The following is a 61,026-nucleotide window of genomic DNA, read 5'->3' on the forward strand; positions in this document are numbered from 1 at the left end:
CAGGGAATACATTACTAAATTATACTTGTATCTATATGGACGGATCTTTTCTTCCTAGAGTTATTTTTCCATTTCATTCATCTGTGGCATCACTATTATAATCTGAACTTCTGATTACATCTCAAATAATAGCAACCCTTCATAAATGATTTTGTTCTGCGGCTGCCAGGAGTTTGCACTAATTAGAGAAACCTATTCAACAACTATGTTCCAAACATGACATTAACTTGGAAAAATAACATCTGTCTCTGATGTGTAATCATGTCTGATTTCAAAGGAACGCGTGACTTTGTGGCCTGTAATCACTTAAGAAGCTACAAGTATTATGCTGACAGCATCCTCAACCCTGATGGCTTTGCCGGATTTCCTTGTGCCTCTTACAGTGATTTCAGTGCAGTAAGTACATCGTTTCTCGCACCTGAAGGATTTTGTGACCATCGCTTCTCATGACTGGTGTGGTTCACCGCACACAGTATGCACTCAACGAATGTTACTATATGACTGATATCTTATTTATGCTTTCAATCATACATGTTTATTCTAATAGTGATAAGGCAAGGGAAAACTTTAGAGAAATGGACTTGTAAACTGAAATGCCTGTGTCCACCTTGTTCTTTATCACTTCTGTGTGTGTTGGGTAAATGTGAAAACCTGCTTTGGAAATAATTTGAAGCACAAAAATTGCCTCTGGAAACCTGAGCTATGGCCGCAGGACACTGATGACCGTGGAAAAGTCTTAAATGTTAACCTTACAAAGGAATAGGATTGTTGGCATGTGGACATTTCTGTGCAATCACATAATTGCCCTGGTTTTTTTTAATCATCTTTTTTGGTAACCTCTGGATATCTAAGCAGACCTTGAGATTTGGCCCAGTCCCCATCCGGTCCACTGATTCAAGAGTTCACCACTTGCCTCTTCTGTGGGGCAGCCTTGCCCTTTCATAGTAGGAATTTCTGTATCTCTCTACCTGTCTACCTCCCCTCTGTTCATTTTGTCCCTCTTTTCTTCGCATCATTTCTTGATCCAAAAAGAAAGGACATTTTCCTATATGATATAATCTTCTTCAGACCCTCACCTCATGCCTAAGTCTTAATAACCAACTAGAACAAGTTCCCTTCACACTGGGAAGATTCTGAGATTTGAATCTTTCAGACATTGATATGCTAAAAGTGGGAACTAAAGAAATTGAGAAAAATGACTTTTAAGTCTATTGTCCTCCCAGTGGATTATATTTTGTATATCAGAAGCTGATTATCACCTTGCTCTTTCTTTTTCAACTTTTCTAAAATAAATTCTGACCAGCTAAAACAAGAGGGGTGTCTTGGGGCAACTGGAGCAACTTAAGAGAGGCAAAAGAGAAAAGGTTAAATGTATATATATATACACATACACGTATATATATGTATATATATATTATCTTAAGTGACTATAATTTTTTTCTTAATATCGTGTTAACAGTGAAATAGCTGATTTATTGTTGTAAATAATGAGACTCATTTTTAACCTTTGGTGAGACACCGTGAAAATCTTCTGTTACTATCAGAACAGGATTGGGATTAGAGTATCTGAGAATTCAACAATACATATAATAAGATCGTACGCTTTTTTTAAAAAGAGCATCCTTGTTTACCATTTGCTTATATTCCCTAGAACAAGTGCTTCCCCTGTCCAAGTGAAGGCTGCCCCCAGATGGGTCATTATGCTGACAGATTTCCTGGGAAAACAAAATCAGAGGGCCAGATATTTTATCTAAACACTGGTGATGCCAGCAATTTTGCCCGTAAGTTCCTATTTTATTTGTCTCAAATTCTCAATACTATGTATTTTATCATGTCCAGTGGAAATGTGTGAAGTTGCTTTTCTGTACAAACGTTTTAAACACTCCTCTCCAAACGGGAAAAACACTTCAATGCCATGCTTGCTGTAAACATGGCTAAATTTGAGGGGCAGAACAGAATTTAGAGCCTGATCCTAGGTGGCACAATGGCAAAGAATCCACCTGCCAACGCAAGAGCCATAAGAGACGTGGGTTCAACCGCTGGGTTGGGAAGGTCTCCTGCAGGAGGAAATGGCAACCCACTCCAGTATTCTTGCCTGGGAAATGCCATAGATGGAGGAGCCTGGTGGGCTACAGTCCATGGGGTGGCAAAGAGTCAGACACAACTGAGCAGCTGAGCAGGCATGCATGCACAATATCAACTGATACAAAAATAATTTTCTCCACAATTGATACTGGTGCTGAATTCAGGAGGCTTCTTCTGCTCCAGCCTCTTCATACTCTGTTAGAAGTTTAACTGTGCAAAATTATGCGGTTTTTTTTACAAACAGAAAAGTAACCCATGAGAGAGATAGCAGAGGTTATGGAAATGGAAAGGAGGTGACAGACTCAAGAGATATCAGGACTGTAGACTCCATGGGTGATGGAAGTCAGAGGATGTAGGAATGGTGAGGCTTGGGGACAGACCCTGGATTTCTTTTCTGGGGTAGCAGAAGAAAAAAACTATTTGTGTGGGAGTTAATAGGGTTAACTGCATAATAAAAACTAAACCTAAATTTTATCGCCTTCCCAATTTGGCCCAGGCTAGCTCTAAATGGCAAAAAAATGGCAATTCACTATGAAGGAAAGTTATGACCAACCTAGATGGCTTATTCAAAAGCAGAGACATTACTTTGCCGACCAAGGTCCGTCTAGTCAAGGCTATGGTTTTTCCAGTGGTCATGTATGGATGTGAGAGTTGGATTGTGAAGAAAGCTGAGCACCGAAGAATTGATACTTTTGAACTGTGGTGTTGGAGAAGACTCTTGCGAGTCCCTTGGACTGCAAGGAGATCCAACCAGTCCATTCTAAAGGAGATCGGTCCTGGATGTTCTTTGAAAGGAATGATGCTAAAGCTGAAACTCCAGTACTTTGACCACCTCATGCGAAGAGTTGACTTATTGGAAAAGACTCTGATGCTGGGAGGGAGTGAGGACAGGAGGAGAAGGGGACGACAGAGGATGAGATGGCTGGATGGCATCACTGATTCGATGGATGTGAGTTTGAGTGAACTCTGGGAGTTGGTGATAGACAGGGAGGCCTGGCATGCTGCGATTCATGGGGTCGCAAAGAGTCGGACACAACTGAGTGACTGAAATGAACTAAACTGAACTGATAAAATGATTACCAAAGTGCTGGAGTTTCAGCTTTAGCATCATTCCTTCCAAAGAAATCCCAGGGTTGATCTCCTTCAGAATGGACTGGTTGGATCTCCTTGCAGTCCAAGGGACTCTCAAGAGTCTTCTCCAACACCACAGTTACTACTACTACTACTAAGTTGCTTCAGTCGTGTCCGACTCTGTGCGACCCCACAGACGGCTGCCAACCAGGGGCCCCTGTCCCTGGGGTTCTCCAGGCAAGAACACTGGAGTGGCTTGCCATTTCCTTCTCCAATGCAGGAAAGTGAAAAGTGAAAGTGAAGTCACTCAGTCATGTTCGTCTCTTCACTACCCCATGGACTGCAGCCTACCAGGTTCCTCCACCCATGGGATTTTCTAGGCAAGAGTACTGGAGTGGGGTGCCATTGCCTTCTCCAAAGCATCAGTTCTTCGGCACTCAGCCTTCTTCACAGTCCAACTCTCACATCCATACATGACTACTGGAAAAACCATAGCCTTGACTAGATGGACCTTAGTCAGCAAAGTAATGTCTCTGCTTTTGAATATGCTATCTAGGTTGGTCATAACTTTTCTTCCAAGAAGTAAGCGTCTTTTAATTTCATGGCTGCAGTCACCATCTGCAGTGATTCAATACAATTCCAGTGATGATGGAAAGTTGACTTATAGAATATTTGAGATAAATGTAGGTTATTTTGACCAAAAGATGATGGTACTCTAAACTTCTGTGGTCTATAAAAATGAAATAAACTGATGAAAATATCACATTATCTTTTAATATAAAGTTCTTATAAGATCCAGAATACATTGTTAGGTTTAAAAAGTTGAAAGCAGAATATATTACTTAGTCCCTTGGCTTGAAATCTTTTGACCTTGAGAAGAATCTGTGATCCTCCCCAACCCCCTATTGTTAGCCCTCTGAACATTTAGTTAAAGGAATATCCATCACTATGTGATTAGAACTACCAAAACCAGACAAAAATTATTCAAAATTCAGCAGTAATGGAATCCTGTTTTCAGAGTAATTTTTCTAAAAGTTGATATTTTGCAAACATTTCCCCTTTGTAGGTTGGAGGTATGAGGTGACCGTCACACTGTCTGGAAGGAGAGTTACAGGACACATACTAGTTTCTTTGTTTGGAGATAAAGGAAACTCTAAGCAGTATGAAATTTTCAAGTAAGTAAACTCTAAGCTCCTTAAATGTTGGAATCCTTCACACATATAATGTATGTCATGGACATAAGAGCTTATTCATTACCACATGGGAATGCAGGGAAAGAAAGTTTTTTGCTTTACCTTTCTTGGCTGTTTGGCTAGTCTAGTAATAAAATTAATATAGGACAGATAACAGGAGAAAAACTAATTTAATAATGTACATATGGGGCTCCTGTAATATGAGACCTACAATCAAACAATTGAGGCTTATATGCCACTCTGAGCTAAGGAGAAGGGAGCAGGGGTCTGGGACTTGAAAGGGGAAGATGGGAAGACCAAATATTTGGGGAACAAAGGTTTGCTGTGCCAGGCAGAGACAACGGTACATGGAGAGGAATTTGGATCTCCAGGCCCACGGAGCTCCGTGCCAGCTTGTCACACCCAGGCCATATTCCTTGTACTTATCTCAGGCGATATTTCTCTTCCTGAGCCACGCCTTCTACCTAAATTCTTTTAGGCAGGTAAGGGAAAAGTAGAAGTTATTCTTGAATCTGATGAATCTTGATTTTCTTCAGCTCAAAATAGTCCAGCTGCCAAAGCGGCACATTCTGGAGAGACTTGCTCTGAACCCCTTCAGAATTATAGAACTGCCATGTGTCATTAAAAGGAAGATATTATTTCACCCTTGTACCTTAATATGTTTTAGAATTCTGTTCCTAAATTTTTTCCCTACTATTTCCTGAGAAAACCACAGTTATTTATTTTGATGTATGGCATCTGCTTTATAATCACTAAGTAATTATTCTACCCATGAAACAACTGGAAAAGAATGACATCATGATGTCATCATTTATTAAATTGTGGGAGGATTGTGTTTGAAGTTTTATCAAAGTAAGGCTGACTTTAAAGTAACATGCGTTATTGATGGCAAATAAACTACCACTGACTGAGCATGCGAGTCTGTGTTTATTTAACCATTAGACTGACAAATGTACTATCAATCATCTTACTAGAGATACATTGTAAGCTGGTTTCAGAAACATATATGTATATGTATATTTACGTATGTTCATCTATGTGTTTACCTTCACTCCCAAGCGGTACTCTCAAACCAGACAGTACTGAATCCAATGAATTTGACTCAGATGTGGATGTTGGAGTTTTGCAAAAGGTTAAGTTTCTTTGGTACAACAATGTGATCAACCCAACTCTACCCAAAGTGGGAGCATCCAAGATCACTGTGGAAGCATATGATGGACAAGTGTAAGTAATATAAATCCAAAGAGATTGGAAGCATTGTCACATTTATAATTCTACTCCCACTGAAAAACAACTGTAAGTTAAATAATCTGCAGTGGTTCTCCTCTGTCTCAGCAATAGCTGCTTCCTAACCCCTTTTATTTCTTTGGGAGAAACTGTAGAACTTTAAGAAAACAACTTCAATAGATTTGTAGATGACCGTCTGGGCTTCTCTGGTAGTTCAGAAGAATCTGCCTGCAATGCAGGAGACCTGGGTTTGATCCCTGGTGGAGAAGGAAACAGCTACCAACTCCAGTATTCTGGCTGGGAGAATCCCATAGACTATACAGATCACAAAGAGTCAGACGCTGCTGAGCGGCTTTCACTTTCATTGTGTGATTTGATACAAATTAAGCGTTAGATTGAGAATCTTGTTTCATGATCCTAATGTGAAAAGATTGGCTTCATCTGGCAGTTGTGCTTTGTGCTATGGGTGTGCTTAATGTGTATCTTCCCCAAACTTCCTGGATTCACCAAATCGCCACTTCAATTACCAGGAAAACATGCAATTTATCAAAGAACACAAATAGGTTGTCCTGTATCATTGGCCCTTTTAGTGAAAACAAAGATCAACACTTGGTTCTAATCAAGGCTGAAGTGTGAGTGAATCAAAGGACATTTACCATGGTGAATCACCAGAAACAGTGAGTTGAGGATGACGATACTCATAAAAGTACTAATATCAGCCCAGTGTATTGAGTATAAAGCCCAATTGTGAGGTACAGAGCTATGCGGCTTCTTCCATCATATCCTTCAGTCCTCCTGTAAGTCCAAAGAGGAGCTTTTGCTTCTGGCAAAGTGGAGGCACAAGAGACCAGATTTACCTTCCCACTGAAACAGACAGAAATTCAGACAAAATATATCAAACCACAGTTTTTAAGATACTGAACATTAGGCAACAAAGGAAAGTGAATGTTGAGAGATGATAAACAAATAATGTAGTCTTAAAATTGTCCTGGCTTACAGCCTTAAGAGAGCAACCAGGATGTCCCACAAAGAGGGAAAATTCAGGCAGAGCCCACTACCTGGCCTGAAGAAACAGATCTGAGAAACCAGAAAATCCAAGACAAGTAGATTTCATAGGCCTGAGGACCAGCAAGGAGAAAGCTACCGAGAGGGAATCTCAGAGAGCTGGAAAATCTCCTTAAATACTCAGCAGACTGCTGATCAGCTCACATGTGTGAGCAAACTACCCAAGGCCGTGAGTGGACTAGGATGGGAAGGAGAGACTGCAAAGGACAGGAGAAACACTTCCAAATAATGGTTATGTTTACGCTCTTGATGGTGGTAATGGGAGCTAAGTGCTACTAACATCCCCATGTTACAGATAATTCAGTGAAGTCTCAAAGCCACAATTCAGGGGTAGGAGATCTGACTTCAGCAAATTCTTCACTACCTCAAAACAAATTCAGTTCAACTTTATTGATATTTATTGTGTGCTCTTCGTTTCTTGTGACCCTTTTGAGATTAGTTTTTAACCTTTAATTTGCTATTTGCACATCTGCTAGCCATTAAATTACAGGGAAGAGAATGAAGATGAAGAGAAAAGAGTCTTTTCTGAGCATTTTTTATGCCTCAGGCATTTACATACACGTATGTATTTTGTCGGACTTCCCTGGTGGTTCAGATGGTAAAGAATCTGCCTGCAATGCAGGAGACCTGGGTTCGATCCCTGGGATGGGAAAATCCTCTGGAGGAGGGCATGGCAACCCACCCCAGTAAGAAAATGTGCCTCCTAAGTATCATTCAGTCTTAATGAGTAAAATTATCATTTCAGTTGAATGTTGAATTAAAATAAGAACACCGGGCCAATGTAACACCAGGACCTCAGGATTTTTACTCTGGCTTCTTTCTTTTTCCTTTTTTTAAAAACTCTGGCTGATTTCTTGTCATGCTGCCAACCCTCTTATTCCTCACTGCATTCATTGACAACATGCCGTGTTTAGTAGGTGCTCCAGGGATGTGACTGGTGGATATTCCCTGTCCTTTGAGAGTCCAATAATACCTTTTCTGTCTGCTATTGCATAGTCACGGCATAAAATTGGAAAGGAAAATGCAGTCCTTTATTCCCAAGAGGTATTCCCTCAGCCAGTATCTAGTCTCAGGCACAAGGTGTCACACTCACTCAGACTGATGGCAGAGAAGAGGCTGTCATCACAGGTGACACACCAGCTGTGTGCCAGGAAGAGCTGACGTCTTGTTTTCTCTCCCCAGGTTTGACTTCTGTAGCCAAGACACTGTGAGGGAAGAGGTTCTTCTCACCCTCAACCCGTGTTAGGAACTGCAGCCATGTGAATACTGAATCTTACTGCTAATAAAATCTGGTGGTAAAGCAACACATTCCTTTTTTTGCCATCATGTCCATTATTTCCAGTAAAATTTTTGGATAATAGGGTTAAAGATCCAAAATTTGGAGTTGGTCTGAAGAACTACAAATAACTGTTAAATTTTGCTGCATGTTACTTGGCATTTGAACTTGGGAATATTGTTTACTTGGTACTGGCATCATGCTCTTTATTGATGTTGCCGATGTCATTCTGATCACTTGAGGAAGACTTCCAGGTCCAAAATGAGCCTTCTGTTGGTTGTGGGCATATGTGATCAGTACCCACCTTTGCCAATTTTTCCATCATCCTTAATCAAACGATATGTTATGTTTTGTGGACCATGTTTACACAGAGGGAGTTGTAGGAGATGGGACTATATGGGTCTTGATTGACCGTTTATTCCCCCCCAACGAGCACTTGTTGAGCACATGCTGTGTGTAAGGCACTCTGCTACGTACTAAATATACACAATGAGCAAAGCATGGACCCAGTGCCTGGTCCATAGCCATCAGATGATGGAAGACTTCTGTAATGATGAGCAGAGACCCCGAAGGGCTTTGAGAAGGGCAATAACTTGACCCACGTATGGGGTTTATGTCAGTCCCTTTGGTACTTGCATGGAGTGCAAATTCTGATCATTTTCTAACCTACATCCTGCTCCACCTGGCCCAGAACTTTCCTACTCTGGGATTCTGAAAGTTGGGGCTGTTTTGGAAATTCTCTCACCCCCTATAAAAGTTATAGACTTTGGGGCCTGATTTTCCCCAACTGGCACCAGGTCTACCGATCTGAGACTTTTACTTAGTAGTCAGTCCACAAGAACCGGTGGAAATCTACCAATGGCCATCAAGGGCTTTGGGAAGTCTAAGATACACTCAGAACCTGAATTCACTTCCCATAGACAGGACATCTCTAATAAAAGAAATAGAAAGAGGACAATAGTTGACAGATGATAAGGCAAAGTCTTGCACCCCACTTTCCTTTACAACAAACACAGGGAAAAATTAAACCAGATCAAGGGATGTTTCAAACTGTAATTCAAACAAATGTAGGTGAGGGTCCAGGCTGTGAAAAAGACTTAGAAAACAGATTTTTCAGGACAAAAACTTCTTTGAAATTAAAGGCCTCCTAGAACCCAGCTTGAACCAACCGTCTCTTCCCCTAGAACTTGCAAGATCATTGTCTTATGAGATGACAAGATATCTATACGTAGTGAACTTGAAATTAAAGGAGGAAAAAAAATAGAGCTGATTGGCTGGAGGAAAGCAGCTATTTGGCTCCATCTGGACATGTGGACATGACAAATGATGGCTAACAACCTTAATTTCTACCTTTGTGACTTCTTAGGAGTCATATATCTTGAAGACTGGAGAGTTGTCTGGTGGAACTGAACTTACATTTTCAAAAGAGATCCACAGATTCACATGCCTCAAATCTCTGAATCTGACCAGGATACAAGTTCATTCAACATATTTCAGTGGTTCTTCTCAGTTAAAAGCCCCAACCAGGAATCTTTCCATCTTGTTGTTCAGACACTAAGTCGTGTCTGACTCTAATCTTATCTGGGTCTCTCACATACTTAGGAGTCAGCTGGCTTTGAGCTGGTCCAAGATGTTGCTGCCTTCACATTTAAAAACCAAACCAAGTCACACAACCAGCCAGATTCAAGTGGTGGAGAAACACACTCCAGTAATTGATGGAAGGAGCTGCAAGATCACTTGGCAAAGGGCAGCTTCAGGAAGAGGAGGGAGTAAAGAACGATGACCATTTTCACAACCCATCCATCATCATCTCTAACCTATTTTCTCACTCCAGGGAAGCCTGGGGCTGGGAAAGGAACAGGGCAAGTGTCAGAAAAGTTTTCCCAGCAATGGGTCAACCCAGGCTCCAGACTGTGGTCTTCTTTACCTCATGTGATTATTGGAAGTGAGGGTGCCTTTTAGGTTCATTTGCTTTTGTCTTTTGTAGAATACTAAATGCTCCAGTATAGCACACTTCTTCTTAGACAGCTAATGCCCGTAAGTACTGATGGCTTCTTCTTAACACAATGCAACAGTACTGATCAACTTTCCTGATCAGCAAGTCCAATCGCCAGAGTTGCCAGTCACTCTTGATGGCTCAGTGGGTAAAGGATCCGTCTGCAATGCAGGAGACATAGGAGATGCAGGTTCAATCTCTGGGTCAGGAAGAACCCCTGGAGGAGGAAATGGCAACTCACTCCAATATTCTTGCCTAAAAAATATCCCATAGACAGAGGAGGCTGGTGGGCTAGGACTACAAAGAGTCAGACATGACTGAGCATGCATGCAAAGACAAGGACTTGACAACTCAAAAGGAAGAGATCATCCCTTTATTATTTCAAATTCTGATAAACACAAGCAATACTCTTAAAGAAATCCCCTACCCACGGGCACTGCCCCACCACCTGTTCACTTTGGTACAAAGTGAGTAGATCAGTTGATATAGGATTGTTATATGATTCTGCAGAACCACATACCTCTTGCAGTGGCTGCCCAGCTCACAAATTCACCTCCATCTTTGGGCATAAAACCAGACCTGCCCAACAGGACCCATATCCTATTACTAATTAATTCAGGAACAGCTCCTGACCTCACCAGACCAATCACCTGATAGACTAAAAATTCTGGGCTGAGATGTTCAAAGCCAGGGAGCCCTTGCAGCAGAATCAGGCTTAAGGCAGAGGGGCTCTGAGGACAATTTGCAGAGGTCTCCAGGGTGGTCCCATTTCTTGGTTTTGGTCCCTGAGTGTCACCGTTCAACAGCTTCATGGATTCCATGAGACGCCCCAATATTCTTCCAACAAATATCTTCTTTTTTAAAAAAATAGCTACTCAGAATTGATTTCTGTTGCCTACAACTCAAAGTCTCACAACTAACATACCTCTAAAACGTTACCTATTTAAATAGTGAATGGTCTCTCCTTCACTCTTGTTTCAGGATTGGGGTGGAGAGAATAGCCAACATACACAACAAAGATTTCTAGTAGAGTTATCAGAACATAGAAGCAGAGTGGTAACCACTACCAAATGTAAAACGTACTGTCTTTTGTCCCTTAAATTCCATTTTTTAAAGGAATTTACCCCACAGATACACCATCCATCCAGAAAACAAATGTATCATATTCATAAGGCACTATTTCTAACAGTATAAGATTGGAAACAACCAAATGTGCATCAATAGAGAACTAATAGTGAAAACTCAAATGTCAGAAGGCTATGCAGCTGGTAAAAATATTGGACTTTTTATGCACTGATAAGGAATTGTTTTCAAATATATAGTTAATTTTAAAAATCAGTTTGCAAAATAATGTACAGAATGTGTTAATCATTTATATTTTTAAATAAAATACTATATATATATATATATATATATATATATACTTATAATGCATAGACTACCTTTGGCAGGACACACAAGGATCTGATGAGGCATCGTTTTTTAAACTCTGTATTGTATCAAATGTAGAAAGGCATATATTACCTATCTACAAACATGAAAGAGAAAAAAATTTTGGGAAAGAAAAATTAAGCCCTAAATGCCCATAGTTCTACATGTGAGTGTCTGGAGTCCACACATGCTCTCACTGCTCAACTGAGTGGCTGCTAGAGATTAAACCTTCCTTTCCTGCCCAGAGGATATCACATCAGCTCTGATCACCTTAAGGTGGTTTCAACCGCTGAAGCCCTGACTCAGGGATGCGCATGGAACCCACAGATGAACTTGACAGTGAGGTGAGCTGAAAGAGAAGCAGGCAAGGGAAACTAACCTCTGGGCAAACTCTGCCAGATCATGCGATGATTGTTTCTCCTGAATCTAGTCAGCTGTTTGTATTCTTCTTGCTTTTCTGAAGAAAATATCTTTTTTCCCCACTTTAAAACTGTGCCCTCTCTCCATTCCTAGCCATGAAATCCACTCAGAATAAGGATAAAATGTCTATGAACTCTATTCATATGTGCATTCCTTCTTTCATTATTTCATAAATACCTGTGTTGGTCATGGTTCTGCAAGCTGGGAGCACAGCAGTGGCCAAAGCAAAAGAGGCCTGTGTCCTCGTGGAACTGCATTCTAGATGGGAAAAGCAAGAATGCAAACAACTAAACAGAAAAACAAGAAAGATAATTATAACTTGTGATGAATAATGAGAAGGAAGCAAATAAGGTGCCAGGGAGCAAGGGTCTGGGTGAGAGGCGAGCAGTGGAGGAGTTCCAAAGGTGGCCAGGGTTGGCCTCACTGAAGAGGTGACATTTAAACTAATTGTTGAATGACAAGAAGGAGCCAACCCCACAGAGGTCTAAGGGAGAAAGTTTCAGGCCAATGCAAAGGCCTTGCGGTGGGAAAGAACTTGTCATGTATGATGGGGGCCACTGTGGTATGTGGGGAAAGTCAAGTGAATGGTAGGAAGAGAAGAGGTCCAGGGAACAGATAGAGTTATCCAACATCTCCTATATAAAAAAGCCAAGACATCATTTTGCCTACAAAGTTCCAAAAACCAAAGATGTGGTTTTTCCAACAGTCATGTACGGATATGAGAGTTGGACCATAGAGAAGGCTGAGCACAAAAAGAATTGATGCGTTTGAATTGTCATGCTGGAGAAGGCTCTTGAGAGTCCCTTGGACTGCAGGGAGATCAAACCAATCAATCCTCAAGGAAATCAACCCTGAATATTCATTGGAAGGACTGATGCTGAAGGTGAAACTTCAATACTTTGCCTACCTGATGCAACGAGCCAACTCATTGGAAAAGATCCTGATGCTGGGAAAGATTGAAGGCAAAAGGAGAAGGGGTCAGCAGAGGATGATATGGTTAGATAGTATCAGCGACTCAGTGAACATGAATTTGAGCAAACTCTGGGAGATAGTGGAGGACAAAGAAGCCTTGCATGCTGCAGTCGATGGGGTCACAAAGAGTTGGACGTAACTTGGGGACTGAACAACTAAAACAACAACCACCCAATTTACCTGTTTTACCCAGGTTTTATCATAAATCTCATCCCACGTTAGTACTGCAACATCACATGTACCCCAATGTTCATCGCAGCACTGTTTATAATAGCCAGGACATGGAAACAACCTAGATGTCCATCAGCAGATGAATGGATAAGAAAGCTGTGGTACATATACACAATGGAGTATTACTCAGCTGTTAAAAAGAATACATTTGAATCAGTTCTGTTGAGATGGATTAAACTGGAGCCAATTATACAGAGTGAAGTAAGCCAGAAAGAAAAACATCAATACAGTATACTAACACATATATATGGAATTTAGAAAGATGGCAATGATGACCCTGTATGCAAGACAGCAAAAAAGACACAGATGTGTATAGCAGACTTTGGGACTCAGAGGGAGAGGGAGAGGGTGGGATGATTTGGGAGAATGGCATTGAAACATGTATACTATCATGTAAGAATCGAATCACCAGTCTATGTCTGATGCAGGATACAGCATGCTTGGGGCTGGTGCACGGGGATGACCCAGAGGGATGTTGTGGGGAGGGAGGTGGGAGGGGGGTTCATGTTTGGGATCGCATGTACACCCATGGTGGATTCATGTCAATGTATGGTGAAACCAACACAGTATTGTAAAGTAAAATAAAGTAAAAATAAAAATTTAAAAAAAAAGCACTGCAACATCAAAGAAAAGCATTTGTCTTCTCCACAGTCTTCATCAAGTGCCCCAGTACCTTCCGACATCACATAAACAGATTTCCAAAGCTTGAATACCTCATCAGTCAGGTCAACCAGATGGTTCAAGTCTGGAGTAGGGAGAAATTTATTTTCTGTTTCAGTTTATTCTATGTAAGTATTTCCCCTATTCTTGGCAGCTGACACTCAACAAATCTTGTTGATAACTTGCTCAAAATAACTGATATTCAACAACTCCATATTTCATTCTGGATAGTTCTGGATTCAAAGCCCATTTTATCACTCATTGTCTGCATGATATTATAAGCATGATATTAAAGGCTGGTGCCTCAGTTTCCACGTCTGTTTACCTACCTAATGAGGTTGTTGTGAGACTTAAAGTCTCCATACATGTACTTTTCAAAGTACATGAAAAGTACTCTGACCACATGTACTAAGCCTCAGTAACTGCTGGCTGCTATTCCTTATTAGTCTAAGGGAAGTCCTTTCTGTCCCCTTCACAGGAAGGGGGCCCTCTAGCCTGTGCCCTAGTGTCCTGTTTATTCAGGAGCAGTGTGGGCTTTGACAATGAGATACATTTAACTTGGAGGTGGTTAGGACACCAAAGGCTCGGCTGTGTGAACCAACCAAGCTGCTCACAGACACTTGGGTAAGTGGGTAATTCATGACAGCTTCACAAGGTAGTCTCATAGAACAGGTGTGCAAACGTCAGAGGGTCTGAGGACACTCAACAGACATTATGTGGTCTGGTGACATGGGCTTTTATGGGCCCCTGAACCCAGCTATTCCAAATTATAGCAGGAGAATATGATTGCTCTTGTTTTAAACCCTTATGTTTTGGGTTGGCTCTCCCATAGCAATAGGTAATTAGAACACTAGTTAGTGGGGAATTGTAGCCAGAGGATATTATGGGGCTGTTGACTCTGTCTTCACCGCTCATATGCTCAAGTATTACTAGACTGCCAGAGAGAGATGAACAGAAGGTTTCCTTAGACCCTTCCCTTTGCTATCAGATACTTGCAAGGGCATTTCCATCCATTCTAAGTGAGAATGGGTTCATTCACGGTTAGAGTTTGCTGCGGTGTCCATCTTGAGACTAGTAAAGTACTAGATGATCAGATAAAAAAAATTGGAAAGTGGGGTCCACTTGGCTCATAATTACACGCACAGGTACATAGGTGCAAAGTTAGACCTTTCATCTCCTTTTAATCAAGCATCCTTCATCTCCCTCGACCTGTGGGAAGATTTGACCTCTGTTATTAATCTTGTTTTATGTATTTGTGCAGACTGAAATATTAAGTGCACACAGCATGCTCTATCATCACCTGCTCTTTCTTTGAAGAAGTGTACCAGTAATAAGGCTCGAGTATAAGAAAATGGCCCAGGCACTTGATCCAGGGAGAAGAAAGATCTGGAACATCCAACAGGGTAAGTCTTCCCATAGCTGTGAAGCGAGGAGGCAGGGCATAGAGCCTTGAATTGCTGAGTCTTTGCTCATTACTCTGGTCGTGCTTGGTGAAGATGAGTGTCTGAATTTCTTGTAGATGGTGAGCATCTGGACAGTTGCTCTTTTGCTGCTGGGAGCAGCCAAAGGTAAGAAACATCCCACCTGTTTTTTGGGAAGGACGTAAACTCATCATCTCAGCACTGGCCAGAGAAACCTCAGCCATGGCTGGGCTTCCAGCAGCTCCAGACAGCTCCAAGGTTCCACAGAGAAGCGGATGGGGCTGCCCCAGTGCCTTGGAGAGGAGGCAGTTTGTGGGGGACCCACCTCAGAGTATTTCTCATCAGCCCACCTTTATGCCCTGGGTGCCTGAGGCCAGACTTTTCCAGATAAAGCGTTAAATCCTTGTCTGGGTTAACATATTGACTGACCAGTGCCTGTTATCATATTAGTAATCAAATAAACACATCTGAAGCTCTGGGGATATAATTTTTTTTTAATTCAAGGGAATTGCTTTACACTGTTGTGTTGGTGTCCATTGTACAATGTGAATTAGCTTTAAGTGTACATATATCCCCTCTCTCTTGTCTCTGGGTCATCACAGAGCGCCAAGCTGAGCTCCCCGTGTGGTATAGCTGCTTCCACTAGCTATGTAGTTTACACACGGTAGTGTGCATATCTCAATGCTACTCTCGAAATTCATCCCCTCTCCTTCCCCTCTGTGCCCACACATCTGTTCTCCACATCTGCCTCTCTATTTCTGCCCTGCAAATAGGTTCATCAGTACCATTTTTCTAGATTCCATGTATATGTGTTAATGTACAATACCAGTTTTTTTTTCTTTCTGACTCACATCACTCTATACAAGAGGCTCTAGGAACACAGAACTTTTAAATCTGCTGGTGGTTTGAGGCAGACAGGTCTCTGGGGGATTCAGTGGGACAGGTCCCTAATCAGAAGATGGGCGTGGGGGCCAGGCAAGGAGACAGTAGATGGAGCTGAGGCAAGACTCTGCCTGGTCTTCAGCCTGTCCCCAAGCAGGGGAGTGACCAGCCCAGCCTTGCGAACTAATCTCTGAGCAGAGTCATCCTTTCTCTCCAGGAAACGAAGTTTGCCATGATTCTATCAGGTATGTCTCTGACTCTGAGCCCTGGGCTGGGACTGCAATCAGGCCCTTGAAAATTCTCCCCTGGAGCCCGGAGAAGATTGGCACCCACTTCCTGCTCTACACCAACAAAAACCCAAACAACGTTCAAGTGAGACCTCTGCTATTCTAACATTGTTGTAAAGCAGTGAGCGGCTGTGTCTACCCGGGGACCAGAAGTTCCTTATTCCTGTACCTCCTGTCCTCCTCCTCCACCCTATCCTACCAGTTGCTCCCCCAGGCCTAGCCAGACCTGGACAGAGTAGATCTCTGGTTAAAAAAAAAAAAAAGGCTTGAATGAACGGTTCACTTTTGTCAGAACCTCTAGCTGGTTGTGTGATTCTGGCCTGTGGCAAAGAGCTTACCATAAAAACCTACGGAAGGTAAGACCATGAATCACAATCCAGACCTAGTAGAGGTAATGATTCCTGACTTGTGAAGGTAGGGCAGGGAAAGGTCAGGGTGGGCTTCCTGGAAGAGGTAGCTTTTTGCTAAACTTTGAAAAGCTGTGGCATTGGAACGGGCAGAAATGGGGCAGAAGGAGACAGGCCAAAGTGGCTGGGCTACAGAAACATGGAACCCTTCTGTGTGTGTCACTGATTCTCCTTTCCTCTGATCCATCAACGATTGAGGCATCCAGTTTCCAAATAGCCAAGAAGACCCGGTTCATCATCCATGGCTTCATCGACAAGGGAGATGAGAGCTGGCTGGTGCACATGTGCAAGGTAGGGCCCGGCTCCAACCCCTGTGGCCTGTGCCCCAGGCATCTGCCCTTCTTTCCCATGAATGCCTCCACCTCCCTTTATGCAATCTCAATTAGTGAACTTGGAAACAGAAAACCCTGACATATTGAGGTTTTACTATGCAATTAAAATGCCTCTTCACAGAAATAAAAAGCCCTTTCCACGTCTCTGGACTGCATCAGCAGCCTGAAGCAATGCCATTTGCTATGTGAGTGATCACTTCCACTTGCTCATTTCTGATTAGATTATGCCTAAATGTTGTCTGCTTCATTTCAGTGAGGCTGCTTTGTATTTCCATAGATGAGGGATTATGTTCTTTTTGTTCAATTATTTCCCACTTCCCTAAGAGTCAGAGATATGTGCTATGACTGTTTATTTGAGATACGAGGAGCTAAGGCTGACCAGGTGCCCCAAATGGCAGAACGTGCGCATGCTTAGTTGCTCACAGATTCTCGTGTCCAACTCTTTTTGACCCTATGGACTGTAGCCGGCCAGGCTCCTCTGTCCATGGGATTTCCCAAGCAAGAATACTGCAGTGGGTTATCATTTCCTCCTCCAGGGGAATCTTCCCTACTCAGGGATTGAACCCATCTCTCTTGCTTCATCACCTGGGAAGCCTTTGCACTAAACTGCAGAATAGAAAGTGCCAAAACCCACTGTAATAGAGCATCTTTAGGATAGACAGAAGGATAGACAATGGAATAACACACGTGTGCACACATACACACAAGCGTACATGTGCAAAGGCACACACACACACGATATACCATCCACCCCTTCTTTTCTTGTGCTCACTGATTCAATGTTTTTCTGACACCTAAGAAGTTATCCTAACAGCCCGCCTGCCACACACACATTAATAACTCCAACCTAAAATGTCAACAGGAAAACTTACAAACCCTGAAAAGCGAAATCATTCTGCATCTGACCTCGGTTTTTACCATGTATTTAACTCTTACTATCGCTTCTGTCCCCTCATTAATAAGTACCTTAATGTGTAGACTGTAAGATATAGTTTATACTCTAAATCCTCCAAGTTTGTAAGAGATTCCTCAGGGCTGCTTTAAAAATAAAGGTCCTGAGAAAACAACTGTTGGTATTTGTGTGTGTGTGATCACACATGCTAGTATCACGTATGTGAAAAGATTCTTGATGGATTTTTAATTTATAGCACCATTTTAGACTCAATCGGGTCCTGTGTCTTCCCTGGCAGAACTTCTAAGCATATATCAGTTCCTGTGACATCCAGAAAGAAGTTTCCCTTTCAGAATTCTCCAATATATTTTAAATCAGTACAGTTCTGTTTTTCAAATATCTGCAGTGTGTCTTTCTTCTGTGAAATACTATGCTATCCTAACTCTAAAAATAGTGACCCTTCCCTCCCACCTTAGAACTTGCTTAGTGCCCTGTAGCCTGGGGTGAAGCAAGCCCAGGCTTTGTCAAGAGGCTAAAAGGACCCCTAGTGGTCAAATCCAGAAAGTCAGCTAGACCCCAGCTTCCAGAGAACGAATGCACTTGAGACCTTTTCTTTGCTCAACAGGGCTCTTTAAATGATGCCCTGGTTTTATCTACCTTACTGAATCCACCTTACTGAATCTGGTCAAAGAAAACCAGAGTGGTCAGCTTTTAATTAATCTACAAGCTAGAGAGGAAACTAATTTGCCTTTCTCATAACATACCCGCTGAGGGATAATTCCTGTTGGCAACAGGATTCCTAACAAAGTCAAGTTCACCCAGTGCCCCTGCTAGGAAGGGACAGAAAAATGGCCAGTGATAACTCTCAGGGACTATTTCTGAGCCCTGGTTGGATGTGGATTCATAAGCCCCATGATAAACCCCTGGAGTCTCTCCAACACCAGAACATGTTTGAGGTAGAGGAGGTGACCTGCATCTGCGTGGACTGGAAGAAAGGCTCCCAGACACTTACACTCAGGCCACCAACAATGTGCGCGTGGTGGGCGCCCAGACGGCCCAGATGCTGGCCATGCTCAAGGTGAGTGATGGCCGGGCTGCAGAGGAGGTACGTGACACCACTGGTCTCTGTGCAAAGATGCAACTGAGGGCTCTATGTTTAAAGAGGAAATATAATTGATAGCTCTCTCAGAGTCTTACCCCTAAAACTCACTTTGAATCGAGGCGCTGTGATCTGTAGGCCTGTAGTAAACAAGTACATTTGGGTGAACATCTCTGAGACCAGCGGGTGTGAACACTTTGAGCTTTGTGCTGTTTGTCCATCCAGTATTTAGGAGCACAGTGTCAGGAGCTCTGCCAGGATGTAAAGAGGACAACTGAGGTCCCAGGCCCTGGGGGAGTTTACAGGGACAATAGGGTGTGATCAGGGTTCTGATGTGGGGATGGGGAGGGGGTAGCTACAAGGCTTTATAGGAGCACATGGGGGTCAGTGAATCTAGTCTAGAGAGGGGGGCCCATAATTAAGGATGTCTCCCAAAAAGAGCCATCTAAGTTGAGAGCTGATGGCTAAACTGTAGATAACAACAGGAAGTTGTCTGTTTTCAACAGACAACTTATACAGACCCAAATACAACATATTTGAGGAACTGAAAGTTCCACAAAATGTTTGGGTAGAAAAAGAGTCTAGAAAAATAGGTGTTGAGTCAGGAAAGCTCTGAGGCTTTTGTAATGAGTTGGGTTTCATCCTAATGGCAGTGGAAGGTTTTCAGTAGAGAAGTGATGGCTTTAGGTTTGTGAAAACCACAGCAGAGAAATATCCTGACAGTACAATCTTCCCTTTCCAGTCAAACCACAGCTACTCACCTTCCCAAGTCCACCTCATTGGCCACAGCCTGGGGGCCCATGCGGCAGGAGAGGCAGGGAGAAAAACTCCAGGCCTGGGCAGGATTACAGGCAAGACTCGAGGGCCAGGGCCCCAGGTTTTGTCCCCAGTAGCCCCAGGACATGATACAAGCCTCCCTAGCTTGGAGCTGGCCCAAAGGAGTCCGTCCCCTTGGCTGTGGCAGAGCTGGCTAGTCTGCACAGGGAAGCTCCTCAGAAGCCTGTCTTTGTGGCGGGGGAGGCAGTGGCTTTGTTCCCTTTGCTTCCTCCGCTCTGTCCGCATTCATCCTTTCTAGATCTTTTTCTGTTGTGTGGTTCTCTTAGCAGGACTGGGCACCCAGGAAGACGCAGAGCAAGACTGAGATGAACATGAGCAAACACAATTAAAAAGGATCCGTGTCGTCATTCTTTTTCCCCTTCTCTGAAATCAAGGGCAGAAGAGAACACAAAAATCCCACTGCCTTCATTGGCAGAAGAAATACCATCACCATCACACCAAAAGCATCCTTTTAACCCAAGCAAAGCCTCTAAATTATGACAACAAATTATATCAATGTAATATAATCATTATGGAGCTAATATAACTATTACAGTAAGCATAGATCAAGTGCCCACTTATCCCAAATACTTTGCAAAGTGCTTTACATTTTTCTCATTTAATCCTCAGAACTAAAGAAAAAGGCTGAGGGAAGCAAATGACTCGCCCAAGGTCACACATCTAATCAGTGATAGAACTGACACGCAATACTGCTTCTCCTATCTTATGGCTTAAGCAAGCCTCTACCTTTATAAGAACCCTGCCATTTATCTTCAAGAGACAGTTACGTTCGTGCCTTTACAGCTTCTCTGATAAAATCTTCAAAGACAACTGTTAAATCCAGGAGTCCTGTCAAGAAGGAGATATAGTCAGTAGTGTCCAACTCTTTGAGACCCTAAAGAGCCTGGAAGGCTTTGCCACAAGCGTCACCATATAGTCAGGGAAAAATAATACTAAATATTTACTTACACACCCATAACAATGTGCCAGGCACTTTGCTAAATGCTACATATCCTATCTCATTTAATCTTATCATAGCTGAATTATTACCCTTATTTTATAAGTGGGGAAACTGAGGCATGGAAAAAGCCAAGTGATTCACCCAAGGTCATGCAACTTGCTCAAGAAATAGCCAAGCAGAGCTTTGGAGCCAGGCAGCCTAGTCCCAGAGAGCCTCCCAGAGGGTGCTGGTGGTAAAGAACTCGCGTGCCAATACAGGAGACATACGTGGGTCCGATCCCCCTGTCGGGAAGATTCCATTGGAGGAGGGCATGGAAACCCACTCCACTATTCTTGCCTGGAGAATCCCATGGACAGAGGAGCCTGACAGGCTATGGTCCATAGGGTCATAAAGAGTTGGACATGACTGAAGCAACTTAGCGTATACGCACACATGTATGCGTCCTAGTCCCAGAATCTGTGTTTTGAATCAGGATACCTTACTACTTCTCCCCTTTTCCCTTCAAACTTGGGAAGGGAATTCCCAATTGTGTCCATGGCACACAATTCCCAATTGTGTCCATGGCAAACCCGTTTGCATGAGAGTCTTCTATGTGGGACAGCAATAAGAAGCAATCACAGGTAATGAAGGTCAGAGCAGAGACCTGCTACTTAATGTGGCTGTTCTTTATCAATGGTCAGGAACTGGGATTAAGGGCATCATTCAGATATAGCTCTCTGTATCAGATGAAGTCAGAATGACAATGAATAGTTGAAATTTTCAGCCAGACTCATCATTTGGCCCCACAAATGATGCAATATTTTTATTGAATGTGAGCATAATGACTTTGTAGGGATGAACAACAGCAAAGCAAATGTTAAGGCTGAGGACCAATGTGTTTGTCTTTCATGACTTTATGAGGCTTTGAGAGAATAGAGCAGCCTAGACTCTCCATCAGTAACAGCCAAGCAAGTTCAGGCCAGGTCTGGAAGGTGTGCTATGATAGCGACCACTTGGCAAGAGTTTGTAGGGGCCAAGGAAGGCTCTAAGAAGGAGCAAGGCATCGTGAGAGTGAAAGGGGTGCTCACATAAAGCCACCTAAGGCTATTCAGGCTTCCTTTTTATTTGCCTAAGTCTGTCATGAGAATGTCCTTGCCTTTGCTTTTGTCACGTCTGGGAGGTCATATCGCATCTGATTGTGTCCTCAAGAACCTCCAGCCTGGTGCCTGGGACACAGGACAACACAGAGGTTAGAGGCCTGGGCTCCAGCACCAGGGAGGCGTGGGTTTAAATCCCAGCTCCGCCACTCCTAGCTGAAATCTGAAACCTGAGGCTGGAGTCTATATGACTTTCTGTAATTAAGGATGGTGTGTTACCCATCTTTGAAGAAAAGTGAAAGTGTTAATTGCTCAGTCATGTCTGACTCTTTGCAACCCCATGGACTGTAGACCACCAGGCCCCTCTATCCATGGGAAATCCTGTTTGCATGAGAGTCACCACTCTAGTCCATGGAAATCCCATGGACAGGCAAGAAGACTGGAGTGGGTTGCCATTCCCTTCTCTAGGGGATATTCCTCATCCTGGGATTGAACCTGGGTCTCCTGCACTGCAGGCAGATTCTTTACTATCTGGGCCACTAGGGAAACCCCTGAAGAAAGGTAAGGGTTATAGGGACAATACACGTAAAGAGTTCAAAACATTTCCCAGCAATCAGAAAGCAGGCTTTCTATGTTACCTATCATTTTGTGTCTGGATTTTGGACTTATCTTAAATTTCTGAATATATAGTCCCATTCCGCTTGGAGGGAAAGGCTGAGAAGTTGTCGCAGGACCCCAGCCACCTGTGCAGACTTCCTCCTTTACTTCCCCAGGAACCCGGGACTTCGTGGTTTGCAATCACTTGAGAAGCAAAAGTACTACTCAGAGAGCATCCTCAATCCCAGTGGACTCAGCGCATACCCCTGTGCTTGCTACAGGGACTTTGAGTCTGTAAGATGTTATCCCACCTTGAGTCCCATGGTGGTGCTGTTGTCCTGCTGTGTTGGGGTCTGCAGTACTCTTCACCAGTTTCTGCTGCTGCTGCTAAGTCACTTCAGTCATGTCCGACTCTGTGCGACCCCTTAGATGGCAGCCCACCAGGGATTCTCCAGGCAAGAACACTGGAGTGGGTTGCCATTTCCTTCTCCAATGCATGAAGGTGAAAAGTGAAAGTGAAGTCGCTCAGTCACGTCTGACTCTTAGCGACCCCATGGACTGCAGCCCACCAGGCTCTTCCGTCCATGGGATTTTCCAGGCAAGAGTACTGGAGTGGGGTGCCATTGCCTTCTCTGTCACCAGTTTCTGATCATCCCTTTTTTTGTGGCACTGCGTGTCAGAGTTCACGTGGAGTGAACCCCTCTGTGGAGTGAAGGGGAAAAAACCTTTAAGCAGGAGGTAGCTACAATTCTAGAAGAGTCACATGGCAGAGGATGATTCTGGGAAATCAGAGAGTAGCGCAATCAATTCAGTGATCTAGGAAGGCTTCCTGCTGGAGGCAAAGTTTGAATCTTGCTTGGAAAATCATAGATTTTAGAAGGAGGAGAAGGAGTGCAGATTTCTGACTAAAGCAGAACAAAAATGGAATGTGTGAGAGAAGAATATACACACCAGAGGGAAGGGAAGCTGGGTGCCAGGCTGGGGGCTGGGGGTGGGGGGTTGTGTCTTGCGCAGCTGGCAACGAGAGAGACAGAGTAAATGATACGCTCGAGCCTGGTGTGACCATCTCCCCCCAGCTCCCCATTCAGCGACATCACGTTGGTAGCCTGAAACTGGCCACAGTCAGAGAGTATTTATAGCATGGAAATTGGTAGGCATTACAAAGGACTTTTTGTTCCAGTGTTGCCTATTAATCATTCACCAGCATACCACTTGATGGAACCCATATTAGATCTAACCTGAGGAAAAGGCATCAGTGTTTTCTGAACCTCCTGAAGAAGTCCTAACATGATGTGCCTCAGGCTTGGGTACCACACCCTAGATGAAGGTAGTTTAGAGACCATCTATTCCAGTCTCCTTCCAGTTATAAAAGAGGAAACTCAGAATGTAAGAAAATTGCCCAAGATATCATAGAGACAAACATACCTTACAGCCAGGTCCATCTTTCTCATTAGAACAAGTGCTTCCCCTGTCCGGGTGAAGGGTGTCCCGCAGATGGGATGCTATGCTGAGATTTGCTGGCAAGACACGTGAGGAGCAGCAGAAATTCTTCCTGAACACAGGAGATTCCAGCAAATTTGCCCGTAAGTTGTGTCGTGACTTTCGCGCCCTGGTAAAGAAGGTTTGGTTTCTGTTTTACATAAACATACATAACCTGAAATATTTGTGGGTACATTTTATCTTAGTAAAAGGACACATCCACTCAAACATTTGTGGGTACATTTTATCTTAGTAAAAGGACACATCCACTCAAACTACCCCATTTAAGACTCAACTGAGAATTTAGAAAGGGTCTGCTTTACTTCCAGTTTATTTCTATGGCATAAAATGAGCTCACGCAAATAGCATGGCTAATGGGCTAACAGCGATTTACATATTTCTGTGGCCATCTTCTCTGAATTTTTGCCACCCCACAGTCTTTTGTTCTCAAAAATTGTCTCATCCACATCTGTTTTCCTATTCACTCAAAATTTATTTGATACCAACTCTTTGCCTGTCCAACCCACTTAGAAGCCCAACTCCAGTCTCTCCATTTCCAGCCTTCTGTACATATGTCCCTCTTGATCATGGGTGTGGGGGAGGGGTGACTGTCTGGTGGAGGGTGAATAGGAATCAGAAAGGGGTAATTTCTCTCCAAATTCAGCTGAATGAGCTCAGACAAAGGGTAGAGATGGACATGTTTCAGCCACTTTGTGCCAACCTGCCCATGAAAGTTCCTCAAGACGTTGCACTGTAAAAAAAAAAAAAGAGAGACTGTGTATATACAAATACATAAATATAATACAAGTCTTATATAGTACTTTAAGTCATGTTTATTGAGATATAATTTATGTACAGCAAAAGTCAGTCTTTGTGGTGTATAGCTGATTCTATGGGTTTTGATAAATGAATAGTCATGTAGCCATCTCCACAGTCAAGATAGGGAATATTTCCATCACTGTATACATATTTATTTAAAAAGACGTTGATGAATCAATCCTTCTTCTGATGTGGTGATGCATGAAATACATGCCCATATTTTAAAACAACAAATTAAACATTCAAAAGCCATATATTCATTCCTCAACTAACATTTATTTATGGACCACAGACTGTGCTAGACATAGGGGGTGCAGGGAGGATGTAAATACTCTGGTATGAAATTTATAATACAGCAGAGAAGATGGAAACTGAGAAAGCAGCTCCAAGTGCATTGGGCTTGGCAGATTGCTGCTGGGATATTGAGGGGACAGAGCACACAGCCTTGACCAGGGGAAGGAGGAGAGAAAACACCTCTGCGGACCTGAAGGACACGTAGAAGTTAGGCAAAGGGTGTGTGTGGGGGTGGGTGTTTACATTCCTACGTGTGCATGCGTGGGAATGTGAGTGTGTATGACTATGTGGGTGTATGTGTACATGTGAATATGTGTGTGCATGTGTGTGTGTATGGGATTTTCCAGGTGGTGCTAAGTGGTAAAGAACCTGCCTGCCAGTGCAGGAGGTATAAGAGATGTGGATTCAATCCCTGGGTCAGGAAGAGGCCCTGGAGGAGGGCAAGGCAACCCACTCCAGTGGTCTTGCCTGGAGGATCCGCTGGACAGAGGAGACTGGTAGGCTATAGTCCATAGAGTCTCAGAGACTAGGACACGACTGAAGCGCCTTAGCATGCACGCACGTGTGTGCTTAGGTATGTGTGTGAGTGTGTGGTCATATGTGTGCAGGTTTGTGTGCACATGTGTGTGCTCCTAGGGGCCAAGACAACTCTTCAGGTATCAATCTTGATGACCTCAGTGCTGGAGACTGCTCAAGACACAGAGAAGCAAAGGAAAGACAGACCTGGCCCTTGAGACTCTGAGGACGGCACCCGGAGTTGCCTTTCGAATGCGGGGACAAGCGCTCGCTCCTTCTCTTCTCACCTTCACTCACACTGCTGTCCTTCTAGAGGGGAGCTGCCCAACAGAACTCTAGTTCACGGTGGTGATGCTCTGTGCGGCCCAGCACAGCAGCCATCAACCATGTGTACCAATTCAGCACTTTCCATGTGGCTAAGCAAAGTGAGGGTTTTTTTAAAAATTATTTGGATTTAAATTTAAGCAGCCACATGTGACTACTGGTCCCTTTACTGGGGTGGGGCCACTGCCAGATGCGTGCTTCTCCTTAGGGCCTAGTTCCAGTTGTAGGTTAACATGTAGAACTTTCTATCTCAATGCCTCAGTGTAAGGAATGGGAAACAGGGATCTGAGTTGTGGGTTCACTATCTTGAGCGTGAACAGACTAATCTCATTTCTATGCCCCGTGCAGGCTGGAGATATGGCGTTTCTATAACACTGTCTGGAAGAACAGCCACTGGTCAAATCAAAGTTGCTTTGTTTGGAAATAAGGGAAACACTTGTCAATACAATGTCTTCAAGTAAATTTCCTTTTTTGACACCATCTCTCACTTGGTGATACACAGGCTGTTCATATGCATGCACTGACATGCTTGGCATATTTTTCTGAATGGCTCTTAAGTTATTTACTTTATATACAGAAGCTAATTTCAGATTTCTGCTAACAAGTGTTCTATTCTTTATTATAAATCCAGGCATTTAATTCTTTTTCTTTCAATAGATAAGATTTTTTAAAGATTAAATCTAATGTTATCCCAGATATCATGTTTTCTGACTAGCCTAGTCACACATGTGTTTTGTGTTAAAATAAGTGGATAACTTGTTATTATACAAATAATTCAACCAGAAAAATATGAAAGAATTACATGATTTTCTATAACAAAGTTTTGAAGATAAATGAACTTACATTTGAAGAAATAATATTTCAATAGTAGTTTGAGGAACTTCCCTAATGGCCCAGTGGGAAGACGCCTAGCCTCCACTGCAGGGGGCAAAGGCAAAGTTTTCCAGTTGGGAAACTAAGATCCCACATGCCATGTGGCATGGCCAAAAATAAAATAAATAGTAGCTTGAGACTGATGGCATTGTAACTGAGTTTTTCATTTCATTTCATTCAGATAAAGGTTAGACCTTTATCTGAGAATTAATTTGGAAAAATTATTTAGTTAATCTTGAGTAGAGAAAAGTGGCAGGAACTTATATGTTCATTAGAACTTATGAATGGGACTATTTCAGTGAATGGGAATGAACAGTGAATGGGAATGTTTCTATTTCTCTATTTCAAGTGGGATTATCAAGCCAGGCTCCACCCTTTCCAGTGAATTCGATGGAGATATTGATGTTGGAACAATTGAGAAAGTCAAGTTTCTTTGGAATAACAACGTGGCAAACCCAGCCCTCCCGAAAGTAGGTGCAGCCAAGATCGCCGTGCAGAAGGGAGAGGAGAAGACAGAGGAAGCGTCTTTGCTGGCTTGTTCCTGAGGATGTTCGTAGAAAGTTGCATTTGTCATGGAAACTCACCCCAGAAGGCCAGCTAAGGTTCAGCCAGTGTCCTCAGCACTCTCTTTGGGAAGCACAGATGATACAGCTCCACTTTCAGTGAAAACCCGAGGAGGAAAAATAAGACAGAGAAATAAGAAATAGTTTCTGAGGGATATAAGGTTATAAATATGGGTTGGGAGATGGCTACGTGTTAAAGAGGGGACGATCCATGAAGGCTCAGAGCAATAGAGGAAGAAATCAGTTTTAGCAAAAGATATAAAATTTGAGATGAGACGAGAGAGCTGAGGTGTCCATATTTGCAGAATATTCATCCTGACCCATGATGTCCCCAACTGTCCCAGCTGTGGGGGATATGGGGGTAATGAGCGAAGCTCAGACCCCAAGTCCAGCCAGGAGGACACCTCTTTGTGGCTTGGAGGAAAGGGGCTCCTGGGCTCTTGGTCACTGACTGAGGTTTGGGAGGTCACTGAGGTTTGGGGTCTGGTGGAGAATGTCCCTCCCCTGGGCAGAGGGACAGCAGGGTTGGCAGAACTCACAGCCGTCCAGAGGCTGGATGACCTCTGTGAGGTTCTCCTTGTCTCTCTGAAGGGAGGATGGAGAGGCTGGCCCAGGCAGGTGGTCAGCAGAACAAGAAGGTCCTCTCAGAGAGAGCACAGCACCGAGGAGGTGGGTGGGGAGCGCTGGGCAGGCCAGGGGTGCAGCCGAAGCCTCCCCTGCTGGCCCCACCAGAGAACACTGGGGCTTGAAGGCCAGTTCCCCAGGTCCTGTAAGGAAGTAGAACCATTGCCTGCATCCTGGGACCATGTGATTAAAATCAGGTCAGAAGAATGTGATCTCATTGGAATCTTTACAACACGAGGGTGAGGCATTCCCAGGAGATGACTTGCTCGCAGGTAGATCTGAGAAAGGAAAAAAAAGAACAAGACCGAACCAACCAGGGCGATGCACCCTGCAGTGTCTTTCTGCACTTTCTAGAAACGGAACAGAATGTGATTGAGGCCGTGCCTGAGGCCCTGAGTCCTTCAGCTGCCACCTCAGCTCTCCAGAGGCCTATGTGCAGGTTCCCCACGTGCCAACTCCAGAGGGTTATCTATCCAAAAAAAGCTGGATGATGGACATCAGATATTTTAAATATAGGAAGATCGAACCTCACCAACTAGTCTGGGGAATAAAAATGCTGAACTCAGTAACTTATTAAAATATTTTGCTGTTGGGAAAACAGTCAATAAGTAACATTTTAAAAAAAAATAATAATTGGGAGACCAAAGAAAAGTAAGACTTTGGTCCAAGTTCCTCTCAGATATCCCTCAGATTTTTTTAGTTAATATGTGGAAGTTATTGTGGTTTCAAGTCCTACCAAAGAATCTGCTGACAGGAATTCCCTCCAGTGACATGGTGTCAAAAGAAAAAAATGTAGCTTTCTCCCCTTTGTTTCTCTCTCCCTCCAACACTGGCCTCCTCCCTTCCTTCTTCTCTGACTTGGTTAAGTGCCAGGTCTGCCAGGAGTACAGGAGGGGGATGCAAAGACCGAGGGGAGGATGCTCTGGAGGGCTTAACAATGTAGCTGTTGGAAAATTAGACTTATAATTCATGCAAAAGGTCAAAAGCACAATAAGAACTCCACATGAGGGGCCCAAAGAGAGTGGCTGGGAAGGCAGGCAGAGGGTCCTGGAGGAGAGAAGGGGCAGGGGGAGGCCAGGCTGCTGAGGGTGGGCCTCCCGTGCAGAGGACCAGAAGATGATTAGGTTAGGGTTAGGGCTTCCCGGAAAGACAAATGAAATACAGAGGGAAAATGGGGAGGGGCCAGTGAAGGTGAGGAAAGAGGATGAAGCTTCAGAGCTCATAGGTGGTGAGACCTGAGAGAAGCCCGTGTTTCTTAGAAGAGCTCTAACCATCACCGCTTACATCTGCCATGTTTTTAAATTAATTATAAAGCTTGTTTACATGTATTGTCATGAGATGTATTATCAACATGGAATTCTCACTAGTCACAGGAGAGAGCTATGCCGTCTTCTACAAATGACACCAGTGATGAGACTCAAGTAACCAGCTCCCTGTCATGTTGGGAAGGCAGGAGCGGGGAGCCCCAGCAGAGAGCCAGGCCCCCAACTCCAGGCTTGAAAGGCAAGGTCACGGTAGCTTTGGAGTTGACCCAACCGTAGAAAATGTGGGCCATGACGTCAGCTAGACCTGTATTTGCATCTTGGTTCTTCCACATATTAACTGAGAGCCTTCTGTGCCTCAGTTTCCTCTCCTGTGATGTAGGACTCGTGACAACACCTCCGCATACGTGTGCTGTGAGAAGGAAGTTCACATCACATGCATAGTGAACAGCTAGTGCCTTTGCAGCTAGTAGGACCTCGGTCTACTGTAGCAACTGTATTTTCTGGAGCTACTGTCAGGTTGAATCGGGTCCTCCGAGTGACTAGGCAAGAGTGAGTCCGTCTGTAAATCCATATGCCAGGGTTTTGGGGTGTTCGCCTGGGTTGTGGAGAAGGAGAGCTGTGAGAGGCCCAGTCCCTGCTCCGAGGAGCTCACAGTCCTGGCTGGCAAAGCGTCCAGAGACCATCCACCCGCATCCTGTCCTGAGACCAGCCAGCCATTCCCACTGGAAGCCCCCAGGCAATCAGCCCTCCAGTAACTGTTCCAAGCTACCAGCCTAGGGCAGCCTTTTGAATTGTAAATCAGCAATTACCTCCATTGAATGAGGCCAGTTGCCAGGTAAGGATGCCCCGGCACTTAGAAAAAGCGTTCCTTTTCTCTGCAGACACAGCTTCTGCAGCGAAACTGTCCCATGTCATGACACTGTGAGAGAAGACGTCCTGCTCACTCTCATGCCCTGTTAAATGCCAGGCTGGTGCCGCTGCCTGTGACACCAATAAAATCTGTTCATGCATCTATCTGCTCACGTCTGTTGCTGATGTCAGCTACCCGCTCTGGGACATTTGGAAACTGAATGTTTTTAAATGTCCTGCACATTTTCTATATATTTGGATTTCCTGCCCTTGACCTCCAGTTACCACACCTTCTCCCCTCCCCAGAAAGCCCAGTTTCCTTGGTCCTTGTGCCCACTGTCTTCTCCTCACCTGAGGGGGTGGCAACAAGCAGTGGAACTAGAGGGTGGGCGTTGAGGGGCCTCAGCAGAGCTTTAGCCCTGCTCCTTCATCTACGAGTGAGGCAAGAGTCCCAGAGCGGGTTTGGGGAGGGTGGCAGGGGGGTGTTCGCTGTTCGAGCATACAGAGTGGGTCACTGTCCTGTCGTTGGGACTGAGGGTCAGGCCTCAGACCTTGGCTGCCTCGAGATCACGGAAGGCCATGCTAGGACGTGGCCTCTTTGTGGTGGTAAATTGGGTGGTGATGGGCCCACCCAGAAGCTTTGGCTCTTGGTGAGGTTAAAGGGGCTCCGGCTTCCAGAGGCTGTGGTGGGAACGTTTGCAGAGCATAGACAGTCTCCCAGCCCCCACCCTACCCTGCCCCCTGCGGTCCCTGGACCGAGGCTGCCTCAGAGCCTTCTCTCTGCCTGCAGGGTGGCGCCATCCTAGGCAGGATCAAGTGCTGAGAAGCGGTCCAGGGAACGGCTTCTGGGGGAGTGTCCAACGCAGACTCTGTAGAGAGGGACTTTTCTGACATGGGAGGGTGGGTATGACTCAGCCAACCAGACCTCACCGTGAGTCCTAACCCACAAATGTATTCTGTCCCTGGTGCAGGGAGGGGTCTTCGAGGTGGTCCAGCCTGTCCCATGATCAACCCTGGGGGGGCTCTGAGGGACCAGGAAGGTCATTGCCTCTGCTGAGTATCTCCCCTCTTGGTCACCCAACCACCACAGCAGTTTCTAACCCTGGTGGCACGTCAGGTATTACTGAGCTTCAAACTTGAGGGCAGGCCTTCCCTGAATGGCTTAGTGGTAAAGAATCCACCTGCCAAGGCACGAGACGTGAGTTCGATCCCTGGTCTGGGAGGATCCCACGTGCCACAGAGCAACTAAGCTCGTGCACCACCACGATTGAGCCTATGCTCTGGAGCCTGGGAACCCCAGCTACTGAGCCCAGTTGCCGCAGCTACTGCAGCCCCCACGCCCTACAGCCCACGCCCCACAACAAGAGGAGCCCCCGCAACGAGAAGCCCACGGACTGCAACTAGAAAGCAGCCCCAGCTCGTTGCAACTAGAGGAAAGCCTGCTCAGCAACAAAGACCCAACACAGCCAAAAATAAAGAAAGAAAGTTATTTTTAAAGAAACAGCAAACTCGAGGTCGAGTGGGCTCCAGAACAGTCCTTACGAGCAGAGAGTATGATGAGGATTTACCGAGCAACTATAGGAGAGGCTTCATAGTAAAGGGGTAGGGGGCGGGGGGTGGTGCTCAATAAACAGTGTAATGAGGAGGAGGGAGCACTGAGCAGGAGAGACCTGGCCCTGGCCAGGAACCCACTCTGGATGAGGCGGCAAATTCAGTCAACAGGATATAGACTCTGCAGACACTCCCAGTGCCAGCTCTATGCCAGGCATTGGACTGAGGGGAAGCGGCCTACCATGAGGCAGTGCTCTCAGCATGCCAGCATGCAAACAAACACAGCCCTGCTGCCCTCTGCCTGCCAAAAGCAAGGCGCATCCCAGGATAGGACCCAGAAGAGGCAGGAGCAAGACGGGGAAGGCTCCATAGAGCCGGGAGTTCTAGGCCCAGGCTTGCAGGAAGACGGCCTACTGAGACTGCAGGCTGGGAGGCCAGCAAGGAGGAGGAGGCCCCTGCAGACTTCCAGGGGAGCAGTAAGGAGACCCTCCTTGATGGGAAAGACCCTGATGCTGGGAAAGATTGGAGGCAGGAGGAGAAGGGTTGGGGACAGAGGATGAGATAGTTGGATGGCATCATCGACTCAATGGACATGAGTTTAAGTAAACTCCAAGAAATAGTGAAGGACAGAGAAGCCTGGCATGCTGTAGTCCATGGGGTCGCAAAGAGTCAGACACAAGTTAGCAACTGAACAACGACAACAATGAGACCCTTGGAGGGTGGTGCATGGAAGTCGGTATGATGGAGGGGATGGTGAGAGGGCCCCCTGCTCAAGGACAGCCTGCCTCACCTGCTCCCCAGACTAACAGATACAGGCAATAACTTGGAGGAAGTGACTTTAAAACAGCAGGAAAGCTAAGAAGAGACTGAGGACAGGGAAAGCAAGCTGCTGAGGATCCCTTAGGTTGTTGGCCACACCATAAGCACACAGTGGAGGCTCTGCCCTGAGCCTCAGGTGACCTGAGTGACCTTGGATTTGACAACAGGTGCAGTGATAGCCATACACCCCAGGGACATGGAGGGTAGCTGTTGGGGCCCCAAGCTGGAGCGGGGCCTCCAGGTCTCTCCACCCAAGTTCCTCTCCTAGACTAAGCGTAGGTCCTGTTATCAGAGATACTTCCTGAGAAAACTCCCAGGAAGGTAGAGAACAGAAGGCCCCACAATTAATGCCTTGGATGCCGTGTGCGTCTCAGAGCCCAGTGATAAGGCCCGGTAAGAATCACAGACCTGGAGACACACAAAACCTGGAGGGCCTTCGTTAACTGAACACGAACAGCACACAACACAGCTTAGTCAGAGCAGGGAAATGAGGAAAGGGAGTAAATGAAACACTCTAAGAAGAAGGCGGGAAGGAAGCACGCCAGTGAGAGCAGAGGTCTTGGGCTGGCCACAGGTCTTGAGACAACCATGAACGGGAAGTCGCCCCCTGCTCTGACAGGGCCTCAGACAGTGTCTTATCTGCAACAGGTCAGCACTGTGGGATCAAGTCCTCCAGCAAAGAGCCTTCTTTTTTTAAATTAACTTTTATTGGAGCATAGTTGCTTTAAAATGTTGTATTAGTTTCTACTGTACAGCAAAGTACATGAGTCATATACATATATCTTCTTTTTTTTATTTCCTTCCAATTCAGGTCACCACAGAGCACTGAGTAGAGTTCCCTGTGCTATATAGTAGGTTCTCATTTAGTATCTGTTTTATACAGAGCATCAGTTCAGTTCAGTTCAGTCGCTCTGTCGTGTCCGACTCTCTGCGACCCCATGAATCGCAGCACGCCAGGCCTCCCTGTCCATCACCAACTCGCGGAGCTCACTCAGACTCACGTCCATCGAGTCCGTGATGCCATCCAGCCATCTCATCCTCGGTCATCCCCTTCTCCTCCTGCCCCCAATCCCTCCCAGCATCAAAGTCTTTTCCAATGAGTCAACTCTTCGCATGAGGTGGCCAAAGTACTGGAGTTTCAGCTTTAGCATCAGTCCTTCCAAATAGTGTATATATGTCAAGCCCAGTCTCTCAATTCATGCCATTCACGCCTTTCCCTGCTTGGTATTCATACCTTTGTTCTCTACATCTGTGTCTCTGTTTCTGCTTCGTAAAGATCGTCTATACCCATTTTTTCAGATGCCACACATATGCATCAGTGTATGGTGTTTGTTTTCTAGTTGCTGGGCTCAGCGTTTCTGTTCAAGGAGTGTGTCAGTAGGTGTAACTGTTGCACGCAAGATATCTTTTCTGTATTGATTGCTCCTTCTGTTCCAACATATGTTGCCCATCACATTTCTTATCTCCATCAAATTTCTTATCTAAAGTACCGCTCACTTCATCACTCTAAGACACTCACAATCCCGCAGCGAATGCTTCAAGACATCTAATACAGAAGTTCTCGTTGGCCACTGTGACTCCATTTTGAACTGTTTAACATGGCTTAAATCCTGTAAAGCTTCACCTAAAGTAAGTAGGAATTATAGCCCAGGAGAAAAGCCGCATTAAAACACTGTGGCTACTCACTAGTGTAGCTATGAGACCCCATTTCCTGTCATCTCTGAGGAGTCCAAGTTCTGCATCACACATCCTTGATCCTAACACACAGTCTGGGAGAAGGGTGTTTAGGGCTCTCCATGGTTATTCTGGGGGACACTTGCAGTGTCTATGTGGCCCTGTGTGTGTAAGTCACTTCAGTCATGTCTGACTCTTTGCTACCCCATGGACTGTAGCCCTCCAGGCTTCTCTGTCCATGGAATTCTCCAGGCAAGAATACTGGAGTGGGTTGCCGTTTCCTTCTCCAGGGGATCTTCCTACTTAGGGATGGAACCCGGGTCTCCTGCATTGCAGGCAGATTCTTTACTGTCTGAGCCACAAGGGAAGCCTCCCATGTGTCCCTAGCAGACGTGAAATCCAGATTTCGGGGGCAGCATGGGACCAGCTTGATTAGACTTCGTTCCCTTTTGTTTTTTAACTAACAGAGGTGGTGCGTTTTCAGAATGCATATGAACATGGCCTTTGGAACAATGAAAATGCGTCACATTCATAGTCAGTGTGTTAACACATTGTGCTCAGAGGGACAGTCAGTCTGGTTGGAAGCAGCAAGAAAAGACACTGAGTCAGCAGTCAGGGTTCTAGTCAAACTTGGTGACCCGAGGCCAGGACTTTCCACCTCTCTGGGCCTCAGCTTTCTCAACTATAAAATGGAACAGAAGACTACATCCTTAAGTCAGCGAGCTGTAAGATGAGGGAGGTACCCTATGGAGTGTGGCCACAGTCTGACCCCAGATTCAAAGCTACCAGAAGGGAGCAGGAATGGGCTTCCTTAATGGCTCAGGGGTAAAGAATCTGCCTGCAACGCAGGAAACAGAGGTTTGATCCCTGGGTCTGGAAGATCCCCTGGAGAAATGGCAATCCCCTCTGGTAGTCTTGCCTGGAAAATCCCGTGGACAGAGGAGCCTGGCAGGCTGCAGTCCCTGGGGCTGCAAAGAGTAGGACACGACTGAGCTAAACCACCAACCACCACAGACACAGAGCAGTGCCTGTTAGGGGGGTTCTAGCTCACCCAACGCAGGCCTTGTGTGCTCACCCCAAGGTGTGGGAAACTGGGCATCTGAGGGCCCAGGACTGGTTGAGGAAGCTCCAGGAGTGCCCCCATGCAGCCCACAAACCAGATCATCTGGGAGCTTGGAAAAACTGGGGTGGGAGGGAGGATCCCAAGCCCCACCCTGACCAATTCAAGAACAAGCCCAGGTAACGGAGACCTCTTTGTAAGCCCCTCAGGTGCTTCTCCTGTGCAGCCGGGTGACGCTGTCCCAGGATTCAGTGTTTCCCGACTCCTCTAAATGTGAGTCTTCTCATCCAAGGTCCAGGTGCGCTCTTATCTGGGAATTTATTGTGTTTTCATTTTGATGATAATCTTTTTTTTTTTTTTTAGCCAGTTATAAAGTTTTCTCTTTGTTGTGGTAATTTGGAGTGAGAGTTTTGTTTCCTAAATTGCACTATAAAATAAGGCCAATGGGGAACTTTCCTGGCAGTCCAGTGGTTAAGACTCCGCACTCCCATTGCAGGGGACACAGGTTCAAACCCGGGCCAGGGACCTAAGGTCTGACCTGCTGAGTGGCGCAGCAGGAATAAATAAATATGTAAATAAGTTGACAGATGAATAAATAAAATGAAAGCTAAGGGGAACATCCCAGGACCAGGGTAGTGGGGGTGCTATGAGAATTTTTTGTGAGGATGGTGTCCCTGTCTTTACTCAGGTCTGAGTAACCTTGGCGAATATAGTCTGGGACTGAGAATGTAGAAGATACGCCCAGTGTCACAGGCTGTGAGAGCAGAGAGTCAGCTCTAAGACCAGAAATGAAGGCAGAGATGTGGCCAGGGAGGAGAAGGGTGGATAGGGGAGGAATGAGCCTTGGGGTGGGGACAGGGGTCAGAGGTTCCTCAGTGGGTAGATACAGCTGACATCCCTGGCGTGGGGACCCACGGGTGCAAAAGCTCAGAAGAAGAGAACAGGTTCATCTTCAGGACTGTGTGTCCTTCCACACAAGCAGAGCTGCCACAACAAAGGCCCACAGATGAGGTGGCTTAAACTGCAGGAGAGCTTTCCTGGTGGCTCAGATGGTAAAGAATCCGCCCGCAAAGCAGGAGATCTGGGTTAAATCCCTGGGTTGGGAAGATCTGGAGGAGGGCATGGCAACCAACTCCAGTATTCTTGCCTGGAGAATCCCATGGACAGAGGAGTCTGGCGGGCTACAGTCCATGAGATTGCAAAGAGTTGGACACGACTGAGCGACTAAGCACAGCACAAACAGCAGAAAATTATGATCTCACAATCCTGGAGGCTGGAAAGCCCAGGGCCAAGGCATTACAGGGCTGGGTTCTTCAGGCATCTGTGAAGGAGACCCTGTGGAGACCCTGTCTGTGTCTCTCTCCTTGTGGTGGTTGCTGGCCATCCTCACTGTTTCCTATAGAGCATCACCCAGATCTCTCCATTTCTGTTTACATGGCCTGTGTGCATGTCTCTGTATCCAAAGGTCCCCCTTTTCATCACAACACCAGTTATACTGTATAAGGACCCACTCTAATGGCTTCACTTTACCTCCGTAAAAAGTCTAATTCCAAAAGGTCATATTCTGAAGTCCTAGGATTTAGGACTCCATCATATCTTTTGAGGGAGAATACAGCCCAATCTATAGCAGCAACCGACTTGCATGTCTGGCTCAGGAGCCTGGACTCCACTTAGGCTGGATCCCTCTCCATCCAGTATCCCCAACTTTTCTCTTTTGTGAAAGCTCAGATTATGTGGTTTTGGTACAAGCCCTCATCAACATGTGTCTTTTCGTTAGCTCATTTTGTTTGCCCTTGTATATTTATTTTGGGCAAAGCAACATCTGTGACCCAAGGGAGCATCAGTCCCACAAAGCGTAGGGCAGGAGAATACTCTGTTCCCTGTTTTACCCTCAGGCTGGAAGAGCATCCAGAACACTGTGATCATATAAACATGAACATGAAAGAGTGAACAAACACACAAAACAAGCATCTAATACTGTGGTAGTTTCAAGGAGGAGAAGGCGATGGCACCCCACTCCAGTCCTCTTGCCTGGAAAATCCCATGGACGGAGGAGCCTGGTGGGCTGCAGTCCATGGGGTCGCTAAGAGTCAGACATGACTGAGCAATTTCACTTTCACTTTCTCTTTTCACCTTCATGCATTGGAGAAGGCAATGGCAACCCACTCCAGTGTTCTTGCCTGGAGAACCCCAGGGATGGGGGAGCCTGGTGGGCTGCCGTCTATGGGGTCGCACAGAGTCGGACACGACTGAAGCGACTTAGCAGCAGCAGCTGCAAGGAAGCTGTGGGGAGGTTGATGTAGCAGCCTAGAGAGAGGTGATGTCAGCCCCTCAGGGGCAAGGGCAGGGGGAGGGAAGGAGGGGACAGACAAAGGAGGGGATGAAGATGAGAAACGTGCCTCAAAAGGCCTCAGGGTGCTGGCCAAGGAAGACCCAAGCCACCCCTCCCCAGCGCAGCAGCTGGGCCAGCCGGCAGCACTACTCAGGCCCTGACCCAGCCACCTGTGGCCAGTAAAAGACTTTTCCCACAGGTGCTGGCCTTCGCTTCCTTCCCAGGGTAGATAGCTGGCAGGACTTCAGAACCTCAGGCAGGCCCACCAAGAGGAAGGAGGAGCTGAGCTGGCCCTGCCGTGGTGGGAAGCCAAGTGGGAGGCAGCCTGGGGCCCTGCCGGCCTGCCTTGGGCCAGCCACCCTGCCACGGAGACCAGGCAGGCTCCGGACTGCTAGGGAGCACCCAGTGGGTCTGTCCCCAATCACTGGTGACTGCAGCAGGGGTGCCCAGGCCCCCTGGAGAGCAGCGTGGTGTAGGGATGGTATTCTTCAACCCACCTAGAATCCCCCCACTCCCATTTACAGGTCATCAAACTGAGACCTACAGAAGGAGAGAGCAGCAGCAGCAGCACAGTAGGAGGTGGTGCCTAAGAGCAAGGCCTCCTCAGGCTTCCCCGGTGACTCCGTGCTAAAGAATCCACCTGCCAATGCAGGAGACACGGGTTTGATCCCTGGTCCGGGAAGATCCCACATGCTGCGGAGCAACTAAGCCCAAGCACCACAACTTTAGAGACCTGTGCTCGAGAGCCGGGGAACCACAACTGCTGAGACTGCACACCCTCGCTAGAGCCCGTGCTCCGCAACAGGAGAAGCCACGGCAGTGAGAAGGCTGTGCAGCTAGAGAGCAGAGCCGCTTGCTGCAACGAGGGAAAAACCTATGCGGTAATGAAAGCCCAGCACAGTCAAAACTGCATACATAAAATCACACATATATATAATCTATGTAGATTATATACATAATATATAGATCAAGAGGAGGCCTTGATCTTTTATAGATATATAAAATTTATATAGATTATATACATAATACATAATCTATATAAATTTAGGTGTTGCTCCTTACCTAGATTATATACATAATCTATATACATTTTATATATCTATAAAAGATCAAGGCCTCCTCTTCCATTCACCCTCAAGTAAGCCCCTGTTTCCCCAGCCTCTGACACCTGGGCTGTAGAATGGGAATACACAAGGCCCCTAGGAGCTGGAGCTACAATCTGATTGATCCCTGCTGTTTCCTCTCAGGACACTTTTTGAACCAATACCACCTATTTCTCCTCTGATATCTAGCTCTCAAGTCCTCAATATCTCCTCTGGACACTCTTCCCAAGATGCATTTGTTCAGCATATTTCTCACGACTTAGATATTGCGGCCTCATATTGGGTGATTCCTCATCCAAATTTCCTTTCCCAAATTTCCTGTAGGATCCCAGAATCGAAAACAAGCTTAGAATTAGATCACCGGTGTTGCCCCTCACCTGGCGCTGGGCTTCGGCCCACCTCTACTCAGTCACAGTGTCATCCAAGTGAGGAGGGGTCCCTCCCCTCCAACAAAGCTCTGTTCTATTTCCCAGTGGCTCTAGCCTTTAGGAAGTTTTTCCTCATATTGAGCAAATCCGCCTCAGTGAGTTCCTTGAGGACAAGCGTGATCACGACCTGCCCTCGGCATTTAGAACGGAGCCTGGTGACCTGAGGTGAGGTGAGGTGAAGTCGCTCAGTCGTGTCCAACTCTTTGCGACCCCATAGATTGTAGCCTACCAGGCTCGTCCGTCCATGGAATTTTCCAGGCAAGAATACTGGAGTGGGTTGCCATTTCGTTCTCCAGAGGCTCTTCCTAACCCAAGGATCGAACTCAGGTCTCTCACATTGTAGGCAGACGCTTTACTGTCTGAGGCACCAGGGAAGACTTGGTGACCTGAAAATATCAAACATCATCTCTTGCCTAAATGAAACGTAAAATTCCCCTTTCTTTCCAGCTCTGCCCTCTCTTTGGCTGTTGACCAGACGAAACACCACTGGTCCCTTTGGGGAGAAGATTTCCTGGATTCCTTAACCAAACTGTAGCTGGAACCAGGAGAGCATGGAGGATGGGACCCAGGGATTATCTGAATGTGTTTCACTAAACCTTTGTCAAAAACTAAAGCTAGTCACAGAAAGGCTTGGCTGCTATTAGTGTGGGTAGTGAAACCAAAGAACTACACAATCCCAAACTTTCCTAATGAGGATGGAAAGGTCATCAGGAATAGAGAGGGCAGGGGCAGTGCCTAAGACCCAGCTAAGCCCCCAGAAGGAGCATGGGCCTCTGAGACTGAGACTGGGACTGTCTCCTTTCAGGGGAGGTCCAGTGGCTAGGCACACCTTCCAGAGCCCCAGTGGCAAGAGATGGTCACTCCAAGGGCTGATCAGAGGGACTGTTTACAGAGCTGTGGACAGGGTCAAGGGAATCCACTAGGGAGGCTAAATCACCCAGGGATTAGCAGCCCCTGAAAGCTTCTACTTTCCCAAAGTCTGAAGCTTAGCTAGAGGGAGCTGTCATGAGAGTCTAGAAGGAACTGGGGGTCAGATGACAAGCTGCTTGAGGAGCTGAAGCTGCCAGGAGAGAGGGGCAGCCATCACGGGATCACAGCACAGAAGGGAACGAGCCTGGGGAAGAAATACCCCAAACTCTCCCTCCTCCCACCTCCTTCCCATCGATGGAAGTCAATCAGAAGGCCAAGGGCAAGTGGTGCAGAGATGCTGTCCATTGAGATAGCTTCTAGGGCACAGAGCAGGAAGGAGAAGGCAGGAAAGATCTGGAATGCATTCAGCTCACCATTAGCTTCCACTGTCCTATTCTTTCATTCAACAAGTGTTTATGGATCACCTAGGATCTGTCAGGTGCCTGGTTATGGGAGTGGTGGTAGAGGAATCCCAAGACACTTCTGGCTGCCAGAAATGTTTTTCAATCTGGTGCATATACATTTGTTCCCTGGTAGCTCAGATGGCAAAGAATCTGCCTGCAGTGCAGGAGACTCAGGTTCAATTCCTGGGTCAGGAAGATCCCCTAGAGGAGGAAATGGCCACCCACTCCAGTATTCTTGCCTGGAGAATTCCGTGGACCAAGGAGCCTGGCAGGGTACAGTCCATGGGGTGGCGAAGTGTTGGACACAACTGAACGACTAACACTTTGTTTCATCTTCATACACTTGTCAAAGTTCATTAAACTATACTTGAGTTTTTAAACATAGAATTTATGCACTTTGGAGCATCTAAATTATATGTCAATTTTTAAAACAGTGGGATGGCACCTGGCCATTCACCCAGGGTCTCCTCTTGGCCCTGAAGGAAAGAAAACACCTCCAATCTTATCTCTGGGTCTTAGACGATACTGTTTCCAAACAAAGCTGTATTTGAACAGTGTTTGTTTTACTCTTTTGAGTGCCTCCAACTGCAGGGCTTTTATAACTCTGTCCGGGTTCTCTAGAAGGATGCTCCCCGCCCACTCTACCACCAAAGTAACCAAGGGCTGTCTTCATAAGCCGCCCGCTTCTGCATGGCTCTGCCAGGGTCTGCAGGGCAATGAGATGAGTCTAGAGTTTCTGTTTCCCTAGGGATTTTTGAACAGGAAGCCCTGCAGCTTGGCATTTCCCTGTTATCCCTAGGGGAGCACAACCTTTGGGCAACTGTACCCGTGAATTCAGGTTAACAGAGCCCTTTGAGATCCCTCAAAGTCAGTTTCCCTTTCCTCGAATCTCACTTCAAAAACAGTCCTGCTCCCCTGGTTGAGCTGGCTTTGTGTGTTTATGATAACCTAGGTTCAAAGCAGGCATGTGCAGAGCGCTGTCTGCCCCTGCTTCCCCCACCCTACCTCGCAGCAGCTCCCTGCCCCAGCCCCCCTCCACCCCGCCCTCTGGTCCTTTCCTGAGGAATCCAAAGGATCAAGCCTGGTTATAAAAAGCCTTGACCAACCTGCTGGGCTGTGCCTGGAAGCCCTGGGGCCACACGGTAAATCACTTGCCCTGTGAGGGCAGGGAGAGTGGGAGGGGCTGGGGCTGCCAGAGGGACCTGGCCCAGAAGAGGGGTGCTGAGGCTGAGTCCAGGATCAGAGAGAGGTGCTACCCGCCTCCCTGTGCGGGGAGGCTTCAGGGTTCCTGGGGACGGCCTCGAGGGTACTGAGGGGCACTTACCATGTTCACCAGCCTCCTGCCCGTGCATCTGGGTGTCCGTGCGCATCTCTGGCTTCATCCACGAAGATGCTGCCCTCCTGGACCATCGGTCTTCTCCTGCTGTCCACAGTAAGAGGTGAGGATGCGGTCACCACCCCTTGGTAACCATGCCTGGGCTGGCCTTGCTTGGGCTGAGACAGACAAGAGGCATCATTGTCACCATTATCTTAATAACAGTATCCTTATTTCTTGATAAAACCATCAGTACCATTCAAGGAGTTTGACTCTATGGCAAACACAGGGCAGCCGGCTCAGCACAGATGACCCAGCATCATCCAGCTTGGTCCCATTTCTCCAGTGTCTGGAGCGGGTGACAGAGATGGCAGGCCGCTGGGGCAGGTGGACAGTGCGGGGGGGCGCGGGGAGATCCTTCTCAGGCCCCCAGTACCCTCAGTCCCTGGGCGTGGACAAGGGCTCTTCTGCAGACTGAAAGGCATGGATCTGTCCCCCTGAGAACTCCCATCCTGGCCCACCTCCTGCCTGGGGGAGATGCAGAACCCCAAGTTTTTACTTGTCCTAAAACCTCCCAAAGGCCCCTCGAGCCCCAACCTGCTTATTCCTATCCCCGCACCTCCTCTCAGGGGTGCCTCCCAGGTGCTCTCTTTCCCAAACTGTCCCATCTTTGCACCTCCTCTCCCATCAGTCAGAACCCCTCACTGCCTGGCTCAGGCCCCCAAACCCTGCTGAGCACACTCTCACCAAGAGCAGATGTGGTCTCCTCCAGTCCTTTCGAGGACTTTCTTCTGTAGCCAGACTCTCGTCCCTTGTCTCCTTGGCTTGTCCCCAGCCCTTTCTTACCTCTCTAGAATTCCACCCTGGCCTTGCAGCAAGACCTGACCCCTAACAGCAGAGTCCTGGGTGGGATCTGGCTATTCCTCCAGCCTTCTGGACCCCTCGTGGTCTCCTCCACTGCTCTGCTGCTTCCTGCTGCCCTAGGGGCAGGCATTCCCAAAGGTCACTCCCACACACCCTCCTCATCTTTCTCTTCCTCAGGGTCAACCCCTTGCCTAGTCTCCTCCAACACCCTCTTAGCCCTCCCAAGTTCCAGGCAGCTCCACTACGGTCATCCCCCACTCCTCAAACTCACTTGTGCCAAACCACACTCAGCCATCACCCTCACCTCCAGCTCCCTACTTTTGCCTTAACTCCCCTCAGAGAGCAGAACGCCCACCCCTTCTCCAGGCCCACAGCCACCGCACTCCAGGCTCTGCTGTCTGTCAACCTCTTATACTTGGCTCCTTAGAACACCTTTGGGAGCACAGCCCTGCCCACCCCACTGGCCAGCTCAGCATCCCCAGCACTTCCCCACCATCCACCCAACAGCCCAGGTGTCTTCACCTGGCCTCGAAGCCCCCATCTTTATCACCTGAAGCAAAGATTGCTTTAGTCTCCTGGGCCCTTCGGGCAGGACTGTTCTCTCTTCCCACAGTGTATCCAACGCTATCATTATTCCTTCCCAGTTACCTTTCCTCTCTTTCAGGGCAGGGTTTTGATCTGATTTGTCTTTGTGGCTCCCCAGCTGCTGGGCTTCTCTGATGGCTCAGGCAGTAAAGAATTCCCCTGCAATGTAGGAGACTCAGGTTTGATCCCTCAGTTGGGAAGATCTCCTGGAGAAGGAAATGGCAACCCACTCCAGTATTCTTGCCTAGAGAATTCCATGGACAGAGGAGTTTGGCGGGCTATAGTCCAGGGGGTCGCAAAGAGTCAGACACAACTGAGTGACTAATACTCTCGCACTTTCACACACACCCCAGCTCCTACCTTTATTCCCAGTTAAGTTTCTGGGGTTCAAATCATGGATCCACCACTGGCTGTGACCTTGGAGAGCTTCCTTTGTCTCTCTGTGTCCTGGGTTCTTCGTCTTTCAAACAGAGGTAAATTCTTTGATCATAGGACCGTTTGGAGGCTAAAGTGGCTAATACTGATAAAGTGCTGGTGTGGTATCTTGTACATTGCAAACAACAATTATTAACTATAACCAGTTTTTGAATGAATGACCAACATTTGACACCATCAGTTGAGGAAGCCTAAGAGAAAAAATCCACTGTAATCCTCTAGATTTGAAATTATGTCACCCTTGATCATACCAGGGGTGACAGAACTGTGAAAATGTCTCATGGACTGGAGAAAGGACCTTCAGATTTAGATGAGGTTATTTGAGTCATCAGTTGCATGCATGGAGCGTCTACTCTATACAGTATGATGTGAAAATAAATTCTCTCTGTTCTTAGGGCATTTGCCTTTTCAAAGAACAGCAGGGAAGTCTGAAATGGTAGAGAATGACTTGAGGGGAAAAGGGGCATTAAGGGATGACATGAAGACATGTAGATTGAACAAATGCCCGAGAATGCCTACTGTGTGCACGGCCTGTGCTGGATATAAGGGAGACATCAAGACTCATCATGTAGCATCTCTGTGCCACGGGCATTCATAGGCACTTGATAAATACTTGATGGTGGGTGAGTGACTAGAAAGGGCTATCTGGGAGTTTTCTGGAAGAGGTAGTCATAGGGCCAAAGATTCCCAGATTTTTCAGCAGTTCTCCAACTTGCCTGATGAACAGGGGCACTTATTAAATATGCTGTTTCCAGGGCCCCACCCCAAACCCTCCAAATCAGAATCTCTGAGGGAGGGGCCTGGGAGTGTGTATATGCTCATTCACCCCCAGCATCCAGGTGGTTCTTATTATCCAAAAGTTTGAGGAACACTAACAGCAAAGATGAAGATGAGATTAGCCTTGGTCAGCCCTTCAGGGCTGTGCCCTGAAGTGTCCTCGCAAGCAGCTGAGTTGACATTGCTCCTTCTTAGAACCTCACAAGGGTCCTGTTTGTTCTTCTTCCTGCCCCAGGAAAGGAGATTTGCTATGAACCTTTTGGCTGCTTTTCTGATGAAAAACCATGGACTGGAACCCTTCAGCGGCCTTTAAAGTTATTTCCCTGGTCCCCTGAGGACATCGACGCTCACTTTCTTCTATATACAAATGAGAACCCAAATAACTACCAAGTAAGAGGGGCGTAAAATGACCGTATAGTGGTGGTGGGGTGGGAGAGGATTTGGGCACCCACACTGGAGTCTTCATGTGGTTGCCTAAGGAATAATTCATGGCCTTGGAACTTTCCAGAAGGTGCTTCCTCACCAGTGATAGAGTTAGAACTGTCTGAACTCTAGGGATCTGATGAAATCTATGGATGCCCAACCTGGAAACTGACATATTCACGCATTTGTGCACAGAACTTCAGGACTTCCTAGGATTAGAACCTTGTTTGGGGGAGAAAGTGGGTATGAGTAGCTTTTATGGAGAAACCCAGGCCTTTGTGTCCCTGGGAGGGTCTGGTTTCTTTCTGCACCAAGAAGTAGAGGGAGCGAAGCCCCTCAGAGGGTGGGGACTGGGAGACAGAAATCCTTCCTTAGGAGCTAGAAGGGAAGCAGGGGACATTTAATGACAAAGGAGAAAAGTTGGGGACCCTCGGAGCAATCTTCAGTTCCCAAAAAGTTGCCACGTGAAGACCAGCAAGCTTACTCCAGGTGCTCATGTAAAGTAACTATACTCTAATAACAGTTTTTTTAAAAAATAGGGAATGAGACTGGAGCCCCTGAAAGGGTAAGGTCATGAGAGTCCTTCTAGCACATCAGGATGTATGGACTTGACCCACCAGGGAATGACTTTCCTAAGGCAATATGCCCGATTGTGCAATAAGCGCTTGCATGGAAAAAAAAAATTGTAAAATTAAAATTTTAAAAATTAGCTTGCTCAGAACTCAAGCAGCTCACAGCTCTGGCCCCAAACCAAGTTTGAGATAGCACGGTGTCTGGATATAGGTCCCCAGGGTCACCTACTGTGAGATTCTAAGTAACAAACCCGGCACTCAGAGTCCCCATTACAAAAAAAGTAGATTAAAAAAAAAATGAAATTTATGCCAAAAAAAAAAAAATCCTGAAAGGGTATGGTAGATGTCTGCAGATAACCAAAGAGGTCCTGGGAGAGAACAGCTGAGGAACCCCTGGGCTTAAAGCAGCAGGCATGACGGGAGATACAGTTTCATGGAACAGAAAGGGCTTTAAATACATAAAATAAAATGCATTGGATGCAAAGGAGTCATCTTCCATGGTGATTCAGATGGTAAAGAATCTGCCTGCAATGCAGGAGATCCAGGTTGAATTCCTGGATCGGAAAGATTCCTTGGAGAAGGGAATGGCTACCCATTCTAGTACTCTTGCCTAGAGAATTCCATGGACAGAGGAATAGGCAGGCTACAGTCCATGGGATCACAAAGAGTTGGACACAACTGAACAATTTTCACTTCACAAAGGATATTAACTATATTGGAAAACAGTTATCAGAACATTTAAAAAGATTAATGTGGGATATGGTAAAATAAGCTGCTGCTGCTGCTGCTGCTGCTGCTGCTGCTGCTGCTGCTGTTGCTGCTGCTAACTTGCTTCAGTCGTATCCGACTCTGTGCGACCCCATAAACGGCAGCCCCCCCAGGCTCCCCCATCCCCAGGATTCTCCAGGCAAGAACACTGGAGTGGGTTGCCATTTCCTTCTCCAATGCATGAAAGTGAAAAGTGAAAGTGAAGTCGCTCAGTTGTGTCCGACTCTTTGCGACCCCATGGACTGCAGCCTACCAAAGCTAGTACATGGTAATAATTAGCTGCTTTATTATCTTGCTAAATAACAAGGTCTAAGGGTTGGTCTAATAACTTCAGTCATTTTAAATAGTAATGAGTACAAATGATATTTTAAAACATCTAAAATAACTATAATATTAAATGAAAATACCTGTGACTTCTGTTGGTGACAGAGTATGGCTAAGACTACTGTGGTTTGTTGCTCATCAGTTAAAAAAACACTGTATTTCAGTATATAAACATCTGTAAACTTGGACATTCTGAATTCTATCCTCAAACCCAAATAAGTCAGGAACTCCTTTTCTAGACTTACCCAGGTTCATGGGAGTTGAACCTGTGACCTCATCTTATGGGAATGGGCTGTAAAGGGCCTGTGGCTTGGAAAGACCAACATTTAAATTCATCTTTTCTCATTTAACCAGCGGATCAATATCACTGACCTAGCCACTGTCAAGGCTTCAAACTTCCAATTGGACCGCAAGACACGCTTCGTCATCCACGGCTTTATAGATGATGGGGATTCAGGCTGGCCTACTGACATGTGCAAGGTAGGCACCCACCCTCCTCATCTGGTGAAACAAACGCCACCAACAGAGTCAAACACTGCAGCCCCAAAGGCTGGGAAAGAATGACCTCCAGGGAAAGACAAGTTCTTTCTAAAACCACCAAGGAAAACTCAGATTCTCAGAGGCACCCACTCTCAAGTTCTCCCAACTTACCAACCTCCAGCCAAATATCTCCTTATGATGCTGAAAAGACCCAGAGTCCAATCAAAAAGTCCCAGAGGTGGAGATGACAGCCAATTACCTGGCATTTGTCTCTGATGGTTTCTGTAAAAACCCCTGTGTGGCATAAAAAATGCATTATCCCCTATAGCACTGCTATCCAGTAGAACTTTCTGTGATGATGGAAATTTTCTATATCTGTGCTGCCCAAATCAGGAGCCCCTGGCCACCTGGGCTTATCGAGAAACTGACATGTGGCTAATGTGACCAAAGAACTGAATTTAAAATTTTATTTCTTTGTAATCAATTGTGAAGAGCCACGAGTGGCTAGTGGCCATGGCACTGGGCAGTGCAACTTTAAAGAGATCATGAATATCGGTAATGAATTATTATTCATACCATCCAGTTCCTGAACAGTTACCGTGACTCTGGCATTGTGCTAATCATTCCACAGTCAGTCCTTGTCCTGTTTAACCCTCTCAGCCTGGCTGTGAGGTAGGTACAGTTATGGTTCTCACTCTATAGATGAGGAAATTAAGGCCCCCCCCAAAATTCGGTACTTGCTCAAAGTTGAATCCAGAGGTGGAATGCAAAACCAGGTCTTCCATGTGCAAGATACCACAACTCCATGTGTCTACAACTTTAGCTTGTAAGAGGTGCCCACGCATGGCTCTTAGAGGCTTAGGCTGCACTGGGATGGACCTGAGCAGTTCCTTCTCAAGGTTCTCTGCTCCCCTTGGGCTGGATGTTCACAAGTGTCTCCTGAGGCCCATCAGGCTGTGTAGGCCTGGAAATTGGAGAGCCTGGCGCATGCAATCCACCATGTCATCCTAACCACTAGCCAGCTCTTCCCAACCTCAATGAACAATAATGAACAAAGGAAATAGTGTTCATTTCCTCTATGAAATGGAGGCCTCCCCAAATGAACAAAGGAAATAGTGTTACCTTTCCTGTTATTTGGGCTTCCCTGGTGGCTCAGATGGTAAAGCGTCTGCCTGCAATTTGGGAGACCTGGGTTCAATTCCTGGGTCGGGAAGATCCTCTGGAGAAGGCAATAGCAACCCACTCCAGTACTCTTGCCTGGAAAATTCCATAGACAGAGGAGCCTGGTAGGCTATAGTCCATGGGGTCGCAAAGAGTCGGACACAACTGAGCGACTTCACTTTCTGTTATTTATTTATTTGGCTGTGCTGGGTCTTCACTGCTGTGTGTGGGCTTCTCATGGCGGTGGCTTCTCTTGTTGTAGAGCGTGGGCTCAGGAGTGTGGCCCACTGACTTAATGGTCCCACAGCATGTGGGATCTTCCCTGATAAGGGATTGAACTGCTGTCCTCTGCATTGGCCGGGGGGTGATTCTTAGCCACTGCACCACCAGGGAAGTTGTTTCTTTTTCCTCCGAAGGGACCAGTATCTGTGCTTGGATGATACCACATGACACAAAAGATGCATGTATCCGGTAGAGTGATATCCTACCTCTGTCTAAATTTCATCTTATCAGACTCGTCCCTCAATACAAAGCATTGTTGGGAATATGAAAGCAGCTTCTCTGTAATTTCAACTATCTAGTATAAGAGTCTGCAAACTTTCTCGTAGAAGAGCAGGTAATAAACACTGCAGCATTTGTGGGTCGCACGATTGTAGTTCATGTGGTTTCTCTTGTGGCTATGAAGCAGGGGTGGACAGTAGGTAAACGAATGGATGTGACTGTTTGCAATAAAACTCTTGGGCTTCCCAGGTGGTGTGGTGGTAAATAATCCACCTGACAATGCAGACAAGAGACATGAGTTCAATCCCTGGGTCAGGAAGATCCTTCAGAGAAGGAAATGACAACCCACTCCAGTATTCTTGCCTGGAGAATCCCATGGATGGAGAAGCCTGGTGGGCTACAGTCCATGGGGTTGCAAAGAGTCAGACAAGACTGACCAAGCGACTTAACTAAACTAACTAATCCCGGACCTAGTAAGTCATCTTTCTGACATGGTTGTGTCAATGACCTTCTGTAAGGCCTTAGACAGGTCACTTTGTTCCAGGCCTTAGTTTCCACATCTGCTAAGTGGGAATAAGTATATTCCCAATTCATAGGGCTGTGGTGAGGACCAGGACAAAAGTGAGGAATATTAAAGCCTTGATGCAAACAAGCTAGGTGCTTGATAGATGCGAATTCCTGTCTCTGGAGTGTGCAACCGGTGGCTGTTAATAAACTGGTTTCTCTTCCCCAGAAAATGTTTAAAGTGGAGAAGGTGAACTGCATCTGTGTGGACTGGGAACATGGGGCGTGGACAGAATACACCCAGGCTGTCCACAACACTCGGGTCGTGGGAGCGGAGATAGCGTTCTTCGTACAAGGGCTGTCGGTAAACCCCTGCCCGGGACACATGCTGTGGGGAGGGGGCAGGGAGGGGGCCAGGTCAGCACCCCAGGGCACCCAGAGGCAGCCTGGGGACCCATGGGGTCAGGCAGAGCTTGGAAGCCAGGAGTCAAGGAAAGCCTTTGCTTCAGGAAGCTGCAAACTTCCCTCCCTGGCTGTCCTGAGGATCCCTAGCTGTGAGGCCCGGGGAAGACTAGCCTCTTTGAGCCTCAGTTTTCCTTTTTGAGATAAGCCTTCCTTGAAGGTTGGTCTGGGAATTGGAGAGCGAGCTGGGCTGCCCGGCAGCTCTCAGCCCAGCAGAGTCTTCATCCTTAGGGAAGGTCCCTTACAGTCTTCGGGAAGGCCATGAACTATGCTCTGAACTGGCCCCTACGGGGGAGTCCAGGAGGGAGGCCCATGGTGGGGTATGGATGGGACTTCACCGTGCACACAGCCAGTCCTGGCCAAGGTGGCCTGCAGACGACACGGTGGTTGCTGGTCAGCACCAGTGCCTCACAAGCCAGCCGGACCCCGGGACCTGCAGACTGTGGCCAGCGGGAGGCCGAGTCACGCTGTCCTAGGTGGCGGCCTGGAGCCAGAGGTTATTCCTCCCAAGCTTCCAGGCCGGGTTCTGTCCTCATCCCCGCTCCCCCAGAGCCAGCGCATCTCTCTACTCATTCCTCTGGTAACTGACGCTCCACCCCTCTGCAGAACGAGCTGGGCTATGGCCCCGAGAACGTGCATCTCATTGGCCACAGCCTGGGTGCACAACTGGCAGCTGAGGCCGGCAGGAGGCTGGAGGGCCAAGTGGGCAGGATCACAGGTAGGGGCGCAGGGTGATGTAGGATGGGGTAGCAGATGGGAGGGGGGAAGAGGGAGGGTAACCCAGCCGGCGGGGGGGGGAGGGGGTGGTTATTGTTATTATCCCCGCTTTCCAAGTTCAGGGAGAACAGACACTGAGCAGCACCAGCACTAGACGTCGGTCATCGAGTCCTGGGTGCCCCGCTTCTTCCACCCTCAGCTTCTATTTGAAGATGAAATTGTCATGGCCCCTGCCTCAGGAAGGGCTTCCCTGGTGGCTCAGCTAGTAAAGAATCTGCCTGCAATGCAAGAGAGCTGGGTTCAATCCCTGGGCTGGGAAAATCCCTGGAGAAGGGAATGGCTACCTGCTCTAGTATTCTGGAATTCCATGGACTGGATAGTCCATGGGGTTGCAAAGAGTCAGAAAAGACTGAGCGACTTTTCACTCGATGCCTCAGGAAATTCATAGTCTAGTGCAGCAGATAGACGACTAAGTAGGCAAATAAAATCCAAAGTAGAATTAACACATCAGAAGAAGCCTATACAGCAAGGAGGGGAGATGGGCTGAGAAAGGAGAGGCCACATGTTCCACGAGGAGCTGGGGTCTGAGGGAGTCTTGGAGGGGCGAGGTTCAGATTAGGGGAGAATGTGGGGAGGCAAGCTGCAGGCTGGGGGCTGCCTGAGCAAAGACACAAGGGAACAGACTGTGTGGGACTCAGAGGCTGGGCAAGGACCAGGTCAGGCCCAGGAGATCAGACTTGGAGAGTAGCGGCCCCACAGGAAGGAGTGAGGGGAAAAAGAATAAGGGAGACAAGGGGAGCAAGGGTGCCACCCCAATCCTCCATGGAGCCAGACAGCGGGGACTTCCTGATGCTCTTTGGCAGCCAACGACCCCACTGGCAGCCTTCTGAATCCTTCCAACTATGACTGCTGGGGTGTAGCACCCTTTGTCCAGAGATCTCCGTGGATTTCGCGGGTACAGGGTTTAGATCCTGGCTGGTCTTAGGGTGCGGCCTCCCTGTCCTCCTCCCCTCCCCATTCTCAGGGCTGGACCCGGCACAGCCATGCTTCGAGGGCACGCCCGAGGAGGTTCGGCTGGACCCGTCCGATGCCATGTTTGTGGATGTGATTCACACGGATTCAGCCTCCATAATCCCTTTCCTGAGTGAGTCCCCTCACCTCACCTCTCAGGGACCAAGGCTGTAACTGACGGGAGCAGTTCCAGGCCCAGGCGTGCAACCCCTGCCCCCCTCTCCCAACCCCCGACACATACCGCAGGGTGGTATACAAAACAGGTAGCCACAGGAAACAGTTTGGGCACTGACTAGCCAAAATAGGTGTCAGTCGCAAACCAACAGTTCAGTGCCAGTGATAACAACCCGAGGCCCCTGGTCGGACAGCAGACGTCTATAGGCCATGGGAGGCTCACCCAGTCTACATCTCTGCATTCTTCCCTGGTCTGCCAATATCGAGAGTGGCAGATGTATTTATTATCGACGTTTGACCTGTACTTGCAAAATGCAAAGTGAATTTTTGAATTTTTTTCCTTCTTATGGCAAAGCTTTGGTTAAAGTTTGTTTTGTCAGAGATTAAATATCCTTAATTCTTCTAAAATCAACTCATGAAATGTGCCAATGAAGAATATGTTTTCATGATGCTATCACTTATGGAGCGTTTACCATGTGCTGCATTGAACATTTTGTACACCTTTACTCATTAATCATTGTGATTTCATTGCCCTAAAAAGTGGGTATTGTTATTACCATTTCATAGCTGAGGAAACTGAGGCTCAACAAGGTCAAATGCTTGCCCAGGATCACAGATCTGTAAGTAGAACCAGAATGTGATTATGGGCCTGTGGGCTTCAAAATCCAAACCACTTAGCCACTATGCTCTGGTTCTCAATACAGCAACATAATTTATGTGGTCTCAGCATAACACTATCATGTAGAAACCAAAATTTTTAAATGAGTAAAGTCATAAAAATTGCACCAGCCCTGACATGTGTCTTCTGGTGCATAATGGTATTAGGACACCAATAATAGTATCCAAGTTGTTCAGAGTCTCTCCAAGACAGACAGACAGACACACACAAATACACGTGTGCCTGCTCACCCAGAACCTACCTTCCCCCTCATCTCCTGTGCTCCATTCTCTCCTCCCTTGTCTTGCCAAGTGCTCATCTCTGAGAACTTTCTACAGAGCCAGAGACAGGGTGGCCGTGCCGAGGACAAAATTTGCCAAGCAGTTTCTTGCTCCCGCTAGAAGGAGCTGAATGCTTTCTGTAGCCATCACCTGACTCTGGGACCGCCTTCCTCCCACTCCGTGTTCACCTCTGCTCCCAATGTTTCAGGTTTGGGAATAAGACAAAAAGTGGGCCACCTGGACTTCTACCCAAATGGAGGAAAGGAAATGCCTGGATGTCAGAAAAACATCCTGTCAACCATCATAGATATAAATGGAATATGGCAAGGTACGTGAATGAAAGAAATGAGCCCAGCTGCTCCACTTAGAGAGAAGGCAGGGTGTGTGGTGTTGACAGACATTTTCACCACAGTGGCCTGAGATAGTGACTCTGGTTAGCCCCATTTTACAGACAAGGAAACTGGCTCAGAAAAGTGATAAAACTGGCCCAAGTCCGCCTTATATTGAAGGCCATTTTCCGGCTGCAAAGCCCAACCACATGCCCAGCCTGTGCCATCCCCTGCCCTACACCAGGATGCTGAGACATGGGCTGCCCTTGCCCATCGGCTAGGACCCAGTTCTGGCTTTGGCTCCCATGCTCTCTCCAGGGTCAGCCCCTTGGAGAACTGCAGGGTGGAAGCAAAGATGTGAAAGGGTTTTGACTTTCTTGCCATTTGCTGTTATCAGATGCTAGGAACGGAAAGGAAGTGAGCTGGCAAGAAGACAATGGGGAGAGGGAGGAGGGCGTGCCCTGCGGTTTTGGAGGCGCATGTGAGGAGGCAGAGGCTGGGGGTCTGGGAGAGGGGGCTAACCTTGTGGTGTCTCTGCTCATCTGAGAAATCAGGCTCAGTGCCCCTAATGTTACATGACCTGAAGCACCATCGCCGTCAGCCAGCCGTCCCTTTTTCTGCTTTGGGCTGTTCCTGTTACCACTTCAGTGAGAACAGGTTTCCCTCTCCTCCCTGAAAGTGGAGACTTTGAGTCTGCGATCATTTCATTTCAGTCTTTATTTTTCCGAGCTGGGAGTTCCCCAAGGCCAAAGGCTGTGTCCCGGGCCTCCGGGCCTCTCCTCGGTACCCTGTGCTGGTCCAGAGCAAACTCTAGTCCACCATTACCTTGAGTTGAGTGGCCTCCTGTAAGAGCAGAGTCGGTAAGACAACAGCCGGCATCCATCGCCAGTCGGTGGAGCCTTTGACCTCCCCTCTACTCAGCACCTGGCAACCCACTCCAGTGTTCTTGCCTGGAGAATCCCAGGGACGGGGGAGCCTGGTGGGCTGCTGTCTATGGAGTTGCAGAGTCGGACATGACTGAAGCGACTTAGCAGCAGCAGCAGCAGCTACTCAGCACCAGGCACCTCCTGGTAGGGGGTGTGTGTGGGGTGTGCTCTTCTGCTGATCTGCTCTCAGAATGAACACCAGAGTCACAATGAGGGCTGCCGTCTCCCAGCAGTGGCAGGCTGGGCACACATAATAGGAAGGAGCCCAGGTTTAATTAGAGAGACGACAGGGAGAGAGAGAACAGCCTAGATGCTGGAGCGGGTTTCTATTGTGCGCACACCAGGTCACCCTGGCGCAGGCACTGAGGAACAATTACCTCCACTTGCTCCTCTATTATGCAATCCCTGGGTAGCAATTTTGGATGAAAGAAACAATTAAGTTTGAAACAGGTTCTGTTGTCTGGTAATGAGTGCTGGTGTGGGACACGCAGGACGGGGGGCACTATGAGGTGATAATTCTCCCCCAGCACAAAGTGCAACCTTCCTTTCCCCCGTGTTGAGGGATAAAGCCCAGCAGACCTCCCAGACGTGGCCACCAGGTAGGTCAGGGTCACTGTGGATCACTCCATGGGAAGTTTTGTACCATGTATTAATAGCTGGAGAGATTAAAAAAAAAAAGCAATTTCCCCAACAAGAGGACTTTGGTTTAAAGAGAAAGGTGATCATAAAATGCAGTGAGAGTGGTCAGAGGCCACGGTGACCTTGCCTTCCACTGCTTTTACCTTGTGCCTGGAGGAATAAGGAGAAATTTCTCAGCCTGAGACGGTAGACAGAAAAGCTGGCTTCATGTGAAAGGTGAAATATATATGTATATGTATACTCAGTCACGTCTGACTCTCTGTCTGACTCTCTGTGACTCCATGGACTGTAACCCACCAGGCTTCTCTGTTCATGAAATTGTCCAAGCAAGAATGCTGGAGTGGATTGCCACTTCCTCCTCCAGGGGATCTTTCTGATCCAGGGGTCAAACCTGTTTCTTGGGTCTTCTCCTTGGCAGGTGAATTCTTTACCAGTGAGCCACCTGGGAAGCCCATATATATTGCTAGCCACACCTCCAAAGCCCCCAAGCTTTCATCAATCATTTAAAATTCATGCCTGGCCCTGGAGGATTAGATAAAGGTGCTTATTAGAACTTCTCACTCCCTAACACTTGCCTAGCCCTGAGGAGGACCTCCCCAGAAAATGGACAGTACCAGGGAGAAGAAAGCAACTCCAGCCAACCACCACTACAAACGAGCCCCCAAATTTTCTACTTGCCAAGTATGTCAAGGTCAATGGTCGAAGTTTTGAACTGTGGCCAAGGTGTTCAGGAGCAGTGATATCCTCCTGTGAAATGCAGAGGTGATTCCTCTCTCAGTCAGAATGGTTCAGGCTTCAAAAGTTTAATGCCTCTTGTGAGCCTCTGTGGCCTTTGTCTTCCCAGGAGTCCAAGACTTTGTGGCATGCAGTCACTTAAGAAGCTACAAGTACTACTCAAGCAGTATTCTCAACCCTGATGGCTTCTTAGGCTACCCATGTGCCTCCTACGAACAGTTTCAGGAGGTAAGGCACACCAGGGGCCCAGGGAAGATGGTGGTGGTGGTGGTTTTGTCCCTGTGACATGGAACAGAGTAGAGATGTAACTCTGTGGCTGAGGAGAGCCTTCCTCCTAGCAGTAGGAGGGACAGGAGAGGAACAGCACAGATCTGAACTGTACTGGGCCTTCCCTAGATCCCCAGCTTTTCATTCTGGAAAATTCCCAGTGGATGCATGGATGGGTAGATGGATGCAAGCATGCATGGATCAGTGTGGGGTCCTGGGGAGCAGGCACAGAATGGATACCTGAATGGAAAGATGGATAGGTAGATGAGAAGATGGATGAGGGATGGATGGATGGATGGGATAGAAGATGAATTGACTGAAAGAATGAGTGATGAGTCCAAGGCCTACGAACCACAGACAAACTGTTTTCTTTCACTAGGGTGGCTGTTTTCCTTGTCCAGCGGGAGGATGTCCCAAAATGGGGCACTATGCTGACCAATTCCAGGGGAAAACCAGTGCTGTGGGACAAACCTTTTTCCTGAACACAGGGAGCAGTGGTAACTTTACAAGTAAGTTTCCATTTTACGAATTTAAAAATTCTTGCAAATAATTTTAAAGGTGTTTCAGCCTTCATAGGACCCTCGGTAGCAATTTAACAGAAACTCAGCTCCAACCATTTTAAGCTATAATGAAGGACAGTAGAATGGCATTTGTCTTAGGTCTCAAGTTCACCCTTTAACCAAAAATCCTGGTCAGTGGAATAAAGTACAGTGATTGGCCCAAGCTGGGTTACAAGTTCACTCAACCCTGTGGCCAGAAGGATGGATCCATAACAGAAGGAGAGCGTTCAGTTCAGTTCAGTTTCTCAGTCGAGTCCGACTCTGTGTGACCCCATGGACTGCAACTTGCTAGGCTTCCCTGTCCTTCTCTGTCTCTCGGAGTTTGCTCAAACCCATGTCCATCGAGTTAGTGATGCCATCCAACCATCTCATTCTCTGTCTTCCCCTTCTCCTCCTGCCCTCAATCTTTCCCAGCATCAAGGTATTTTCCAATGAGTCAGCTGTTTGCATCAAGTGGCCAAAGTATTGCAGCTTTAGCTTCAGTATCAGTGCTTCCAGTGAATATGCAGGACTGATTTTCTTTAGGTGAGGTGGGGCAAAGTCGCTGTAAGTCAAGAAGTCTCCCCACTAATTATGTCATATCAGTCCCCCTACATATACACAGTCAGGTTGTGTTTTTGTTGTTTTGCCCAGCTTCTCATTTAAAAAATACCAGATAATGAAACGATCAAGATTCATGTGGTATAAGTAATGGTAGCCGAATGAAGAACAATTGTTGTTCAAAGGAGTTTCAAACTTTAAAAAGTTATGTAGCACTTTATAAAACACTTCATGTAATCTTCACAATATTTGTCATGAAAGATCACAGTTTGGCAGTCTCTATAATGTCTTACATGCATAAGACTTTAACCTAGTCATTCTTCTTCTCAGAATTTACTTAGGAAAAATACTTGCATATGTGAATGAGAATATGTGCTCAAGAATGGACCCTGCAGCATTGTTTTTAATACCAGAAGATTGGTGGTTGGGGGAGGCCAGGGAGAGCAACCTGGATCTTAGGACACCAATCCTCACTGAAGAAAATCATCATGTGTATTCACTCCTACCCCTCACCCACAGAAGACTCAGCTTGGAACAAGACTGCCTCCATAGGGTCATTTAAACAAGATGAGTTAATTTAATGATTGCATTTCTTTGGACAGGTTGGAGATATAGGGTATCCGTCACACTGGCTGGAACAAAGAAAGTGAGGGGGTCCATCAGAATTGCTTTGTATGGAAGTAATGGAAACTCAAAACAATATCAAATTTTCAAGTAAGTTTGATAGTAAAGGGAAATGACCAGACTTTCCATGGTAGATTACTCATATGAGATTAGGTATAAACTGCTTTATAAACCTAGCCACCTATGATATGGAACCATTGAATCCTGAAATGTCGAAGCTGGATGGAAGTCTAGGATCTGGTTCAATCACCCTATTTACAGACGAGTGAAAAGAGGGAGAAGTCACTATTTAACATGAGACAAATGCGGACTTCTTCTGAATTGTCATTTGTTGCTTCCCGACTGAGGTTTTACGAATATCCAATTCTCCTCAGGCCAGGCGCATTTGTGTGGCAACTCCCTCCTCACCAACACGCACACTTCATCCCCTACACATACACACAAAGGAAGCCTGAGGCCACCTTCTCATTGCTGTAGTAGCCTCCGTGCCTACTTCTGCTGGGTATATGAGGTGCTTGGTAAAGGTATGTTGGACAAATGCATAACAATGCTGTAAAAGGGCTTCCCTGGTGGCTCATATAAAGAATATGCCTGTAAGGAGACCTGGGTCAGGAAGATTCCCCTGGAGAAGGGAAAGGCAACTCACTCCAGGATTCTTGCCTGGAGAATTCCATGGATAGAGGAACCTGGTGGATGACAATCCACGGGGTCACAGAGTCAGAAACGACTGAGCAACTAACGCTTTCACACTTCCAACGCTGTAAAAATAGATTGTTTTCTGCACTAAGTTCTACATAATAATTTTCATGTTAAAACTCTTTGACCACTTCCTGTGCTACATATGAGGTGATAACAAATAACTTCAGCTGACCCGCAGGCATCTTTGAACATAAGATATTGCATTAATTAGTCCCACAGTAAACCAACAGGGTTAATGCTGCTGCTGCTAAGTCGCTTCAGTCGTGTCCGACTCTGTGAGACTCCATAGACGGTAGCCTACCAGGCTCCCCATCCCTGGGATTCTCCAGGCAAGAACACTGAAGTGGATTGCCATTTCCTTCTCCAATGAAGGAAAGTGAAAAGTGAAAGTGAAGCCGCTCAGTCGTGTCCGACTCCTAGCGACCCCACGAACTACAGCCCACCAGGGTCCTGTATCCATGGGATTTTCCAGGCAAGAGTACTGGAGTGGGGTGCCATTGCCTTCTCCAACAGGGTTAATATGCAACCCCAATATGCAACTCCAAATATTTAGCTTCCCTCTAGGGACAAACTGTGTGTGTGTGCTTAGTCGTTCGGTACGTCTGACTCTTTGCGACTCCATGGACTGTAGCCTGCCAAGCTCCTCTATCCATGGAATTTTCCAGGCAAGAATACTGGAGTGGGTTGCCATCTCCTACACCAGGGAATCTTCCTGACCCAGGGATCAAACCCACATCTCTTGAGTCTCCTGCATTGGTAGGCAGATTTTTTACCTCTGTGTCACCTGGGAATCCCAGGAAAAAACACAATGGAAATCTAGAGTCTAACATTTTTAAAAGTTGTATTGTTTACAAACACCTTTGTGATTTACCAGTCCCTGGATGTGTATGAAGTTATACAATTTATTTGCAGAAAATCAGCAACAGTGGCTGTTGTTTGGAGAAACAATAGATTGCTATCAACCTATGTATTTATATATACACCTGATAAAATATTTTATGTCTATGTTTTCAGAGGATCCCTCCAACCAGATGCAAGTCATATGCATGACATTGATGTGGACCTCAATATTGGAAAAGTCCAGAAGGTCAAGTTCCTTTGGAACAACAATGTGATAAATCTCTTCCGGCCCAAACTAGGGGCTTCCAGAATTACAGTGCAAGGTGGTGAAGATAGGACTGAGTGCGTATCTTTTATTCCATCTAAAGTTTTATTTTCTATATTTAGCTATCAATCTGTTCACCAGCCCATCCATTCATCCATCCAATCACCAACCTATGCATCTATGCATTTATCACTAATACATGCATCCAGCCCTTTCTGTTCATCCACTTATCTGTCCACTCATCTATCCAGCCATCTATCCAGACACCTGTCGTCTCATGCTTCTGGCCATCCAGCCAACTATCCATTCATCTACCCAACTATTCATCTCAACTCTCCATCTATCCATCAATTTACTTTTGAAAAATAAATGATTTCCTTAAGCCAAACTCACGTTGGCAGGAGCAAGGCATCAGTATTTAGGCATATGTTCAAGAAGGGCTGATTCGTGTTGATGTTTGGTACAAACCAACACAATACTGTAAAGCAATTATCCTTCAATTAAGAATAAATAAACTTTTTTAAAAAGAAAAGAAAAACAAAATCATGTAGACCCATGAAAAAAAAGAAATGGGCAAATATGAAACTGTTTTATCTTAAACAATAAGGAAGACACCTGGGAAGTACTTGGAGGAAACCTCTGAGTTAATTTCAGCTGGGGAGCAGTTAGGAATGTAAATTGCTTTGTTTGGAGACTATGGCATGTATTGGATCTAGCTCATAGTGGCAAACTCTTCTCATTCAGAGGGAACAGAACCTTACCTGGTAGGAGCTGGGAGGGTACCCAGCTGTATCTAAAAATATGAAAAGAGAAAAGTCCACCTTAAAAAAGATCATCATTGCCAGGCTCAAAACCCTCTGGGTTTTTTCTTTGCTTTGCTTTTGCTATTTTATTTTTTTATTAGAGTATAATTGCTTTACAATGTTGTGTTAGTTTCTGCTACAACCAAGTGAATCTGCTATATGCATACCTATACCGCTCTCCCTCCTGAGTCTCCACCCCACACTCCCGTCCCACCTCTCCGTGTGTGTGTGCTAAGTCACTTCATCGACTCTGTGCAACCCTATGGACTGTAGCCCGCCAGGCTACTCTGTCCGTGGGATTCTCCAGGCAAGAATTACTGGAGTGGGTTGCCATACCTTCTTCTAGAGGGGGGTCCCCAACTTAGGGATCAAACTGTGGGAAGTTTCCCATGTGTCCTGCATTGGCAGGCAAGTTCTTTACCACTAGTATCACCTGGAAAGCCCCATCCCATCCCTCTAGGTCGTCACAAATATCATACATTAATGCACATATATGGAATCTAGAAAAATGGTGCCGATGAACATATTTGCAGGGCAGGAATACAGACACAGATGTAGAGAACAGACATGTGGGCGCAGCGAGGAGAAAGGGAGGGTGGGATGAATTGGGAGGGGAGCATTGACATTTATACACTACCATATGTAAAACAGATAACCAGTGGGAAGCTGCTGTATAGCACAGAGAGCTCGGGGATAACCCCTTGGGTTTCGAAAATCCTGGGTCTGACCACTGACTCACTCTCAGCTCTTTAAAAGTCCAAGGAAGGAGGAGATTGTTTGAGGGGGTTTGCTTTCTGAGCATCACTTGGACTCTGCCTCGGGTAGCAGAGCTTTTCAGTCAAAGGGGTCTGAATTCCAGCGGATTAGCCAAAAGCTGTTTACTCACCTGAAGTCACTTTTCAACAAGCAAAAGAGCCTCATGCCAGAAATGTTTTCCTCCACAGGTATAATTTTTGCAGCAACAACACGGTGCAAGAAGATGCATTACAAACCCTCTACCCTTGTTAAAAATGTGGTGCCCCTTTTATCTTTGTGATAATAAAATTTCAATGGCCTTGTTCTGATGTTGTTAGTTTGACGTTCGTCATGTTCTGAGTCACATTTTAGAAAAGATTTGGGGGACTGGAGCCAACTTGGCCACAAGATAATGTCTAAAACATTCTACTGGTCCACCTCCTCCACCATCTCTCTCTTCCAGGATACTTTGTGTGGTCTGTCCTAATGGATTTTATATCCTTAGACAGTGGAATTCTGTCCTGCTTGAAAACGTTGCTTCCACATGTTGCCCACTCAGCTTGCAGTATCTTGGGGTAGAGAGCAGACCCCATGTAAGAGCAGCCTGTGGCATGAGTGACTCTGGGAGTAATCTAGGTGGAATCTGCCTCCACCATGGAGGGAGAGGAGCTTTAGAAGAATTTACTACACAAACATGGCACAAAATGCAAACGATTCAGAAGTGAGCTTTTACCCAAGGTCCTGTCCTTCCAGCTTTGCCCTAGGGCCT

The 61,026-nt window shown here is 46.5% G+C and overlaps 3 protein-coding genes across 3 annotated transcripts in view; all 3 read left to right on the forward strand.

Annotated features, from left to right (window-relative positions):
- PNLIP (pancreatic lipase) overlaps positions 1 to 7,947 on the forward strand; it is an 18,732-nt gene extending 10,785 nt beyond the window's left edge. Inside the window, exons 8-12 of the mRNA XM_069566722.1 lie at positions 278 to 396; positions 1,652 to 1,781; positions 4,223 to 4,331; positions 5,409 to 5,573; positions 7,824 to 7,947. Of these exons, the coding sequence (XP_069422823.1) occupies positions 278 to 396; positions 1,652 to 1,781; positions 4,223 to 4,331; positions 5,409 to 5,573; positions 7,824 to 7,887 (587 nt within the window). The 3' untranslated portion in view covers positions 7,888 to 7,947. The remainder of the gene's footprint in view (positions 1 to 277; positions 397 to 1,651; positions 1,782 to 4,222; positions 4,332 to 5,408; positions 5,574 to 7,823) is intronic.
- A 7,199-nt stretch (positions 7,948 to 15,146) lies between these two features.
- On the forward strand, positions 15,147 to 30,114 carry LOC138427649 (inactive pancreatic lipase-related protein 1-like). The gene is given in 13 exon segments (XM_069567423.1): positions 15,147 to 15,195; positions 16,148 to 16,301; positions 16,789 to 16,915; positions 18,793 to 18,850; positions 18,853 to 18,926; positions 19,690 to 19,798; positions 22,574 to 22,609; positions 22,612 to 22,691; positions 23,852 to 23,903; positions 23,906 to 23,980; positions 26,178 to 26,286; positions 27,052 to 27,225; positions 30,036 to 30,114. Coding segments are annotated over 13 exon segments (1,176 nt in total).
- Positions 30,115 to 41,673: 11,559 nt separating this feature from the next.
- LOC138427484 (pancreatic lipase-related protein 2) lies at positions 41,674 to 60,530 on the forward strand. Its single transcript, XM_069566885.1, has 12 exons — positions 41,674 to 41,722; positions 44,495 to 44,649; positions 46,701 to 46,826; positions 49,222 to 49,356; positions 50,061 to 50,172; positions 51,196 to 51,315; positions 52,504 to 52,623; positions 55,034 to 55,152; positions 55,571 to 55,700; positions 56,894 to 57,005; positions 58,629 to 58,796; positions 60,467 to 60,530. Exons 1-12 carry the CDS (start codon positions 41,674 to 41,676, stop codon positions 60,528 to 60,530), a joined length of 1,410 nt encoding a protein of 469 aa, XP_069422986.1.
- The last annotated feature ends 496 nt before the right edge of the window (positions 60,531 to 61,026 follow it).

This window comes from Ovis canadensis, chromosome 22 (genome assembly GCF_042477335.2).
Source record: "Ovis canadensis isolate MfBH-ARS-UI-01 breed Bighorn chromosome 22, ARS-UI_OviCan_v2, whole genome shotgun sequence".
NCBI lineage: Eukaryota > Metazoa > Chordata > Mammalia > Artiodactyla > Bovidae > Ovis > Ovis canadensis.

Coding starts and splice junctions, on each gene's coding strand:
- LOC138427484 (XM_069566885.1), top strand. CDS start 41,674: ATGCTGCCCTCCTGGACCATCGGTCTTCTCCTGCTGTCCACAGTAAGA. Junction 41,723..44,494: donor CCTGCTGTCCACAGTAAGAG/GTGAGGATGCGG, acceptor TTCCTGCCCCAG/GAAAGGAGATTTGCTATGAA. Junction 58,797..60,466: donor GGTGGTGAAGATAGGACTGA/GTGCGTATCTTT, acceptor TTTCCTCCACAG/GTATAATTTTTGCAGCAACA.